The 72,089-nt window shown below is 36.6% G+C and overlaps 3 protein-coding genes across 12 annotated transcripts in view; 1 reads left to right on the forward strand and 2 right to left on the reverse strand.

Annotated features, from left to right (window-relative positions):
* LOC120070833 (uncharacterized) overlaps positions 1-4,883 on the forward strand; it is a 12,383-nt gene extending 7,500 nt beyond the window's left edge. For 2 of the 4 annotated variants that reach the window (XR_005480031.2, XR_005480029.2), the window contains 7 exons: positions 1-427; positions 1,436-1,540; positions 1,725-1,814; positions 2,672-2,782; positions 3,040-3,609; positions 3,811-3,905; positions 4,606-4,883. The exon at positions 1-427 is cut by the window's left edge and continues 659 nt beyond it. Coding sequence is in view for 2 of the 4 variants with exons in the window: in XM_090311312.1 (XP_090167438.1) it covers positions 1-427; positions 1,436-1,540; positions 1,725-1,814; positions 2,672-2,782; positions 3,040-3,579 (1,273 nt within the window). In the remaining 2 variants the exon portion in view is untranslated. Of the gene's footprint in view, positions 428-1,435; positions 1,541-1,724; positions 1,815-2,671; positions 2,783-3,039; positions 3,610-3,810; positions 4,111-4,605 lie in introns of those variants that run through there. The other 2 variants (XM_090311312.1, XM_090311311.1) reach the window with 1 other exon arrangement.
* Positions 4,884-20,583: 15,700 nt separating this feature from the next.
* LOC120071852 (uncharacterized) lies at positions 20,584-39,077 on the reverse strand. Its single transcript, XM_039024248.2, has 14 exons — positions 39,060-39,077; positions 27,277-27,387; positions 26,908-26,973; positions 26,725-26,823; positions 25,909-26,136; positions 25,603-25,752; positions 25,422-25,529; positions 24,015-24,320; positions 23,363-23,550; positions 23,188-23,290; positions 22,402-22,547; positions 22,107-22,186; positions 21,191-21,366; positions 20,584-21,079 (listed from the first exon to the last, which is right to left on the reverse strand). The coding sequence occupies exons 2-14, from the start codon at positions 27,283-27,285 to the stop codon at positions 20,984-20,986; spliced, it is 1,755 nt and encodes a 584-aa protein (XP_038880176.2). The 5' UTR covers positions 27,286-27,387; positions 39,060-39,077; the 3' UTR covers positions 20,584-20,983.
* LOC120071853 (uncharacterized) lies at positions 30,799-41,638 on the reverse strand. Of its 7 annotated transcripts, XM_039024255.2 has the most exons (5): positions 41,152-41,633; positions 40,496-40,855; positions 39,073-39,208; positions 32,069-32,145; positions 30,799-30,872 (listed from the first exon to the last, which is right to left on the reverse strand). In XM_039024255.2, the coding sequence occupies exons 1-4, from the start codon at positions 41,587-41,589 to the stop codon at positions 32,141-32,143; spliced, it is 939 nt and encodes a 312-aa protein (XP_038880183.1). In that variant the 5' UTR covers positions 41,590-41,633; the 3' UTR covers positions 30,799-30,872; positions 32,069-32,140. The 7 variants fall into 7 exon arrangements, with proteins under 7 accessions (XP_038880183.1, XP_038880179.2, XP_090166663.1 ...); XM_039024251.2 differs by lacking the exons at positions 30,799-30,872; positions 32,069-32,145 and having other exon boundaries at positions 38,910-39,208; positions 40,496-40,549; positions 40,637-40,855; positions 41,152-41,638; XM_090310537.1 differs by lacking the exons at positions 30,799-30,872; positions 32,069-32,145 and having other exon boundaries at positions 38,910-39,322; positions 40,496-40,549; positions 40,637-40,855; positions 41,152-41,636.
* Between the last annotated feature and the right edge of the window lie 30,451 nt (positions 41,639-72,089).

The raw sequence follows: 72,089 nt of genomic DNA on the forward strand, positions 1-72,089 counted from the left end.
TGGTTCCACTGAGGATAGTAGCCCTCCAGAATCTGGGTTAAATGGTGGTAAAATTGTACAAAATCCAAAAATGACAGTAGATCAACTGGATGATGAATCATGTGAGCAGAAGATAAAGAATGGGATGAAACCCAGTGATTGTGGTCAGAGGGAGCAGACTGATTGCTCGATTGAGGCAAATGGTGTTAATCTTATCCAGACCGATGATCCACAAGATGGTGAAGTTGTCTTGAAATCTTTTGTATCCCAAGGGGATAAAAAACAACCGGTGGATCTTGTATCTGACGAAAGGATAAAAAATATTACAAAATTGAAACCACCACTAGCATATCTATTATCTGCTATATCTGATACTGGAATTGTTGGTCTCCTGTCTTTACTAACAGCTGTATTGCTGCAAGCAAACAATAGATTATCATCCGAACAGGTACGTTAAATTGCCAAATGCATTATATCTCTGAGCTAATTTATATGGCTTTAACAGTTAATGTACGTGTTAACTTATGTTTCTATTTTTAGAAATTTTAGTGTTCAATTTCTTCAAGCCATGCAGACTGGAATTTATCGTTTCTTCATGCTCATCTTGCCACATTCTCTTTTTGGTGATTATCGTGAATATTGTAACAAAATCATTATGATATTTATTATTTTTTATTTTGATGTTTAATATATTAACTTTTATAATTTTTTTGGTTTACACTATTGATGGATTTTTGTCAGATATGTTTTAAATCCATTTTTTAGATCTAGCTTAATCTATAAGCACTTTTGGTGCAACTTTTCCTGATAGACTAGTGTTTTAGCACAATGGGCCAGTTGTTTGTTCCAAACTTGCTTTAACCAAAAATAGCACTTTCAGTGCAACTTTTCCTGATAGACTACTGTTTTAACACAATAGATCAATATATCTCCGGATTCTACTTTTGGTGGCTCTCGTTCATCGAAATTGGGCTTCTTGAAGTGTGGACTTTAACATTCTTGTTGTGCCTACTGCCTTCATCAAGGATCTTTGTGATGCTTTGTTTTTTGGTCCGGTCTGTATTTGATTCATATCTTTTATCGATTGGCTTGTACGTTTGTTACTCTTCCCCTCGATCTCCTTTGATGTATTCTTTTTTTTTGGGGTCTGCTTTTGTATGTAATTGGGTTTTCTCCCATTTTATTCTTTCCTCAACTTACTCTTTTCGATATTTCATTCAACAATTAAATGTTTCTTATCCCCCCCAAAAAAAAAGCTTTGTTCTCTCTCTCTCTCTCTCTCATTTTTCTTTTCTTTTCTTTTTTCTTTCCTAAACAATTTATCAGTTTTTTGTTTTCCCCATTTTATATTTTACGTCAGTTATTGTCTTAGTCACATGAAGTAGCTATATTTTGAAAGTTTTAGCAGCTGCTTGTTTATGTTTTCAATTTTGAGATACCTTTATTTTTGTTTCAGGCTTCATATATCCTTCCGTCTAACTTTGAAGATGTTGCTACTGGTGTGCTGAAGGTGTTAAATAATCTAGCCTCTTTGGATCTCAAATTTATGCAGCGAGTGCTAGTAAGTTGGCATTATTTCAAGTGGAACTTTGTCTATGACTATTTTCAATCTCTCGAACTTAGTTCAAAAGTGGATTCTTGAATTTGATCCTTAGATATGAATTACTAAATCTTCATGGAAAGAAAGATTAATTACTAGATGTCTAACTCCAGGCTAACTAGGCTGCATTCGTATCTTCTTTCAGGCTAGACCAGACCTAAAAATGGAGTTCTTCCATTTAATGAGTTTCCTTCTCTCGCATTGCTCAAGCAAGTGGACAGCTCCTAGTGATCCGGTAACTTACATTTGCTATTTTGTTGAGTGTAGGAACATCCTTTTTCCATATATGCTAGTACTTGAGTCTCGAAACTAATTGATTATTTGGCTACAGAAGTGAACGTCATAGCCGTAGTTGTACATTACAATGATAGGATGTTAAGAGTCAACCCCTTGGTGGTGTTCGTCAGACTGACATTGATTAACAAAGAAGTCGTTGGAATTAACAATTCTGTGCAGTATTAGGAATCCCAGCAGTAAGGAAGTTTGTAGCAGCCAAATATCCTCCCAAAACAAAATTCTAGCCACAATTGAACTCAACCACTCGTCCAACTGCACGCGGCGCTCGGGAATAAATGGCCAGGGGCCTCTAGAGCTTCCAGCGAGTAATTCCCCTCAAAGCTATAATTCCCAATGAAAACCTCCAACATTTAACGAGAATGACTTTGTGTAGAGGCAAAAGAAATACTCCCCTGGCCGACAGGATGTGGTGTTTGAGATGCTGGCATGGATCCAGGAAATTCATTTGGAGCAAACCTGCTTTTCTGCTAAGCTTGCAATAATCCAAAATTTTTTTGCCCATTAGAATAAAATCTATACTTCTGGAGGACAGGCAGATTGGTCTACCCACGATAGTGGAAGGAACTAGGAAAAACTCTCTAGTCTAGAGAAACACTTAAGAAATACGGTGTGGTCACTAGTCGCCTAGTTGATAGGATAGTAGCCATAATCTATCTTGAGGGTTCATACACATTCATTGATGTCAATTTTTTTCCTTGCCTTAATAATTTATCCCTTTTAAATTTAATTGCACCATTATGTATTTATGCGTTACTGTTTAGTTTTAAGCTTTAAAACCTGCTTGATCATCCTCAGATTGGTCTTCTGCTTCTCGAATCTCTATCCATTCTTGGGCATTTTGCTTTGTTCCATCCTGAGAATCAAGAAGTCCTTCGCTGGGGGAAGAGTCCAACTATACTCCACAAGGTTAGTATACTACCATACTGATCCCATCCCTAGTTGCATATTTGGATGAAATTGAGTTTTCTATATTCTTTTTTAGGTCTCATTTCTTTCCATCAAAGTTTTTGTTGCAAACATGTATTTTTTTTATTTTATTTTATTTTTTATGTATTTTTATACATACAACACTGAAATTCTGTCTTGCGCTAAGGCTCCAGCAGGACATTCTGTCTTGGGCATTAAAAAACACTGAAATTGACGAATGAGATTTATGTGCTTAGGTGTGCGACCTGCCGTTTGTGCTCTTCAGCGACCCCGAATTGATGCCAGTGTTGGCTAGTACCCTGGTTGCTGCCTGTTATGGGTGTGAACAGAACAAGTCTGTTGTTCAGCAAGAGCTAAGTATAGATATGCTGCTTTCATTATTGAGATCCTGCAAAAATAATCCACTAGTACCAGCTTTACAATCGACTTCAACTCAAGAGAACGAGGAATCTAATGAATCTAACCCAAATGGTCCCGAGTCTAGAAAACCTCAAACGGATGGTACCATTAGAACCACCCGCAACGTCGGCAGAATGACAAAAACTTCCTTAGGAAGACCTGGAGGAGGTTCCTCAGGAAATAGCAATAGAAGTAACAAAACAAGAAACCACAGAGATAATAGATCAGCTAAAGCATCTGATGAAATAGCTTTGAAGCACAATCAACCAGCAATAGAAGTTGCATCTGTGATGTTGCATTATAGATTCCCTAGCAGTTTTCTTGATAGAGCAGAGCAGTTCTTTTCAACTGGCATTTCCACTGCTGTAGATGGATAAATTGAGAAGGCTTGATGTGGGATTTACCTGGTTTGTGATTAATTGATCTTAACCAGAATTTTGTACATAATTTCAGCTACATTATATATTCAGTTTTGTTTCGAAAAACAAAGATTTCTGTTAAAAAATACAAAAGTCCCAGCTAAAATTTAGAATTACTTTTAAAAAATCGAAGATTAATAATCTTATTGCCCATATTGATGTCTAATCTCAGATTTCATATTTTTTCAGCCTTGCTTTCAAGCCATGATATGAATGTAATCAAGGAACAACTAACAAGTTACAAGAACTTTGAAGGCAGTTAAGCATACCAACAAGTTCAAAAGGTTATAGTCATCACCAATGCAAAGAAATAAGTTTTTCAGTTCTATTACACAGCATGAAAGGAAGAAATGTTTGTATTCTTTTATTTAATTTACTTTGACCATCAGATCAGATGTTGAAAAGGCATTTTTTGTTATATATATATATATTAAAATTACTGTTTTTATATAAGAATAATTAATGATTTACAGCAGTTCTTTTCCAAAAGCTAGGTTTATTAATTATTGGCGCAAGTTATAGAAGATAACAATCTACTCTTTCATCCTGTTCTGAAATTATTGAACATGAAATATTTTTTGTTCACAAAATTTAAGTTCTATTTTATCATGGTTTTGGTTTTGGTTTTTAAAATTTAGGAAAAAAATACCCTTTTGTTTCTAGATTTTGGGTTTAGTTTCTATTTAGTTTTTAAGTTTTAAAATGTCACACATTTAGTCTTAAGTTTGGAGTTTAGATTCAAATTTAGTCTTTAAGTTTCAAAATATTAAAATTTTAGTCTTGATATTTCGGTTTTACTTCAATTTGGTTCCTATGTTTTGAGATTTACATTTTTTAACCTCGATTTTTCATTGAGTACTCACTTTTCGTATTTTAGAGTTATTTTATTAAGAAACTAAAAATCGTTAAAACAATTATAATTAATTAAATTTTACTATTTTTATGACTTTTAAAATTAACTTGAAAATTTCACTTCTAATACAGGGTGGAAGCCACATTTGACATTCCCCAGTTCACAATCATTCTCCTCTTACTAATTTCCACCTTCTCCATCGGAAGGATGATGCAGAAAAATAATAAAAAGAAGCAGCGGCGGCGGTTGAAGCTTACCAAAACTAGCGGTTGTGTTTCTTTGTTAGGGGCTGACGCATTTGAAATCGCTTTATATATGTGTTTGAAATACAAATTATTTCTCTTTGTTTGGATTTTCCCCTTAATTTTTTTTAAAAAAGGCTATTAGATTGAAAATTATTTAATTCCTACATTTTAGTAAAACCTCCTAAAACATTCATTAAAAAAAAAAATTCTTACCTATTTTTTATCCCGTGATATTGTTCAAATTATTAGAATAGTGATAGTCAAATACAGAAAATGAGTCAAATTATTTATAAATATAATAAAATATATAAATGAAATGATGAACAGTGATAGACATTATCAGTGATACAGATAAATATTTTGACAGACAGCGATATTTTGTTGTATTTGAGAATATTTATAGTAGTTTTGTCCTTTAAAACAAGTATCCCAAATTATTTTTTATTTAAACATTTGTTTTATAATTTGTGTTTTTAAACATGATTTAATAATTTGTTTTTAGGAATTATTTTATAGTTGGTTGGATGCACATAAACATATATTTTTGTTTAGGAAAAGCATAAAAATATGAAAGAGCCCTTACAAAATTCAACTCAACCTTCACCTGCATAATAAAAAATTAACTCAAACCTTTAACGAACTATTACAATAATTTTTTAACCACTAATCTTGATTTTGATAGAATAAATATGCAAAATGTGGAAGCTAATAGAATCATTAAGCACTCTAATTATACTTAATTTGAATTCAAAATATGCTTAAAACAAATTTTAATAGAAAGAGGGTTTAAAAAATGTATACCTTTGTAGATTCCCTCTTGATCCTTACTCTCTACATGAAATTAGATCTCCAAATCTTTAGTAGACCATCGAGAGGATCTTCTCTACTATCCTCAACCTTGAATTGAGTGGGGAAAACTCATAACTAAGAGGAATTGTTGGAATTGAATAAGGGATTGGAGAGGGTTTGAGAGAGTTCAGAATTTTAAAAAATTCAGCATGCAAGTACTCCAATTTCTGAAAATTGAAGTATTTAATAAGTTCAAGCATGCAAACACTTAATCTTTCAGCTAATTGACACTTTAAAATGCATTAACTAAGTGGCATAAGTGTTGGATTATGGGTTAATCACAAAACCAATTTTAATTTTGGGGTAAAACCCACTTTAAAATTAAAAATAATTTTTAATTTGAATTTTAAATCTAGTTAATTTTACTTTGAAATTAAATTATATAAAAACTAAAATTCAATATTAAAATGTATTTACATAAATAAATAAATAATTAAATAATAATTTATTATCAAATATCAAATTAATAAAACACCTAATTCAAACATGAATCTCTATTCATGCAATCAAAATTTAAATCAATATTTAAATATTTTAAACTCTCCAATTTTGTTTAATTTCGATAAAATTAGGCATTTAATTATATTGAATATAATTATCCAAACCCTAAAAATTGAAATTGAACATTTCAAATTCAAACCCTAATTTCGAATTTGCACACTTCAAATTCGCTCAATATTCCAAGGTGTAATGTTTTACGAGCTAATAGAGGGACCTTATGGACTATAGATCATGAACTTCAACAATTTGAGATTAATTGATCAAACTCTTTGACCCAAATTAATCAATATTTGTTAACCACCGAGACATACCACTATAGCTTGATGGTTGCACTCTCATCATTGTAGATATATTTCTATCCACTTAGTTTAACCATAATCAGTAAGTGGATCATTCACAAGTCGTTCATATTTACAACTAGGTCAAAATTACCATTTTACCCCTGTAAATACATCTTGCTTCTTAAGCTTCCACTGATCATCTATTGAACAATTGGTTTATAGTCCAACTAATAAACTATGTCCCTCTCGACCATGAGAGGTTGGGGCCCCTTTGTTCAAGACCAGAAATCAGTACTTAAGGAAACAACCTATCTGCTAACCCTAAAACAAGTAAGAGTGAATTACATCTCGCAGGACTATGTCCCCAGCTATCTATCCGGTCTTATCCCCAATATGGGAGGCTTGTTGAACAGTATCATTGAGTATGCAGATCAAAGGATAATCTCGAACAAACAAGAGTTCATAATTAGCTCAGGATTAAGATTGAGTTGCCCTAGTTCATCGAATTGAAATTGTTAGTTTTAATAGTAAACGGTCGTTATAAAGAAAAGTGACTATTTCATGATCCGGTCTTATGCAAAACTCTTTTACATAGGATGCCCCCACTCGCATGTCTTGAACAATTTCGGATCACATCGTTGTATACAAAGTTGGCCGCATCCATAGTATTCCCAGGACAAGGTACCCAATGATCCTCTTTTATGTCTTTTTACAGTATTCATACTATAGTCATGGATTTGTTTATTAGATTTTATAATGTAATGCAATTTTAATTTTCAACGACACTTTTATTGAATAAATTCTTCAGTAATACTTTTATTGATAAATAAAATATGTTTTCATAATTATGAACCGCGAGTTTTAGGACAATTCCAATGGATTTTAATTAACAAACCTTTCTTGATTTACTATTTCTTTCCGGGTCCTTCGCTTCTGATTATGTTCTGTAATTTGCGCTTATGCAGGATATTGGCCACTATCCTATAAAACAAATCCAGAAAGAAAAGTTCTCAATAGATATAACAGAAAATTGACCTCAAAATTTAACGCAACCTTTAAAGAACTATTAAATTAATTTTTGATCACTAATCTTGATTTTAATTAACAAACCTTTTCTGAATTTTTCTTTCTTTCATCTTAGACTAAAAACTATAAATGTTGAGATTAAATGCAAGCGTGGGTGAGAGTTGAGAAATAAAAATCATTAAAAATTCACTTTATTCTGGTTCTATATTGAAAAAATTGAAGAACGAGGATAGTTTAATACTCTGTAAATAAGTATATTCAAGGCTATTTTTAAATTTAAAATAAAATAAATAATATAATATATTTGAAGGGCCAATTTGAGCATGATCCAAAGGGCTAGTTCAAGGTAAATCCAATTTTGGCCAATTGAGCAAGGTCACGCTGAAGGCCTATGCTGCGGCAACTAGAAGACCAGCATAGTTACGCTCAGTTGAGCGTAGCTACATTACGAGCCTGCTAGAAAACGATTTTTTATGCTTGATTTAAGAATCATCACATCGTTTTGCTACTTTCTGCACTTGTATTCTTCTCCTCTTCCCTGTAAACTTTAGTTTTATTCCAATTTTGTCACAACTTTAGGATTCTTGAGATTTTGATTTGTAATTTACTGAGATTTAATGATATGATGAGATTTCATCTTGCGTCTATTCTTCAATCTTTCTTTCATGGGAATATATGACAAATTAGCTATGTCGGTTTGATTGATCGCTTTCGATTAACCCTAATTTGTAATCGTTAGGTAGTTAATTACCTAGAAGCAAAGATTAAGTAAGATTGTGAAGTTAATTAGGGGTTCCAATTAATAAGCATTTTCTTTCTAATCTAGATGAATCTCACCTCGAATAATCGATTAGACAATGAGAATTGATCATTCGACTTAGCGTCCTACTTAATGCTTGTTATTCTACTATTTAGGAGAGGATTTTTGCTTAAACTCTAAATTTATTTGATCTTACCGACTACCATCGAGAAAAACTTGACCAACCCAAGCTAAATATTTGTTTAATAGATAAATTCACACAATTCACTCAATTCACACTCTGTGCATTCAATGAACTTTGCATCATTTTGTTTCGTGCTATTTATGTTCATTTAGCATCACCAATCACAAACCCCCAATTACTTCCCATGAGCTTTGAGGTTTAAAAATCTTAACGGCTCTCTGTGCATCGACTCCGTACTTCCATGTGCTATATTTAGTAGATTAAGGCACGTTCATTATTTAGTTCGAACCGTATGATTTTACGACGCACTATTGGATTTAGGACTATGAGTCTATTTTTAAGAGGTTGGGTTGGCCCAAGCTTGAGCAAATCAGTGCCTGAGACCCGTTTGGGCTTTGGTTAGATTGCTTGAATTCATAATTTCTTGGGCCAACAAGAAGAATAGCAAATTTTAACTTTTCATTTGTAAAAATAGAAAATCAACATTTCATTCATAAAAATAGCCAAAAAAAATTTAAAATAAAATATAAACAAATTTATAAAAGTCTAAACTACCCCTAACTATACAAATGAAATTGCAAATGACTTATTAAGAAATAATCGTAATTACATTGTAATTAAAACAAATATCTATAGACTACCGGTTGGTCAGATTCCAGCACTGCACCGATCTTTTTACCAACCAAGTTGTCGCCATTTTCCTCTCCGAAATCGACTCCTCTGCCAACAATGGTGCGGTCATGAATAGAATTTCCCAAGGCAAACGGATTAATGTCAGCACCTTCCATATGCTTGGCATACCTTTTCACAATGACTCCATTGGGATCACTTCGGAAAGAAGAGACTTTAGGACTTGAACTCTTGGTCGATGGTCGATTAAGTCAAGTTTTTCATCTATGCACCATTGGATTTGATTGGTTATGTCAAGCCTCTAAATTGGACTTGTTGTCGATTGGGAACAAAAAATAAAATCAGTAAGAACTAAATGAAAACTGAAAAAATTAGATAAAATAAAAAAATTTGAAATTGAAGATAAGATCAAACATGATATTTGGAAATATATATATATATATATTCGATTTTTTTTTAAAAAAAATTACATTCAATTTTAAAATTCGAAAGTGTAGAGAGATAATTTAGGAGAAAATCTGGATTTATGCTAAAAATCTGCAAATGGCAGAATTAGTTGTAGCGTAACTGAAAATCCAGATGGGGCATTTTAGGGTTAAAAAAATAATTAGTGTAATTAGTTTTCAAACTACGGCCAACAAATACAATAAACTTAAAAAAAAAAATATACTGCAATTGAAAATCATTTAACCAAATCATCTTTAAACTTACCCAAAATTATGTAATAATACTCTAGACCAAAATATTAGTTTAGAAAGTGAAGGCTGGATTGATAAAAACTTTATCTAGATAATTGCATTCATGAAGAAAGAAACCGATTTAGATTGGAGTATGAAAATATCAATTAAAAATCATCAATTGAAATTACAAACCAATCATGTGGCATTGATGTCAATCGTGAAGATCTCATAAATAGAAAAGAAACAAATAATCTTCGACGATGGTACATCTTTTCAAATCGAAGAAGGTGGGTATAAGCCCCAAGGCAAACAGGTTAATACCAACACCGTCTACATGCTTCACCTACCTTTTCACATTGACTCAATAGAAAACATCAATAGGAATCACTTTGGATATAAGAGACTGTGATCAACTCGAGCCTTTCATCCTGTACCATGGAACCAAGTGTAATTCCACCGCAAGTTTCTCGGTGTGATCCGAGGTTAAACATGGGGAATGGTTTAGGTTATTGTGGTATGTTCATGATACATGCGACCAGGTTTTCAATCTTTAAAAGTATGTTTGTACAAGTATATAAATTGCAATAAAATAAAGGAAAGCAGTAAAGATGCGATAAAAACATAAAAATACAGTAAACCTAAGCTAGATGATATAAGATACAGATTTCATGTACAAGATGTTGGGATTAAGACTGGATGTGAAAGTTATGCGAAGACATGGAATGCGGCGACAAGTTTTATGAACATAATAGAAAGAGAGACAAATAATACAAACAATGCAAGTTCTTAATTAGATTGAAGGTACAAATAATATTTCGCTCTTCTCTTGGCGTACACCTCTCAGTGATCGACCATGCTCCCACATGTCTGTAGTGAAACAGAGACTAACGTAATGAACGTAAGGTTGCTTCCATGTCTAGAAGTACTACCCACTTTAGTTAACGCATTCTTCTAACCTTCTCTCGATAGATCAGAATGACACCTTCACTTCTGCTCTCATAGGGGAAGATGCCGTCTAGCATGCTTTAGCTAAACGTATTTTATATCTTTAATACAGATTAAGTTCTTAGTGATTCATATTGCTCATCAGGGGATTAAGAAGATATCATGGAGAAAGTGATTGATGGGTGAACGGAAATAGACAGAAAGTGGTGAATGGAATCTATCGAAACATTTAATATTTCTATTAAGCGCTTGATACATGGTGTGTGAATGAAGAGATAAGGAAAACATGAAATACATAATGAAAGAGAGATAGACAGATACAAACAACTGCCAATGTCTTGGCACAGATTTGATGGAGATCTGCTTGCCGGATAGGATGGATTTGATGGTAGGAAGAGCTTCCCTCTCAGGCTTGCTCTACCGGTAGGAGGGATCTTTGCACAGAGCTTCCGATCGGGTGTATGGCAGATTGGATCTAGATTCACCTCTCGGCCTTATCTCGTTTTCTTCCCGGATTTCTTCTCTTAAGCACTCAGCTCAGCCTTTTCTCTACAGTCTAGCAGCATTTAGCCCCATATCAAGTAGCATCCCTTTTCTCTAAAATCAATGGGGTATTTATAGGTGCAGATCTTTGACTCCGGCCTTGTGGTCCCCCTTCATGGTTATGGTAATTCCGAAGATGGAGGGATATTATTCCTTCTGTTATGCAATCAGACCGTCAATTCTGCACAACTGTTAGTTGTACACGTGTCTCAATCCTCTGCTCTTGCGTTGCTCAGCTGCATTTTTCGATCATAGGTTCGCATGCGATGTTTGTTTTTATTACCACATGTGGTTGAAGCACAGCTCTTGGATCGACTGTCGCATTACGCCGTCATTGCTGTAATCCTCTCTTCATTGTTGATTGATGGGTGCAATGTGACAGAGATGCGTTGATTAGTCTCTCGTGAGCCTTGAGAGCAAGCAGTGACTTGGTCTCCTGCAAAACAGAGTAAAGTTCAACTTGTCTTCCATCTTCTTGGTGTTAGTGGGTGTAATCGCAAACATTTATAATTATTACAATACTAGGCTAACTTTCATACAATTGGTGCATAATTACTAACTTTTGGCTGCAATATCTAGATAAGGTGGCATAAATAACTTGTATTTCTACAAGTTATCACATACTACCTATCCAATAGAGTTCAAGCATGGATCACACCAGGACTACTTTTAAAGTTCCACTACATCTTTGTTCGAGACCTGAGGATTAATATACCAACATGGCTAAGCTAGGGACATGACTTTGATATCACTTATTATGGACAACTTTAGGTATAAGCTCTCGTGCCTTATAAAATATCACATATTTTATAGCTTAGACAATATCTCAAATTACCATAAAGTTTAACAAGCTTCCTAGGTAATAAATTTGCAAATTTTTCATACTACCAACAAATAATGTTATATGGTCAAACTGAATTAAAAGTAATAATTACTACTTTTCAACTCCAAGAAAATTAATGGCCAAACATAATATTCTTTTTAACATGAATCATGCATAAACTTTGTCAAAAGTAACCCATATAGCATTATTTAGATTGGATCACAATAGCATCCAATTTGAGGTAATCTAGTTTATTGCTCATGAGATATTCAAATATGTACTAAACAAATATATATTGACTATCATACTATAAAATAGTAATTAAATAAGATTGCTAAATTCTTATATGCATAACACGTCAAATTAAAATGTCATTGAACTTAAAATTATAGGCACCACAACCTATGTAAAGTTCATTAAAAAACATGGCTAAGCTAGGGACATGACTTTGATATTCACAAAATTATACGGTCGTCGCTACTACATTTAAAGTATGGAAACATATGCGAAATTAAATTGCCAAAACATAAAAGACTAATCCTACTACACATTAATTACGAAAGTAAGAAAACGGTAAAAGAAAGCGATAAAGAAAGCAAGTAAACATAGATAGGAAGGTCGAAAGAAGTTCTTAGAGTTACCGCAATCGCTTTCCCTGCAAGTGGTTTAATCCTGCTTGCCCAAGTCAATGGTGTCCATGCGTCGATCGAAGTCGCCTCCATAGTAGGGTTTGATCCGCTGACCATTGACTTTGAATGCGCTGCTCCCGTCTAAAGTTGTTAATTCCACTACGCCGTGAGGAAAGATTATCTTGATTCGGAATGGCCCCGACCAGCGAGACTTCAATTTTCCTGGGAACAGTTTCAAACGTGCATTAAATAAGAATACCTGTTGACCTTCGGTGAATGTCCGGTCATTAATGCAGTCATCGTGCCATTTCTTCGTTTTCTCCTTATATATCTTAGCATTTTCATAGGCATCCCTTCGCCATTCGACCAACTGATTCAATTACAGCTTTCGGACTTTCCCCGCATATCCACTAAATAGGAAGTGAGGAAAGTTCTCTTGCGCGTCGTTCAGTGTTTTGCTTGCATAATAAATAGGATGCAACACCTTTTCCCGGCGCTGACTCAAAACTGCGCCCACAGCATATTCGCTAGCATCACACATTAATGCAAATGGTTGCGTCCAATCGAGCACAATCAAAATTGGTGCAGAGATTAGTGCCTCTTTCAAGGTGTTAAATGTTTTGGTGCAGTCGTCATCAAAATTATACTCGCGGTCAGCTTCTAGAAGTGCACTTAAGGGTCTTGCGATCTAGGAGAAGTTGCGAATAAATCTTCTATAAAATCCCGCATATCCCAGAAAGCTCCTAAGTGTCTTTACATTCACAGGTGAGGATAACTTGGAAATTGCGTCGATTTTTGCCTGATCGACTTCCAATCCTGTCTTGGAGATTTTGTGACCCAGAACTATTCCTTCCTCCACCATAAAGTGACATTTCTCCCAGTTCAGAACAAGATTTTTTGCCACGCATCTCTTCAAGACTTTTTCAAGGTTAGTCAAACAAGAGTCATAATTGCTGCCGAAGACTGAGAAATCATCCATGAATACCTCGACTGACTCCTCTAAGTAATATGAAAATATTGCCATCATGCATCGTTGGAAAGTGCCTAGTGCATTACAGAGTCTAAATGGCATGCGTCGGAATGCGAACGTACCAAATGGGCATGTGAAGGTTGTCTTGTCTTGGTCATCCGGTGCAATTGCTATTTGGTTATACCCTGAATAGCCATCAAGAAAATAGAAAAATTTATTCCCAGCAAGTCTATCTAACATCTGATCAATGAACAAGAGTGGAAAGTGGTCATTTTTAGTGGCCAAATTCAGCTTGCAATAATCCATGCAGATTCTCCACCCCATAGTTGTCCTTGTGGGAACCAATTCATTCTTGTCATAGTGATGACTGTCATCCCCCCTTTCTTCGGCACACATTGTACTGGGATCACCCAACTGCTATCAGATATCGGGTAGATGACATTGGTGTCAAGCCATTTTACTATTTCCTTCTTTACAACCTTCTTCATGGTAGGGTTCAAGCGGCATTGCCTTTTTACTGATCCATTCTTTCCTTCTTCCAGATGAATCTCATGCATGCAATACGAGGGACTGATTCCTCGAATGTCTGCCAAGGTCCATTCTAAGGCTTTTGCATTATTTCTTAGGATCCGTATGAGAGCATCTTCTTTCTCCTTATTCAATGATGCAGAAATAATAACTGGTAACGTGTTGTTACTCCTTAAATAAGCATACTTTAAGTGCACCGGCAACGACTTTAACTCCAACACAGTTGGCTCTTCTAAAGATGGCTTAATGCGTTGCGATGTCCGTTCAGATAACTTGAGTGGTTCAAAATTAGATTCCGCATGAATTGCAGTGCAATCCTCCTCCAACATTGTGCCAATTTCAAAGTCCTCCTCCTCCATTTCCTTCAGGGGTTTGTGCCACTATTCTCTCTGCAATTCTTCGATATATTGGCAGTTCTCTATATCTCCTGGGTACTTCAACGCATTGAGTACGTTGAATTTTACTTCTTGATCATCGACCCGGATTTGAGTACGTTGAATTTTACTTCTTGATCATCGACCCGGATGGTCAACTCTCCTTTCTACACATCGATTAACGCCCGCCCTGTGGCGAGAAATAGGCGTCCTAGGATGATAGGAATTTCTCTATCGGCCTCATAATCCAGTATAACAAAGTCTGCTGGGAAAATAAACTTGTCCACTTGCACGATAACATCTTCTATCTTGCCCTCCAGAAGCTTTATTGATCTATCGGCTAGCTGTAATGTGATCGTGGTTGGCCTTGCTTCGCCGATGTCCAACTTCTTAAAAATTGACAAAAGCATCAAATTTATGCTTACCCCTAAATCACACAGCGCGTTTCCGACCATCTTCCTTCCTATGGTGCAGGGCAATGTAAAAGTCCCAGGATCCTTCATGTTAGTAAGGAGATTGTTTTGAAACAAAGCATTACACTCATATGTTAGTGCAACTGTTTCATTTTCCCCAATCTTTCTCTTGTTTGCGAGAATATCCTTGAGAAATTTCACATAACTCGGCATATGCTCTAATACTTATATCAAGGGAATATTAATGTGTAGCTAGTGAAGAACATCTAGAAACCTCTGAAACTGCTTGTTATCATCTTTCTTTTTCAGCTTGGACGAGAAAGGTGGAGGATCCCGCCGTGTTTCTTACTCACTTTGCTACTTGATGAGGTCTTGTGCTTGCTGTGTGTCATTAGTTGGAGGTTGCGTTGATTGAGAATTCAAGTCTTGAGAGGCTTTATCTTTTGTAGACAATCTTACTTCTGAATTGGGGTCGCTTCCGTTATTCAGTAACTGATCATCATCAACAGTTAAATCTACTGGTGTTATTACCGCATCTGGTTCCTTCAGCATAATAGGGGTTGTCGTTTTACCACTCCGCAATATCACTGCATGGCATTATTCTTTACCTCTTGTCCCCGACACCCCTAAGCTTCCATGCTGCGTACCAGGCTTTTTCTTCTTTAATTCTCTCATAAGCTGATCTATCTGATCTTCTAATTCTTTGAGAGAGTCAACTTGCGGTTGTCTCATTGTCTCGCTCTTTTCAATATAATGCTTTAATGATGTCTCTAGAGACGAGGTACTGCAAGAGGTATCATATGCGAACAGTTGGTCACAATGTGGCGTACCTTGTGAATTACTTGGGTTGCATTCCGGATTAGTGAAGACCGTAGGGTTGCCTCGATCATTTTGATAACTAAATTGATAAAAACCATGGCCCTCTTGATTGAGATTCTCATCCAAACCAAAAATTGGGTGACCCCCCAACCAGGGTTGTGGTTGTTGCCCAATGCTTCATCATATATAGCATATACGGGTTGTTGATTCCATGGGCAGACGCCTACTGGATATATCTCTTCCTATTGAGTACAATCCATAGCGGTCGTGTGAGTCACCGCATTAACTTGCGTTGTTCCTTGGGAAAGAGTTCTCTGCTGATTAGCCACTGTCTGGAGGAGCGATGTTATTGTGGTCATTTGCTCGACCAATGCGCTCATTGTGTTCGTTTGCACATTGGCCCTTTCTACTTTTTCTAACTCCAGACATCTTACTTCAAGCCCAGTATCAATCTATTCGTCAGAATATCACGATATGCGATCCAGTATGTTCTTTGCTTCCGTATATGACTCATTAATCCTCCCTCTGCGGAGGAGTCGACAACTGCTTGCGTTGATGGATCTAGGCCATTGTAAAAGGTTTCTATCAAAATAATATCAGGAATCCCGATATGTGGACAGTTGTTTACTAACTGCCGGAATCGCACCCAAGCGGTGCTCAGGATTTCATAACCCTTTTGCTCGAAATTCAAAACCTCCCTCTGCCTCTTTGCGTTGACAGACAAAGGGAAGAATCTGTTCATGAACCTATCAACCAACTGCTCCCATCCATGAATTTCGCCTGGCTCTAATGCTTGAGCCCACCTCTTTGCTTCATCTCGCAATGTGTATGGGAATAGATACATTTTAAGACTTTCTTGAGTTACACCAGGCATGGAGAATGCATTACACATGTCTGCAAAATTAGTCAAATGTGCGTGTAGGTCTTCTCCCTGTAATCTTGTCCCACATTCTAAATCATTTGAAGCATGATAGGTTCTATTTCAAAGCTTGCATTCCCCTCAACTAATGGTCTTGAAATCCCTGGTAAAAAGTTATAGAAATCTGGCACTGCATATTCCCTCATAGGGATGTTCTGGTCAGCAGCAAGAAAAACAGGATCTTGTACTGGCAAATCTCTCCATTGGTTTCCAGCAGGTGCCATATTCTCATCAGCCATATTTCTTCACCAATTAATTCAGCCCTAATGAACTCTGCGCGAAGAATACACTTAATCTCTGGGTCCACTTAGAGTTACCAGATCACCTCAGCACTCCTAAGTCGTCAAACTGCTCTCCACGTTGAACAGTCAGTATAAAGAGATCTGTCATGCACATAACATGAAAATATTCAACATTAACTGTTAACCGTTACCCGACAACGACGCCATAAACTTGTAACGGGTTTGGATTGATGATATAAAGTGCTTACACTGATGCAATACTACTTCTAGATATGTGTTAATTATGGGTATTCATGTAGTATGCCATGCGTTGTCACAAGTTTCCTTACAATGGAACCAAGTGTAATTCTACCGCAAGTTTCTCGGTGTGATCCAAGGTCGAACACGGGGAATGGTTTAGGTTATTGTGGTATATTCATGATACATGCGACTAGGTTTTCAATCTTTAAAAGTATGTTTGTATAAGTATATAAATTACAATAAAATAAAGGAAAGCAGTAAAGATGCGATAAAAACATAAAAATATAGTAAACCTAAGCTAGATGATACAAGATACAGACTTCATGTACAAGATGTTAGGATTAAGACTGGCTATGAAAGTTATGCAAAGACATGGAATGCGACGACAAGTCTTATGAACAGAATAGAAAGAGAGACAAATAATACAAACAACGCAAGTTCTTAATTGGATTGAAGGTACAAATAATGTTCCGCTCTTCTCTTGGCGTACACCTCTCAGTGATCGACCGCGCTCCCACATGTCTGTAGTGAAACAGAGACTAACGTAATGAACGTAAGGTTGCTTCCATGTCTAGAAGTACTACTCGCTTTAGTTAATGCATTCTTCTGACCTTCTCTCGATAGATCAGAATAACACCTTCACTTCTGCTCTCACAGGGGAAGATGCCGTCTAGCATGCTTTAGCTAAACGTATTTTATATCTTTAATACAGATTAAGTTTTTAGTGATTCATATTGCTCATCAGGGGATTAAGAAGATATCATGGAGAAAGTGATTGATGGGTGAACGGAAATAGACAGAAAGTGGTGAATGGATTCTATCGAAACATTTAATATTTCTATTAATGGCTTGATACATGGTGTGTGAATGAAGAGATAAAGAAAACATGAAATACATAATGAAAGAGAGATAGACAGATACAAACAACTACCAATGTCTTGGCACAGATTTAATGGAGATCTGCTTGCTGGATAAGATGGATTTGATGGTAGGAAGAGCTTCCCTCTCAGGCTTGCTCTACCGGTAGGAGGGATATTTGCACAAAGCTTCCGATCGGGTGTATGGCAGATTGGATCTAAGATTCACCTCTCGGCCTTATCTCGTTTTCTTCCCGGATTTCTTCTCTTAAGCACTCAGCTCAGCCTTTTCTCTACAGTCTAGCAGCATTTAGCCCCGTATCAAGTAGCATCCCTTTTCTCTGAAATCAATGGGGTATTTATAGGTGCAAATCTTTGACTCTGGCCTTGTGGTCCCCATTCATGGTTATGGTAATTCCGAAGATGGAGGGATATTATTCCTTCTGTTATGCAATCAGACCGTCAATTCTACACAATTGTTAGTTGTACACGTGTCTCAATCCTCCACTCTTGCGTTACTCAGCTGCATTTTTCGATCATAGGTTTTCATGCGATGTTTGTTTTTATTACCACATGCGATTGAAGCACAGCTCTTGGATCGACTGTCGCATTGCGCCGTCATTGCTGTAATCGTCTCTTCATTGTTGATTGATGGGTGCAATGTGACAGAGATGCGTTGATTAGTCTCTCGTGAGCCTTGAGCGCAAGCGGTGACTTGGTCTCCTGCAAAACAGAGTAAAGTTCAACTTGTCTTCCATCTTCTTGGTGTTAGTGGGTGTAATCGCAAACATTTATAATTATTGCAATACTAGGCTAACTTTCATACAATTGGTGCATAATTACTAACTTTTGGCTGCAATATCTAGATAAAGTGGCATAAATAACTTGTATTTCTACAAGTTATCACATACTACCTATCCAATAGAGTTCAAGCATGGATCACACCAGAACTACTTTTAAAGTTCCACTACAACTTTGTTCGAGACCTGAGGATTAATATATCAACATGGCTAAGCTAGAGACATGACTTTGATATCACTTATTATGGACAACTTTAGGTATAAGCTCTCGTGCCTTATAAAATATCACATATTTTATAGCTTAGACAATATCACAAATTACCATAAAGTTTAACAAGCTTCCTAGGTAATAAATTTGCAAATTTTTCATACTACCAACAAATAATGTTATATGGTCAAACTGAATTAAAAGTAATAATTACTACTTTTCAACTCCAAGAAAATTAATGGCCAAACATAATATTCTTTTTAACATGAATCATACATAAACTTTGTCAAAAGTAACCCATATAGCATTATTTAGATTAGATCACAATAGCATCCAATTTGAGGTAATCCAGTTTATTGCTCATGAGATATTCAAACATGTACTAAACAAATATATATTGACTATCATACTATAAAATAGCAATTAAATAAGATTGCTAAATTCTTATATGCATAACACATCAAATTAAAATGTTATTGAACTTAAAATTATAGGCACCACAACCTATGTAAAGTTCATTAAAAAATAGCTAGAGAAAGCTCGACCATTTAGGTTATATTTGTGGAACAAATTACCTATCAAAATATCTTCTACTTCACAAACTATCAATCACATGCATATATGACAAATCAACATAAATCAATCCACCAATCAAAAGAGTTGTAAATCAATATGTTGAGTTGTCTTCCCGAATTTCTCAAATCATGCCAACAAATCATTTTGAAATAAGTGCATAATTATCTGGTCATTATTTTCTTAATTTATTTGTACAAAATAGAGATTCAAAATATTATCTCTCAAAATTTCTTCCAAAACAAGCGATTCAATCATCAAGAAAAAAGTAGACCAACAAATCTAAAAATTGATTTTACTAAAGAAATTAACTTCTTTCAATTTTTTTAAATTTTACTTCTCAATTTGATATTTCACACACGCACGCGCATGCACAAAAAAACAAAAGAAAAAAATCACACAGACAGAAAATTGCAAGATATATAATTTAAAAAATAAATGACAAAATTTACCCAAACTTAGTAAGACCCACAATGTTCATATAAATTGGACATTTTTTTAAGATCACATAGATTGAACATACAATTTATGTGTTATAATTTTTTAAAAATATATATATAAATGTTACAACCTTTACCTTAAATTGAATTATATGTTGCAATTTTCATATTCCTAGTATGATTTTGTTATAAACTTTGTAAAATTAATAATAATAAAAATAAATAAATATCATCACATGCAATTGGTTTTCTTTTTAAGGCATCCAAATACGTGTTTTAAGATTCTCCAATAATATAAGGATGAAATTTGCAATAGATATGTGAGGTTGAAACTCTATGCTAAACAAAAATAAAATAAAATGAAATCCAATCAACCTAAACTCAAACTTCAAAACTCTGTTAAACAAATCATCACCCCAAACACATACTCTATGAACCATACAAACTTCTAAAAACCCAAACTAAAATACTTTACAATCCAAACATAAATCATTCAACTCCATAAATTATTATAATTTCATATTATAATAATCACAAATTATTATAACTATCTTACGTCCAAAACAACCACAAACGATCATTAACTTATTTAACAGAGGTTGGAACTAATTAGTCCGAGAATACCAACAATTGGGACCAATCAAGCTTACATTAAATAGATCTAAGTTACAAAAACATTCGTTACAAAACTATAAGGGGAACAAGCAAGCATCATTAACTTGCAAGTTCAAACAATGGGTATGATCGAGATTGAGCAACAAAATTGGATCATGCATGTACAACATACGACACCTATTTTCCTGCCAGTCAAGTCCAACGAATGCAATTAGCCGATACTGATCTTTTGGCTCATGTGTTGCAGCTGGGACTGAGCCACCAAATCTGACTGCAAAATACATACAAAACCCAGCCATGGAAGATTAATATACAACAATGTGGAGTGATGAGAATTACTTGAAGAATGTGAATTACAGGATGCTTGTCCTCTAAGCTCCTGTAGACTCTCCAGGTCCCTCTGTATTATTATCGTCTAGACAGTCATCTTTGGAGTAAGCTCTCTTCCAGGAACCTTCACTAAGATCAGCTGATCATCAATTACATTCTCTTGCTCATCGTGCAATTGCTTCTGTAATTTGTTTCCAGACAGTTATTTTATAAAGATTGTACCTCTTTAATTTAATAAGGTAAATTTGTCTGAACTAAAACTATGTAGACAACTAATACAAAAAGCACAAACCTGAATGTCGGTACCTATCCTTTCAGTATTTCCACCTTTCTTGATATCAGTGACAGCGTCTCTAAGTTGTTTCTTAGCTTTGAGCCGAACTAATCGTCGTTCAGCACGTTGTTCGGCAGTAACATCAAAATGACATGCCACACAAAGGGTCCTCATATTCTCTAGCCTGCATTCACCTTCAGTGGTAAACATAACTCAGGTTAATCAGTCGAATTCAGTTTCTAGTAAAAAGACCAAATAGAAAGCTAGATTATTGCAAACTATTTGGCGATTCAAATGGTTTGGTCAACGTAAAACTATAGAATCCTGAAATTATTCCTGGGCTTGAAACAAGGTAGACAATCAAGATAGTCTGCAGCACGACGATGAAACACCTGGGGGCCCAAGTTAGTTATTAAGGGTTATGTTCTATGAGTAGAATTCTCGCCCTTAAAAATCCATCTCTGTACTCTTCTATGGAATGAATGACCTCTTCATGATAATGATATTTTGCTTTCTAATAAAAATAATTGGATTGACATACGTCCTCTCATTTCTATTTTCCCTCGCCTCTTTAGTCTCACTGGAGTTCAAAATAGTATCAACGCTTCTTATTTCTACATGCATATATTTCAATTCTAGGAATGCAACTACAATAAGAAGACACAGGTATCTCACTCTTCGTCGTTAACTGCAAATATCCATGGGGTTATATTAAATCATAGAGCTGAAATTAGAAGATGATTGCATTTGGACCCTCTCTGAGTATTATTATCCATAATGTTCTGGTCACTTTGACTACAGATATTGAGATCTTTAATCAGTAGCTTGGAGATGAGCATGTTGGGAATTATCCCATGCATATAAGCTTGAAACTTAAAACAAAAGCGTACATGCTATAACTAATACATAAATTTCAAGGTAGAATGTTCCATACCTCCACCTCGGTAAACAGGAACAATGTGGTCAGCATGCCATGCGCTGCCCTCAGTTAGATTATTAACAATCTTATCGAGCCTTCCAGATGAGAAGAGATAGTATCAGAACTCAGAAAATAGGAACCATTCCTTATTCACTGAATACTCGTCTACCCAAGTATTTGAAACTGTGGACACTCACAATTTACCAAAGGCAAACATATTCACTAATGTACTGACAAGGAAAGGAAAGTATATAATGCAACGTCGCCTATGCAAACCAACATCAATACTCCACTTAATTGAAAGACTTACAATTTTTTCCGCCTTGCCAAATTAGGTGCTACTTTTTCAATATAATCACGCCGCATGTCCAAGGTCAATGGTCTTATATGCTTTATGAGCTTATGACAGTCCAAATGACAATTTGAGCAGACACCACGCTCCATTCGAAATAGTTCCTGGTATTTTAAGCGTTTTTACATTAACAGATATGGCCAAACAATAATCATAAAAATACCAAGGAAAATGGAAAACGGAGAGTAAAATATAAACTAAATGCTCCCATTTTACATGTATCCATGTAAAGAAATGTCGATGGAAGCATGATTGTGAATATTCGGAGTTGGGGGGGAAAAAACTCATGATGAAAGTCGGACTTTAAAAAATTATGACCCACCTTCCTTTCGTCGCTTCAATTCATAAAAAAGAAAAGAAAAGTTTCAAACATGCTTGAGGAAATTACAAATCATTATTTTTTAAGAGCAATCTGTTGTCGAGCCTCAACTCTAACTGATAAATTTTTTTATAAAAAAAAAAGGTTCGCTAAATCATCATTTGGAAAGTTTAACAAGATAAAAAAGAACTCTTATAACATATATCTTATTTGTTATTATCAGTCAAATGACCTAACATAAGGGTTCTTGTGCATGCTGGTATAACAGAGGCTTAAGATGTTGTCAGGCTTCAACACACACGGCTTGCACAAACACTTGTCTAACATTTGGTCCGCATGCCAACCAACATTCTACTCCACTACTACATACATATGTTAAACTGCATAACATTGATGGAAAAAACGTAAATAATTGATATTCTCACCCGGCGGAGGGATGTGGTACTGATCCTAATGCGGTATTCTTCATAACAGCCAAGATTACAGAAAAGATCTTCGAAATATTCAGGTGTCTTCGCATTGATGCCCCTGAAAGTCAAGGAAACAACTGAAATTCGATCAAAGAATTTTAAACGTACGAAAATAAAGAAATGAACTTACTGGCATGGAGCTTGACACAGTTTACAAAGAGGTTCATCAGTCAGTGTCCAACCCTGAGCATACTCTTTCTTTCTTTTCCCAGAGCCACAGCATAATAGGACCAGTTTCCACACAGCAGAAGACGGTAATGGCTTGCTAATGTCATCGAGTGGTGTTGTGCGCCGCAAACTTTTACCCTTCAACACTCCCTGCACAGAAAGATGCAATCATCAGTGTTGATATTATGGAGATACTTACTGGTTAGCTATAGTGTATACGAAAAAAAAAAATCCAATAAATCAATAGTATCACAAGTCTGCAAGAACAATTAAATCAAGGGTAAAGATTCGGCACCTCAATATACTCACTGTATCACAAGTCCACACGAGCAATGGAAAAGGTATAAATGATAAATTAACTCTAAATTTGTATAGAATAAAATATTTATATTCTAATAAATCAATAATAAGATACTGAGCCTCCTACCGGAGAAAAGCTCAATACATAAAAGGATATAAACAGAATAAGAATATAACCAATATATGATTAACATATTTGTAACCAATATATGGAGTAGCTTATATAAGCTGGCCAGACTACATGAAAGGGAGTAGGCATACATTGAACTCATCTTGACCCAGGAAAAATCTTACTAAAATTATATTCAACATACAGCAGCGTTGTGGTTGATGTTTTCCTTCAAGTAGCACAGCTCAATATCTAAAGGAAGTTGCAGTGGCTTTCCATGTAACTTTCTTTGCTCAATCGGTCTCAACTTATGCCATTCACTGAGAAATTCTTGAAGAGCGTGTTTGTAAAGTGTAACGTTCAAATTGAAATCTGTTTTTTCACTATTATCGACAGAATAGTTTATCAATTCAACTTCTTCTGGTCGGAAATTCAGAAAAAGTGGCCTTGGTCGTAAGTCTATCCCAGGAATGCATGTATACAAGTGCACTCTTCCTGTATACTGACTAACCTGAAAATGAAGGTAGATCATTTTGCTATCAGTTGCCTACGCAACATCCAATGCCTAAAAAATAAACAACGGAAGTAGCTAATTGATTGAATACAACTACTCCTGTCAAACTATTAAATGGCACGCTGAAATTTTTTTATCTGAGGACATAACTATGTCCAGTTTAAGTTGAACGATCAACCATCATGAACAGGACATTGACTACATCAAAGAGAACAATACAAATCAACAACTAGAATGAACTTTATAAAGGAACTAAGAGATAAGAATTCAGGAAATCAAGCATAATAGTATGTCCTTGTCAGCTAAGTTTGGTCCGTTTGAGAAGAATACAAACAATGATGTAGCTTGTGTGTAGCTTTTGGCTCTTTTATTTTCTTTAGAATTCTCTTAAGCATACACGGGTTCTTTTAAGTTTTATAACATTTGTAAAGTTAGTATGGTAACTCTGTTTTAGCATTAAGTTGTAATTTGGCTAAGTATATAAACCGAACCTTACTCGTTAATGAATAGATTCAAGATTGAAGTAATTTTTCAAAGTTTAATTCTCTCCCAACTTGGCTTCATCAACCAACCTATGGTTTAATGCAACTAAACAATCTCTTCCAAGGCACTTCGGGAGAAGCTTAAAATATTTTAAACCATGATTGCCATCCTAGAGTTCATGATTTCATTCTTCCTTCAACAATTTTAATCTTAAGTCGTCTTATCCCCTTTATAATCTTCCTTGCTACGGTTTGACTTTCGTCCACCACTTTTGTAAAATATCATTATTCACACTATTGATGAGATATTTGTTAACTATAAGAGAGAGAGAGGAAAGAAAAATCTAATCTTACCATCGTTTCCATAATCAAAGATAAGAGAGCGACCGTGGTATCTTCGAATAGGAAACTTTTCTTAATGGAACTTCTAAGTCCTAATGAAAGAGAGTACAGATCCCCTTTCTTTGGAAAGGAATTTTTATGGTTATATATCGACAAAGTTTTGTGCGGAGTAATCAACATGAAGAACAAAATTTGAGCAGTTTCACTTACTGAAAAGAACATCCCATTCTAGGTTATCAAAAGAAGAATCAATCAATAAACAGAACCAAAGTACCTCAAACCGCAGAACATGAACATGGTTCAAGGAATTTTTTTCAGGCTCAATGATCAGATGGGGTTCACCATTATCAACCTTCGATACACCAGAGCCTAACTTTTCTTCCTGCATTTCATTAACACCTGGAGAGTGAAGATGACATATACAAGTGTCTTGAATATTCTTATCAATATTCTACCTGCTGCGCTTGATCATTCTCTCCACTTTGCTGATCCAATTGAGGACAGGAAGCTCTTTCAGGACTTCTGGTGTCAACTTCAATGACATTCTCTTCCAATTTTCCCATTGAGAGCAAATCTTTGTTTAGTTGCACAGATAACATTTCACCCTGTACTAAGAAGTATATTTAAATAATTAAATTTATATCTCGGAAACACAAAACACTGCAATAGAAGCTGAACTGAATATTCAAAATATGTGTTGAAATTTTGAAATTGAAACATGCAACTAGGAAGCTTTTTCCTTTTACGCTATGATAAATTACCTTAAAAGCTATTTGATCTACTTGAGTTGTATTGTCGATGCCATCATTTTGACCAGATGGATAATCAGTCTTAGCATTTAAATCATCTTTTACTTCAGCCACCAAAGAGACATGGCCTTGAGATCTCGTTCCTTTTGAGGAGAGTTCAATGCTTGTTGCTGAGTTCATATCACTCTCAGAATTTCTACCACTTCTGCCACATGCTTCTAGATAAGAAACACGTTCTACCTGTCCATAATCATAAAATGAAATTCCATAGCACATTATGATTTAGTGATCAAATATTCTGATTGCACAAAATATAATAAATGAACAAAACCAAGAAAATGGGTACATTCTACACTCTTTTTCTTCATTTTTTTTAAGTTGTGAAATTATTTCATTGAATTGAAGGTAACAAAATAACAGGAGGGAGCCAAGGGAGTTGAGTAAACACTGTCCAAGTGGCTTGTATAAACATGTTAAAGTAATTACAATAAAGGAAGATGTAAAAATAAAGCAGAAAATAAAATAGAATTGCCTAGGATGGCATCCATGAAATACTTCAATATAAAAATATCAAGACACTGGCGAAGCTACATACTACTAAAAGCTCTTAACAAAAGACTTGAATAATAGGTTCTCTAAGAGCCCTTGTCATATAAACAACCCTTCCGCAGCTGACCAGTGACCACACTTTCTACATGGTTGCCTTTATGTGATAGGATGCAAATCTCAGCGAGAAATTAATTTCTCAAGAAGGTTGAGAAAAGGAAATTCAAAACATATATATAAAACATGATTCATCATATGAAGTAAGGAAATAACAATGTTTACCGCAATTTCTTGAATTGCATCATATTTTCCATCAGTGGTCGAGGTAATGCGGCGCAAACTCTTGTTCAAGTTCTGCCAATGAGACTCATCTAACGTATCCTGTGTAACATAAAATAATCAGCAAAAAACAGCCCAAAAAATTCTCAGGGAGAATCTTAACACATTTGTAAGCATAATGAAAACCTTGGCACAGAAAATGTATATGTTGACTGCCTTGGTCTGCCCTCGCCGGTGAGCTCTATCCTCAGCCTTCAGGTCAAGCAAAACATGCATGTCATGAATAGTAGAGGGTTCATACCTTATCTCCATTCTCCTATACATAAATTTCAAGTAGTTGAACAGAGACTCAAAAGTACTCTGACGTGTTTGTCTTCTCCTTCTAGAGGGTTCATACCTTATCTCCCTTCTCCTAGTACTTTCTAATGCTTAATTTATATGGTTACTTACGTTATCAAAATAACATTTCCCAAAGACAGGAATATAAAAATGAGTTTGATGAAGGTAATTTTTTTTTTTTAACAAATTTTTAAGTAGAAGGATAAGTATGCAGACCTGAAGCATCAACGAAGGTGACTGAGGTAATTCCAAAAACACAACATTTTGTGCCGAAGAGAAATCAAGTCCAACTCCACCAGCAGTAATACCTATTATAGCAATTTTAACCTGATGCATGGAGAAAATTATTGTGGCCAATATGAGCGGCATAGCTAACCATGTGGATGTACAATTTATCCATGCTATGATAACACCACAGTCTATTGAAGATGCAACTGGCTTCTTTTGGATAGTAAAACCAACCTTTAATCAAGATAAAGATCAGTGAAAGTACAAATTGTGGGGGCTACTTAATTTGTTTTGACGTTTTATTTTTTCAAAAAGAAATAAGTAATATATTTTCTAAGAACCTATCTTTTCATTTGTTTAATTTTTCATATCTAGTTATATTGAAAATAGGGTTATTAACCTAGGGGCATTTATGTAATTGTGTAAGACCCCTAGGGTTTCTTACTATCTATTTATTCAGTGTGTCCCTGTGTATTTAGTGTATCAAATTTAAAACTGAATAAGAAAGTCTTTATATCGTGGTTTTTCTCCCTGTACTAGGTTTCCACGTAACCTTCTTGTTCTTCTCTTCTCTATTTTTTATTTTTTAACATGGTATCAGAGCGTGGTGACGAAACCCTAGCCGTTATGGAAGAGAATCAACCCCAATCTTCTTCTGCTAATAGATCTTCGAGTTTTGACATGAAAACGGCGATCCGAGCAGCTGTAAAAGAATGTTTTCAGGATGCCCTACCGGAGTTAATTTTTGTTGTCCAATTGCAATCATCAGAAAGTCGACATCAGTGGGAACCATCACATCAGATTACATCGATCGAGTCTCTCCACGCAGAAACGAGCCGAGGCCGCGAAGAACAGACGACCTACGATCGGAGCCATCACGATTAGGGCAGATTCGGCAGCCTCGGACACGAAGAGCAGGCTGGCCGCGAAGAACAAATGACCTTCGATCAAAGCCATCACGATCAGGGCCGAATCGAGAGCATCGAACGCGAGGAGCAGGTTTATCGGTCCGATCTGAACAAGGTTGGTACCGGTCTGGAGCAAACCGGGCTGTTCTGGGTTGAATCAGGGCAGACCGGCGATGGAGCAACCCACGTTTTTTATTTCCGCTCCAACCCGAGGGTCTTTGCTCGACCCGATAGTTCTTCCGCAGCCCGAGTTTTTGCACCGTTGTCTCACAATCCTGCTTCCTTCACAGCCCGACCCAAGTTCTTCCTTCACGGCCCGACCCGATGGTCCTTCCATGGTCAATAGCCAAGGTCTTGACCAGCTCGAGCGACCAGCACCTGTTCCAACCACTTGTAGTTCAACTCGTTATCCAGACAATGTGAGACAATGGTTGGCTTACCTACAACAGCAGATTTCTGATTTGGATACGATGTTCGGTGCAAATCCTCAACCAGTTTATTCAAAAAATCCTGTAAACTCATTACCTATTGTGCCTAATGTTTTCCTACTTATCTGGTTCGATGGGTAATTCTGCAGGATTTATCGTAGGGGAAGAATTAAATGGCCAGAACTATTTTTCCTGGTCCCAATCAATCCGGATGGCCTTGGACGGGCGTCACAAATTTGGATATTTGATAGGGGAAATTCCAAAACCGGCACCAAGTGATCCACAAGAACGAATTTGGAAAGAGGAAGATTCGTTGTTATGGTCTGTTTTGGTGAATAGTATAGAACCCCAGATAGGAAGACCACTACTATATGCTGCTGCAACAGCCAAGGATATTTGGGAGGCAGCGCAAGATCTATATTCTAAAAGACAGAATGCCTCTCGGCTATATACACTCCACAAACAGGTCCATAAATGTAAACAAGGGTCCATGGATGTTACTTCTTATATTAACAAACTGTTAATGCTGTGGCAGGAAATGGACTTGTGTAGAGAGATTGTCTAGAATTGTCCACAGGATGGGGCCCAATATTTGAAGATTGAGGAAGCAGATCGTGTTTATGTGTTTTTGGCTGGATTAAACCCAAAGTTTGATGGTGTCCATAGTCGGATATTGGGTCAGCGCCTGACTCCTTCACTTAGAGAAGTCTGTTATGAAATACGGCTGGAAGAGGATCGGTCGTGTGCCATGAATAATACCATTCCTATTACTGATGCAGCCGCCTTCGTCGCCAAGCCGTCCGGTACTGATGGTGATAAAAAACCTCCACCTGTTTGTGAACATTGTACGAAGCTGTGGCATACAAAGGACCAATGTTGGAAATTACACGGGAAGCCCCCCAATAGCAGGCGACGACAGTCTCATGACAAATCTAATACTAGTCGTGCCCTGGTAAGTGACTCAGTAGATGAACCAACTCAAAAGCAATCTTCTGGTGACAGTAAACATAGCTCGAGTACGGTTAGGGTGAGTGCAATTGCACAGTCAGGTAATTTCCCTTCTTTTGGCCTGATTAATATAAATGGTAAAAAACCATGAATTGTGGATTCAGGGGCTACTGATCACCTTACACGTTCCTAAGAGTTATTTATGTCATATAACCCAAGTGCTGGTAATGAGTGTATTCGAATTGCAGACGGGTCTTTTGCCCCTGTTGCAGGAAAGGGCAATATCTCTCCGTTTAATAGTTTAATTCTACGTGATACCTTACATGTGCCTAAAATATCGTATAATTTGTTATCTGTCAGTAAAATAACAAGAGATTTGAAGTGTAAGGCGATTTTTTCACCAGATTCCGTTTTGTTTCAAGATCTGAAATCGGGGATGACGATTGGCACTGCCCGGCACGATAGGGGACTATACTTCCTTTCTGACGAAGCTTCCTCTAAGAATGATCACCAATCTGGGTTTATGTCTTTAAATTTCTCTGTTTCTGAACATGATGTTATGTTATGGCATTTTTGCTTAGGACATCCGAATTTTCAATATATGAAGTATTTATTTCCTCATTTATTTCGTAATGCTAGTACTTCTTCTTTTAATTGTGATGTGTGTATTCGTGCCAAGCAACATCGGGTTTCTTTTCGTTTTCAACCTTACAAACCCTCGAGTCCATTTTCTCTTGTTCATAGTGATGTATGGGATCCCTCACCGGTTACTACTTCTACTGGTAAACGGTGGTTTGTCACATTTATAGATGATCACACCCGTCTCACCTAAATTTTCCTTCTTACTGATAAATCTGAAGTGTCCTCTGTTTTTCCAACAGTTTTACAAGCAGACTCATACTTGGTCTTTCCAAGCAGACCAGGCCTACAATAGATACACAATTGGCAAATGAACTTCTGACATAATCGATTATTATAAATAGAAAAAGTCATCCAATTCAGATCTAAGATGTAAAGGTTGAAGAGAACTTGCCATAGCATGTCTATCTGATGAAAAATATCATATGGCCTAAGATCACCTAGGAAAATTGGAAGTGAGATGTTATAATGAATGGAAATTAAAATGGAAAACACAACATATAACATGATAGACATGTCTTCAGTGAGAAAAGACATTATTCTCAAAAGACCATAAAAGAATTCAATTGAGAAAGCCACAGTGCAACCTTGATAAAGAAGGAGTTCCAGATAGAAGAATAATATGCTGCATCTTTGTTGCTAAATCAAGAACAGCCTTTATCTGTGCAAAAACACAAGAGGTTACAACACATTTCCCTATGCAAGCTTATTAATCCTTTTTCTTAAACTAAAAACCAGGATATATGATAAATGAAAACACAAAAAAGAGGAACACACACACACACACATAAAAAATTTCAAGGCAAAGGAACCTGCTTCAAGCCTGTAACAAAACTAGGCAATTACAAGAAATTGACTCCAATTAGTATAAATCAAAACAACGAGAAAATATAGGTAATTTCTATGTGCAACACCCAACGGAAGGAAGTGAGCCACAATTCAAATATCCTCCAAGACCCTACCCTTGAAGGTTGTCTTGTTTCTTTCTAATGAAGCATAGTAATCCGTATTGCATGTATTTTCGGGTGACAGTAGAATGTCACTTCCAAATCTAAAGCAAAGATACTATACAACACACAGTGATTACACTAACTACATAATCATAATGATGTACATTGTATGGCAGAATGATCTGTGTCCATTCTACTTTTTAAAATAAAGAATAATTGGACATTTTTTTAAAAGACAAAATTACAAGTCTGGAAGAAGGGAAGAAATTCCCAATCTAAAAGAAAATAAGTGAAGACCCAAAAATGCTAAAAGAAAAAGAAAATCGCCGTCAAGAAGTATGTGTGCAACAATAATATACAAATACTCAAATTTTTTCAAAAAGCGTTAGAAATGTGGTTCAAACAGTATTGATCAAGAATTGAAGGAACCACAATTCAAATATCCTCCAAGATCCGTCTACACCCTTGAAGGTTGTCTTGTTTCTTTCTAATGAAGCATAGTAATCTGTATTGCGCGTATTTTCGGGTGACAATAGAATGTCACTTCCAAATCTAAAGCAAATGTACTGTACTACACACAGTGACTACACGAACTACATAATCATAATGATGTACACTGTACGGCAGAATGATCTGTGCCCATTTTACTTTTTAAAATAAAGAATAATCGGACATTTTTAAAAGACAAAATTACATGTCTGGAAGAAGAGAAGAATCCCCAATCTAAAACAAAAAATAAGTGAAGACCCAAAAATGCTAAAAGAAAAAGAAAATCGCCTTCAAGAAGTATGTCTGCAACAATAATATACAAATACTCAACTTTTTTCAAAAACCATTAGAAACATGGTTCAAATTGACAGTATTGATCAAGAATGGAAGGGGCTCAATACAAAGTCATGAAGATCACCTTCAAGTAAGAATGTGCTCAGTAATATAGCATCACAACGTTGAAGACAAATGGTTCTATATAGTGATCCTCCTATCCTGAGCCAAAGGAAGAGGACTAACTTGACATAATTGGAATACTAAAAAGTAAATATATGATATTTTTTTAAATAAGTACATTTCCAGAAACATATCAAAACACTAGAGTAAAATTAATATGATTTTTCTTCTACTTCTTCTGTTTCTTTTTATTAAATAAAACTAAAGCAACCACTTTTATTGAGGAAGAAGACAAAAAAAATGCAGGGGCGTTCAAAAGATCGAGCCGACAAAAAGAGAGTCCAACAAAAAGAAGGGCTCCTCCAATCAAGCAAAATAGAGCCTAGAACAGTTGCAAAAAAAAAAAAAAAAAAAAAAAAAAACTTACACACACACTTTAGAGTCAAAGCCCAAAAAGAAACGTGAAATAAAATGGATCATGCATTGCAAGGATCCCTTTTCAACTCTCCAAAAACTCTATTATTCCTTTCTCCCCAAAGATTCCATAATGAAAGCACACACCCTAGCAAGCCACAAGAAGCTGTCCTTCTCACCAAAAAACAGATGGAGGAGGAACTCCTCAATCAAAATAATAATATCCCTTCGGCATGCAAACACAAAATTGTACGTCATTGAAATAAAGAAAGGAAGAAGAAGAAAAATGAAAACCCTAGATCAGAGAGAAAAAACCACGATAGTAGAGATATTATTATTTCACACCCTGAATCATCACAGATACATCGTATAAATAGATCAAGGCAAATCCTAAAATAGTAAAGAAAAGTAAAAAGACTAAACCACCCTTAAGGCAAATACAACATTTTCAACACTCCCCCTCAAGTTGAGGCGTATATGTCAATAAGACCAACTTGCTAACATACGTATCGAAGTTTTGCTTTGGTAACCCTTTGGTGAGAATGTCGGCAATTTGTTGACTAGAAGGGATGTAGGGAATGCCAATACTGCTGTTATCTAGCCTTTCTTTAATGAAGTGTCTATCGATCTCCATGTATTTAGTTCTATCATGCTGCACAGGGTTGTTGGCTATACTTATAACTGCCTAGTTATCACAATAGAGCTTCATAGGAATGTCATTGTCTTGATAAAGATCAGACAAGATCTTTTTTAACCATATCTCTTCACAAATTCCTAGGCTCATAGCCCTATATTCTGCTTCAGCACTACTTCTAGTAACCACTCTCTGTTTCTTACTTCGCCAGGTCACGAGATTTCCCCATACAAAAGTACAATATCCTAACGTTGATTTTCTATCAATAACAGAACCTGCCCAATCGAAATCAGTGTAAGCCTCAATGCATCGTTTGTCATGTTTGCCGAATATTAAGCCCTTTCCTGGAGTAGACTTCAAATATCTTAGGATTCGAATAACAGCCTCCATATGTCTTTTGTAAGGTGCCTGCATAAATTGACTAACCACACTGATAGAATAGGATATATTTGGTCTAGTATGAGACAAGTAAATTAACTTTCCTATCAGACATTGGTACCTTTCTTTATTAACAAGAATTTCGTCAGTTGAGTCTCCTAGCCTAGCGTTGGCTTCAACATAGGTGTCAATAAGTATACAACCAGTCATGCCTTTTTCTTTCAACAAATCAAGGGTATATTTTCATTGAGACACAGATATTCCTTCTCTCAATCTTGCCACCTCCATACCAAGGAAGTATCTTAAACTCTCAAGATCTTTAATCTCAAACTCACCTGCCATTCTTTGTTTTAGTCTAGAAATCACAGCGGTATCGTCCCCTGACAACACAATATCATCAACATACACGATCAGGACAGCCACCTTCCCTGATGCAGACCTCTTTGTGAACAAGGTATGATCTGAGTGTCCCTGAGTAAAACCTTGAGACTTAACAAAGGTGGTGAATCTGTCAAACCAAGCTCGTGGCGACTGTTTCAACCCATATAGAGATTTCCTGAGTTTGCAAACTCTAGAGCCAAATTGAGCTTCAAACCCCGGAGGAGGATTCATATAGACCTCTTCCTCTAATTCACCATTCAAGAATGCATTCTTCACATCAAGTTGATAGAGAGGTCAATCCTCGTTAACAGCCACCGAGAGAAGAACTCGAATTGTGTTCAGTTTCGCCATTGGAGAGAAAGTTTCTGAGTAATCAATACCGTACGTCTGAGCAAACTCTTTAGCAACCAACCTCGCTTTGTATCTATCAAGTGTACCATCAGACTTATACTTAATAGTGAACACCCATTTGCACCCAACAATCTTGTGTCCTTTAGGGAGAGTTACAAGATCCCATGTCTTATTTGTCTCAAGAGCTCTCATCTCGTCCATAACCACTGCCTTCCATTCAAGAATTTCCATGGTCACATGCACATTGGTTGGTAACGTCACAGTATCCAGGTGAAGGCTCTAAACCCAGATGACAAGTTACCGTAAGACAAGAAACTATGCGTGGAATACTTAGTACAAGACTTGGTCCCTTTCCGCAATGCAATAGGCATATCAAGAAAGGCACCACATTCCTCTGCTTTACCTGTCTCCTCACTACTACTAGGTCGGTGGTCACACTCATTTACACTTAACAAATCCTCAACCTCCTGAATCTCTCCTGATAACCCATTGCCATCAGCAATCTTGCCATTATCTGGAGCAGTCTCAACAGTTTCACTATTTCCAATTACATCACCTCAACACACTCACCAGTATTATCAAGCACAGAGGTATCACGATCTTGAGCCATTATCTGGACACGTTAGTCTTTTCATTAGTACTCTCCCCCTGAAGAGGACTAACGGGAAAGAAAGGTTTATCCTCAAGGAACGTGACATCCATAGAGACAAAATACTTCCGTGAGGTGGGATGAAAACATTTATACCCTGCTCGTGAAGAGGATACCCGACAAAGACACATTTTTTAGCCCCGGGAGCAAACTTAGTTTGGCGAGGACCATGATTATGGACAAAAGCAGTACAACCAAACACCCGTAGAGGAACATCAGGAATGAGACGTGTGAATAGGTAGGACTCTTTGAAACATTCAAGAGGTGTCTGGAATTTGAGGACTCGAGAGGGCATTCGATTAATAAGATAGGCTACAGTTAAAACAGTGTCTCCCCATAAATACAAGGGGAGAGACGCAGGGAGCATGAGGGACCGGACAACCTCAATGAGGTGACGATTTATCCGTTCAACCATTCCATTCTGTTGAGGAGTATAGGCACACGAGTTTTGTTGGACAATCCCTTTCGAGGTCAGGAACTCACGGAGGGTGTTATTAACAAATTCTCGACCGTTATCACTTCGAAAAATGGCAATCTTGGAATAAACTGCATTTCTACCATAGTATATAATTGGTGGAAAACAAATGCCACTTCTGACTTATCAGTGATAAGGAACACCCATGTAAGACGGGTGTGATCATCAATAAACGTTACAAATCACCGTTTGTCGGACAATGTAGTGATGTTGGAAGGACCCCAGACATTACTATGAACCAAATGGAATGGTTGGGAAGGTTTGTAGGGCTGAAAGAAAAAGAAACACAGGACTGTTTTGCACGTATACACATCTCAAGTTAAAGAGGAAACATCCACACTATGAAATAAATAGGGAAATAAATATTTCATATATTGAAATTATGGGTAACCTAAACGAAATTGTCATAACAAATAATCCTTTTCAAAAGTTGAAAAAGAAGACAACAAACTAGTCCTAGACAAACGCCTAGAGGCAGCATCATCAGAAAGAAAATAGAGGCCCATGTCATGTCGAGCAGTGCCAATCGTCGTCCCCAAGCTCAAGTCCTAAAACAAAGCAGCATTTGGTGAGAAAACAACCTGGCAGTTTAAATCCCTGGTAATTTTACTGATAGATAGCAGGTTGTAGGATATCTTTGGAACATCTAACACATTCTATAAGATCAAACCCTGGAAAGGAGAAAGATGACTTTTCCTGACAACAGAAGCAAAGGACCCATCTGCAATCTGAATCCTTTCATTACCAGCACTAGGAAAATATGAGAGGAATCGATCAGATGAGCCCATCAAGTGATCTGTTGCTCCTGAATCCAGTATCCAAGGGTCCTTTCCCTCAATAAGAAGACTAAGAGAGTGAGGTGTACTTGACTGAGTACTGACCCCAACAATGCCTGGGACATTCTAGTGAGGCACCTGTGGCTGTGATGCTCCATTAGTAGATTCACTCACGAGTGCTTTGCCCGATTTTGACTTATCATTCGGAGGGTGCCGTTTGCCATTTGAGGGCCGACCATGTAGCTTCTAGCACTGATCCTTAGTGTGCCACGGTTTTTTGCAGTGTTCAAATATTGGAGATGATGAAAGTAAAAGAAGAAAAGAAGAAGAATAGCACACACTTGTTTACGTGGAAAACCCTAGAATAGGGAGAAAAAACCACAAGACATAACACTTTTTATTATTCTTTGATAATCTAAGTACAAGAGAGACTGCTCATATAAATAGACTTAGTAAGAAACCCTAGGTGGGGAGTACATGGACTTAAGATTCCAAGACTATATGATAGAACACAGAATCAAGTCACAACTCTTTACACCTAATATGCTACAGTAGAACGGTGTATCTGAAAGAATAAACAGAACCTTGTTGGACATGGCTCGCTCAATGATGAGTTTTACTAAGTTACCCGATTCTTTTTAGAGACATGCATTAGAGACTGCTGTCTATATTTTGAATAACGTTCCCTCTAAAAGTGTTTCAGAAACACCTTATGAGCTATGGAAAGGACGTAAAGGAAGTTTACGTCACTTTAGGATTTGGGGATGCCCGACACACGTGTTGGTGCAAAATCCTAAAAAATTGGAACGTCGTTCAAAACTATGCCTATTTGTAGGTTACCCAAAAGAAACAAAAGGTGGTCTATTTTACGATCCTCAAGAGAATAAGGTATTTGTATCAACAAATGCCACATTCTTAGAGGAAGACCACACAAGAAGTCATCAACCTCGCAGTAGACTAGCATTGAATGAAATTTCCAAAAACGCTACAGTTAGAACTAGTTCATCTACTAAAGTAGTAGATAAAACTAGTATATCTGGTCAGTCACATCCTTCTCAAGAGTTGAGAATGCCTCGACGTAGTGGGAGGGTTGTTCATCAGCCTGACCGTTACTTGGGTTTAACATAAACACAAGTTATCATACCTGATGACGACATAGAGGATCCATCGACCTATAAACAAACGATGAAAGATGTGGACCGTGATCAGTGGGTCAAAGCCATGGACCTCGAAATGGAGTCTATGTACTTCAATTCTATCTGAAAACTTGTAGATCAAGCAAATGATGTAAAACCAATTGGTTGTAAGTGGATCTACAAGAGAAAACGAGACCAAGCCGGTAAAGTACAGACTTTTAAGGCTCGATTTATGGCAAAGTACTTCCAGCCGCGTCGAGCTCTCCTTCCGCCTCTGTTCGTCCGCCGCACATCAGTGTTACGTCAATAGTCGAAGCCCAACGCGCGTCAAAGCTCACCTCGTTCGTTTGCACACCAAAACAGTGTCGATTGTTGTCGATTCGTGGTTGGTTTCGCCTGATCCTACTGTTCGGGGTAAGTTCCGGTTCCCTTTTGGCAGCTCTCTGTCTTTTGGGGTTCTTGGGCCTAATTTGTGATTGGTTTCAGGAACGTGCGGCGGTGAAGGAAGTTCTCAAGCGGAGTAAGGTCTTGTTTTTGAGACAGTGTGGTATCCTAAGGTAAGTGGTTTACTGCTGGTTGCCCTAGGATGTTGTTAGGCCTGCTGAGAAATTTTTATGTCATATGTGAAACTGTGATGAGATCTACTATGGGTTTTGTGCTGAATTTGATGTGTTGAATTTGAAGTATTCTTACTGTGATGAAGTTGGATGTAAGGATTAAGGGGATACTGGTTGAAGCATGAATATAATGTGTTAAGGCCTGATGTATGAGTTATGAGTAGACTGTGAAACAGTTGATTGAAGTATGGGTAACGGTGTTAAAGTTTGATGCTATGTCATGGCCTTGATTGCATGCTTATGTTTAATTATGTACTGGATGTTTGTAAGCTTATGTCCATATGAGATTTTAGTGACTGTTAGTGTACCATTGGGCCATGCACATCACATGTGTGAGCCTTAGGCCCACACCCTATGCTTATGTATGGTGTCCTTTTTGGGATCACCGCTTGTATTTATGTCGTGACCTTTGTGTCACTACTTATGAAAGCGTGCCTTCGAGTTTGCCCCTTATGCCTATGTCTATGCCTATGTTTATGTTGCCCTTATGCATTTTGGGTCCAACGGATAGACTAATAGATCACTGAATGGCCCAATAGTGAGCCGCTTACTGAGTATATTTTTTATACTCACCCTTTTCTTTCCCTATTTTTCAGGTATCACCCTTTTCTTTCCCTATTTTTCAGGTATCACCCTTTTCTTTCCCTATTTTTCAGGTAAGAGTAATGACAGACTGGTGCATGACAAGAGAGATCCGTGACCTGGCCATTAGGACGATTCACTGCTTCCGCATATAGTATTGTGTTTGAAATCTAATTTAGGAGTTAGGCGGTTTCACTTTTATGCAAAATATATCAATTTTATTATTTGACTATTTAGTTTCATTTATTTGTTTTTAGTAGGGTTTAGGGGTACCCTGAATAGTAAATTATTTTATTTTATTTTACTTTAATTTACTTATTATTATTTAATTATGTTTTCCCATCTTTGCTCGTTTGAGCATTATTAAATAAAATCTTGGCTCTTTAATTTGATGATTTAAAAGAAATGGTACGATTGAGCCTATGCATGCATGAAGTAGCGTCCTAGAATGTTGTAGGAAACTAAGATCGTTACATCAATACCGTTCAAATGAACCTATTAAATTAAACGAGAAGAGGGAGTATCAACAAATGAACTCTAGCTTGACAAGATTAGTACACGTTCTAACAGAACGAAGGACATCAAATTTATTTAAAAAAGGAAAGAAAAAAAAGACATACAAGAATACAATACCAAGATGAATATCAGAAGGCAAACAAAATGGAAGCCAACGCTCTAGTTCTTCTGCCCAAGAAAAACGTAAAACAGCAGGGCAAACAACAAGTATTGAACCGTCTTCATCCATGAGGCAGCTAGCAATTGCAATAGCCTGAAGACAACCAAGCGTACAGAGGTCATATATCTACCTTTCTGATAGTGGAGATGGTAGATGTATAAGATGCTTCTTTGCTTGATATCAAAATTTCTAAGATATATGAATGGCCTTCATAAGTAAACAAAATCAATATCATGATTAGGCTATATGCTACACACAATTGCGAGTGTTAATGCAAATAATTACAGCAAGAATGTAAAAGGATGCATGTAAGCACGGAGAAATAAACAAGGAAGATGTGTTTGGCCTTCCCTCGAAATACCTTTCAAAGTTGATTTGTTAGAAAAGATTTATCTATATTTTTTTATCCATGAGTTTTCGAGCTAACTTACATGCTCCTTAACTATTCTCACAGGACAATCGCCTAATCCTATTACATTTGGTCGTTAAGGTAACTCATGGGATATTAGATAAGCATGTGACCACTGTGGCTTGAACTCATTTCCTCTAATTGAGAAAATTTATACGATCCACTATTAAAAGAAATGTAAATAGTTCAGTAAATGGGAAAAGGTATTAGTTTACTTGACAGCATAACAGTTTTAGCAGTTGCTGGGCCAAAACCTTCTACCAATTAACCAAGAAGCACTTTGTCACAACTCGCAACATCATCCAAAAGGCAATATTAGGTTAATGGTTCATCAAATAGCAGAATTATCTTCAGTGGTTCACACACACACACGTAACATACAACACACAACACATGCACGCGCTTGTGCACACACAGAACCAAAAACTTTGAGAGCTAGCAAACACTAACCAAAACTTTGAAAGCACCCACTAACCCCACAAACTTTGAGAGTTAGCACAGAATAAACCAAAATCCAGTGCCCATAACTTCCAGAGAAACCAGAACCACCAACTTTCCACGACCTACCATACCCTGCAAAAATTAATTCAAAGGAATTTGACTCTTCAAAGCCCATATGATTTCTGCAACTTTCTTCTGACTCTTTCTCCAACAAACCATCACCCTCAAATGATGAACCAGACCTTCAAGCATTTGGAACAAGCAAGCCAAACAACATAAACTTGCTCAACAGCAGCCACACTAAATACTTAAGTGAGACTACTTGATAAAATTTCTTTAAATGAAAAGTGAATGTGAATGACTCAATTGGAAACCAGGGACTCAATTCCAATGCCAAGAAGAACTTTCAACAAGTAGAATTATGTAATAGAACAAAGGACGTGGCAGTAGCACCCAACTAGAACTAATAGAAAAACTAGACAGATCTGTCAATGAGAAGCACAGAAGACCATTTATATATAATTTAGTACCTGCAGTGTTTTCCCAAGACCCATTTCATCAGCTATCAAACATCGGCCACCCCTCTGCAAGCCAAATCTTACACCATCAAGTTGGAAAGGTAAAAGTCTATTCAGTAACCGATCCGGTAACTTCTTCATTAATTTGTCGACCTTCTCATCTGAAAGATGCTCAGGCCTGCATGGCATCCATCGCCCTGAACTAAATGAATGCGAGAGTCTCTCAACCACGTTGAATGTTGTCCATGGTATCTCTTCAACATCAATGTCCTTGGAGTTTTTTAAACATTTCAAAATAGAACAATAATCCCTCAGCTTATAAACCAAGGCCTTTCCTCCGCCTATAATTTGTGTGTAGTGAGAATGTGTGACCTGAAAGAATAACAGGCAAATTTCAAGTTTTGAAATGTGATCAAGATGTGTAGTGAAACTGGGTAAAACCCGATAAGCCACGCGATCAAGTAACCAAAAGAACATCCCAGCGAGCTAGACAAATGCAGAGGGAATAAACAGTAAAGGTACTACAAATCACGAGTTCACCCGTTCAGAAGACATTTCAATAAAAAGCGCCTACAAAATCCAAACGGTATCATGTTTTCAGACTGATTTTTTTATCTTCGAGACGCGCAAAACAAAGACGGTGATAAGAAAATTCCAAAATTTCATACACTAGATAAACAGTCGCTCAATATCCTGAAGCAATTTTCCTCTCCCGGGTAAAAGCATCCTTCCACGACTTCCGGCGTGATCGAGAACGAGTCAGGGGAGCAAATTTCCAACCTTACTCGGAACCTTTCAGGCAAATGGGTGTCGTTACCGGTTAAGCTTTTCGATGATTGGATGGTACTGGCAGCATTATGTTCAGTGGAAAGCTTACGACATTTGAAAAGTTCCCATGGGTCCTGGTGTTGTTGGCCATTAGAAGATTTAATCAGTGCTTTGCGTTTGGCTATGGCAGCTAAACGGTTTGCTTCCGCACGCCTTCGTTGCTCTTCGGTGATATCCATAGAGCAATACTGAGAGTGAATTGATTTAGGGTTCGAACGAAGCCGCTGGTGAAGAATGGAGGAAATGGAATTTGAGGGACGAAAGCGGGAAAATGGCATAGATTACTTTTTTTAAAACAAATGAATTTTGTCTTCTACTTATGTTATCATTCGGTGAAATTAACACTCTTAACCTTAAATGTATTTCTCTTCTATTCTCTTCCTTTCGCAATTTTTTTTTTCCTTCTTCATTTTTTCTGACTTCTTTCTTTTTTCTTTTTTTCTGTGTTTTTTGTATCCATTTCTTCTTCCGTTTTTTTACTTTTGTTTTTTTTTCTGTATTTATTTTTCTCTTCTTTTTTTTTTTCATTTTTCTTCCTAGTTCCTTCTCCTTCTCGTTCTCGTTCTTGGTCTTTTTGCATTTTTTTTTGCATGGAACATCAAACATAGAGTATAGAACATCAGAATATCGAGTATCGAGTATCGAGCATAGAATATCGAAGATCGAGAATTGAGTAACATGTAGCTAGTATATAGCATAGAACCTATAACATAAAGCGTAAAACATCAAGCATAAAGGATTGAGTAGCATGTAACTAGTATTTAGCAAGAGCGTAGAGTGTAGAGCATCAAGTATCAAGAGAACTTATGAATTACAGAGAACTTATGAATCACAGCGTGCAGATGGTTTTTAAGGTCGAATAGGTAAATTCACTGGGTGTTGATGCAAGTAGAATGTCACTTTTCATTCTATTTAAAAAGGTACCCATTTTTCATTTGATCCCAAAAAATGGCCATCCAAACAAAAAACCCACAAAAGCAAACACGGACCACAAACGAATCCAAAAGAATCCACACGCACGTTGTTTGCCGCCTATCATTACACGCCTTGAGTTTTAAAGGAAAATTCGTAAAGGCCCACTAAAGGGACAAGGGCAACAATGAGTCACCAAAGATTACATCCAAAATCCAACCCGAGAAATTGAAGAACCATCTACACCCAACATCTTTCGAAGCGGAATAATAAAAAACTCAAAAAAATTATAACCAGCAAAATACCGAGTTACATGATGAACATCCCTGATACACACAGAGACAAAACGAGGAGATCTTGCAAAAATAACCTGTTAATACCAGCTTTACAATCGACTTCAACACAAAAGAACGAGGAATCCAATGAATATAACCCAAATAGTTTCGATTATATAAAATCTCAAACTGACAGTACCATTAGAGCCACCCACAATGTCAACAGAATCACAAGAACTTCCTTGTGAAGACCTGAAGGAACTTCCTCAGGAAATAGCAATAGGAGTAACAAGAAGTCAAAAAGATAACAGATCAGCTAAAGCATCTAATGAAATAGCTTTGAAGCAACCAAAAATAGAAGTTGCATTATAGATTTCCTAGTAGTTTTCTTGATAGAGCATAGTAGTTCTTTTCAGCTGACATTTCCATTATTGTAGATGGATAAATTGAGAAGAAGGCTTGATGTGGGATTTACCTTGTTTGTGATTAATTAATCTTAACCAGAATTTTTTGCATAATTTCAGCTACATTTTATAACAGTTTTGTCTTAAAAAAATATATGTGTTTAAGAAGACCAAAGTTTAGAATTACTTTAAAAAAATCAAAGATTAATATTCTTATTTATTGAATCAGTACGACAACCTTATTGGAGGTGAATAGAGTTTAATTGAACTAGTTAAAACTTTTTCATAATGTGGACCCAATTAAACAAATTAACAAACTTTTTGTTAACAAGTAATTTAAACAATAAGTTAATGCAAATAAATTCAACCCAAAATAACTAAGAAGTCAATAATACTACTTTAAAACCTTCAAATTGATTCTTATAACAAATTGATAATAAATGTATAAATCTAAAACTACCCATCAAAATATACAAATATGAACAATTAACTTCAAGAACAAATATTACAATTAATTTCACGTAATAAACTATAATAATACATTAATTGCAAAATTAAAGTAGTATAGGAATAGAGAAAATTGACATCGAGAATTTTATAGTGGTTCGACACAACCGGCCTAAATCCACTTCTCAAACTTCTCTTGGGTATGTCACTATGAACTTGATTCTTTCCACAGCTTAGAATCAAAATCGTACAATGTTCTTTTTTTCAGGTGCGAGAACAAACTTGATCCTTTCCACGGTTAAGGATTAAACCGTTACAAGGACTTTTTTTCCGGGATCAAGAGCAACCCTTACAATAGTTTGGAAAAATAATAGCACACTCGACAAGCTCTCTAAAAGATTGGATTTACAAATTTAGCACTGGAAGAATCAATCCTCACAACATAAAATATCTCTCTCAAGAAGAAGATGAAAAGAAGAAAATGGAAGCTTGGAGAGAGAGCAACAATGGCGGCTTAATGAGTTGTGAATGATTGAAAATAATAAAGATTGTTGTCATTATTTAGAGAAAAAGATGAGTTTAAATAGAGAGAAAAAATTGTAGAAAACCACATTTAATTTAGATCATTGGATCTTGGAAATGAAAAATCTGTTGAATTTAAGTGAGAAACATATGAGTACAATAAGCATATTAATAAGTGTTTTTTTTTTCAGCCCAAATTTGAAAATAATTTTGGCAAAATGGGCAAAAAAATTTAAATCAAATTCAAAGTCCATATTTATAGAAAAATGCCATGCAAAAATTGCATGAAATCAATTCATAAAAACCCAACACCTAGAATCCACTATCTAAGTGGGCTTAATGTCTCCACTATAAGCCAACACCTAACCTACTATTTTGTTAGTGGAATTATCCAACAAAAGTTTGGATTTTCCCACTAACTTTAGTCAAAGGGCAAAATAGTCATTTTGTCAAAGTCAAACTTTGACCAAAAAGTCAACATTTTGACTTTTTATGATTTTTTTCCGTATTGACTAATTTTGACCTCCCGAGTATGAATCCGCATTCATTTTCTCGAAATTTGAATCACATTTGAATATAAGGTCGGTCAAAGGTTGACTTTTCAAAGTCAAAAGTCAACTCTTTGACTTTTTACATCTTTGATCATTTTCATTATTTCCGAGCTTCCGAATATGAACGTATTCATATTCTTGATATTTAAATCACATTTAAATATTAAAGCTATATCTCTAAACTGAAAACTCGACCACTATATCTAACATATACTTGTCGGTTTCTCTCTCTTCACCTAATTCGAACAATTTGAATTATTCTATCATACTGTTCTAAGTTTATTCCATACGAGCTAGTAGGGGATCCTAATGGACCTATAAATCATGGGCTCCAACGATCCGAGATTAGCTAGTTAAACTCTTTAAACGGAGCTAATCAACATTCGTTAATTAACGGGTCATTCCACTATAGTCTCGTAGTTGCACTCCCCTTACTATAGAAATATTTGTGTCCATTTGATATAACCATGATTAGTAAGTTAATCCTTCACAGGTTGTTCGTAATATCGACTGGGTCATAAAAACCGTTTTACCCCCAATACTACATCTTGTTCCTTAAGTTCTACTGATCCTATAATGAACAATTGGTTTAAGGTCCAACCTATAAACCAAACCCCTCTCGAGCTAAGGAAGGGGTGGGGTCCCTTGTTCAAGACCTGGATTCAGTACTAAAGGGAACAACTTATCTACTATCTCTATAATGGATAGGAGTGAATTCCGTCTTGCACCCTATGTTCCCAACTATCCACCTGACCTTACCCCTGAAATGGGAGACTTATTGGGCCAGCGATAATGAGCTACCCTCACCAATGCAGATCTAAGGATAATTCCAAGTGAACAAGAGTTAATAGTTAGCTCAGAGTTAAGATTAAATTACCTAGGTCATCAATTAACGAAATAGTCAGTTTTATACATAAAACGGCATTTAGAACGTAAAAAGTGACTATTTCATGGTTCAGTCTTATGTAAACTCTTTACATAGGATGCCTCCACTTTCATGTCTCCACATGAACGATTTAGGATCACATCGTTTGTACTAACTACAAAATGGGCCGCATCCATAGTGTCCCTAGAATAACCCAACCTTATTCATATACTATAGACCATTTTGGCTATATATTTGAACTTGATCCACATTTATGTCACTACATAAAGTTCAAACTACATAAAATAGCCTCAGGAGCTTAGTTTATTGGATTCAAGATTACAATTTCAGTAACAATTTTATCGAAAAACAAAACAGAATATGTTTATTAATTTACAAACTACGAGTTTTAGGACATAAAATTCAACAAACTTTCACTTGGACTAAAACTCCTAGTGGAGTATCACAATGTTGAATTTAAGTGAAAAACATATGAGTACAATAAACATATAAATACAATAAACTAGGGCATATACCCAAAAATTCTCCCACTTGTCCTAGTTTACAAACTTCGTAAACCTAGACTCTGTAGGTGATCTTCAAACACTTTAGCCGTGATGACCTTTGTAAAAGGATCAATAATGTTTTGCTTAGAAGATATCTGGGTTACTACAACGTCTCCACGATGTACAATCTCCCAGATCAGATGGTATTTACGCTCAATATGCTTGCCGCGCTTGTGGCTTCTTGGTTCTCTTGAATTTGCAACTACATCACTATTATCACAATATAGGGTGATAGGCAGATGCATATTTGGAACGACTTCCAAATCTGTCAAGAATTTCCTCAATCATACTGCTTTCTTTACTGCTTCACATGCAACTACGTATTCAGATCCATTGTGGAGTCCGCAATACAGTTTTACTTCACACTTCTCCACACTAATGCTCCTCCATTCAGAATGAACACTGATCCCGATTTAGATTTTCTTGCATCTTTATCGATTTGAAAATCAGAGTCAGTATATCCAGTAAGGATCAAATCCTTAATACCATACACGAGCATGTAGTTCCTCATTCTCCTAAGATACTTGATGATATTTTTAACGGCAGTCCAATGATCATATCTAGGATTAGACTGATACCTACTGACTATCCCTAATGCGTAGCATATGTCAGGTCTAGTACATAACATTGCATACATCAGGCTCCCTATTGCGGAAGCATAGGGAATGCGTCTCATATCCTCAACCTCTTGAGGTGTCTTAGGACATTGATCCTTTGATAAATGAATTACATATCTCTAAGGTAACAGACCTCTTTTGGAATTCTATATCTTATACCTAGACAACATTTTGTCTATATAAGTTGCTTGAGACATGGCTATTGTTCTGTTCTTGCGGTTACGAATCATCTGAATCCCACAAACATACTGCACATTTCCCAAATCTTTCATTTGGAACTGCGTTGCTAGCCATTTTTTGATGTCAGTTAGGCAACCTACTTCATTCCCAATGAGTAGAATATCGTCAACATATAAAACAAGAACGCTATAGTAGAATTGACGATCTTCTTATAAACACAAGGCTCGTCAACATTCTGTTCAAAGCAATAATATTTGATTGCAGTATCAAATCTTATATTCCAAGATCTAGAAGCTTGTTCCAACCCATAAATGGATTTTTGAAGCTTACAAACCTTTTGTTCTTGACCTTGTGCAATAAACTCCTCTGGTTTAGCCATATAGATACTCTCATCAAGATCGCCGTTTAGAAAGGCTGTCTTGACATCCATCTACCAAATTTCATAGTCATAAAAGGTGGCAATGGATAAGAGTATTCTAATTGACTTAACCATGGCAACGAGAGAGAAAGTTTCTTTATAGTCCACTCTCTCTCTCTGGGTATAACCCTTTGCCATAAGTCGAGCCTTAAAAGTCTGTACTTTACCGGCTTGGTCTCGTTTTCTCTTGTAGATCCACTTACAACCAATTGGTTTTACATCATTTGCTTGATCTACAAGTTTTCAGATAGAATTGAAGTACATAGACTCCATTTCGAGGTCCATGGCTTTGACCCACTGATCACGGTCCACATCTTTCATCGTTTGTTTATAGGTCGATGGATCCTCTATGTCATCATCAGGTATGATAACTTGTGTTTATGTTAAACCCAAGTAACGGTTAGGCTGATGAACAACCCTCCCACTACGTCGAGGCATTCTCAACTCTTGAGAAGGATGTGACTGACCAGATATACTAGTTTTATCTACTACTTTAGTAGATGAACTAGTTCTAACTGTAGCGTTTTTGGAAATTTCATTCAATGCTAGTCTACTGCGAGGTTGATGACTTCTTGTATGGTCTTCCTCTAAGAATGTGGCATTTGTTGATACAAATACCTTATTCTCTTGAGGATCGTAAAATATACCACATTTTGTTTCTTTTGGGTAACCTACAAATAGGCATAGTTTTGAACGACGTTCCAATTTTTTAGGATTTTGCACCAACACGTGTGTCGGGCATCCCCAAATCCTAAAGTGACGTAAACTTCCTTTACGTCCTTTCCATAACTCATAAGGTGTTTCTGAAACACTTTTAGAGGGAACGTTATTCAAAATATAGACAGCAGTCTCTAATGCATGTCTCTAAAAAGAATCGGGTAACTTAGTAAAGCTCATCATTGAGCGAACCATGTCCAACAAGGTTCTGTTTATTCTTTCAGATACACCGTTCTACTGTAGCATATTAGGTGTAAAGAGTTGTGACTTGATTCTGTGTTCTATCATATAGTCTTGGAATCTTAAGTCCATGTACTCCCCACCTCGATCTGATCGTAGTGTCTTAATTGTTTTACCCAATTGGTTCTCAACCTCATCTTTATATTCTTTGAACTTTTCAAAAGAATCATACTTGTGATGCATTAGGTAAATATAACCATACCTTGAATAATCATCAATAAAACTGATGAAATATTCATACCCACCTCGAGCTTTGACATTCATCGGTCCACAGAGGTTCGAATGTACGAGCTCTAAGGGTATTGTGGCTCTGAGACCTTTTCCAGTAAAAGATCTCTTAGTCATTTTTCCCTCAAGACAAGACTCACATGGAGGTAAAGAATTGTCTTCTAACTGATTTAGGAGTCCATTCTTAACCAATCTCTCAATCCTTTTGAGATTTATGTGGCCAAGTCTTAAGTGCCATAGATAGGCATTAGAAGAAACTTTTTGTCTTTTATTCTGAGTTTCGGCTGTTCTAAACATCTCAGTATTTAAGACAAATTTTGCTTTAGTTGGTCTTAACTTATATAAGTTGTTTTCAAGTATAGCAAAACAAATTTGAATACCTTTTCTGAAAATGAACGCTTCATTAACTTCAAAAGATATTTTATACATTTGTTCCAATATACATGTGATAGATATTAAATTCCGTCTCATTTTAGGAGCATACAAAACATCTTTAAGTATGATATATCTATCGTTGAAAAACAACTTCAAGTCTCCCACTGCTTCGGCCGAGACAACCTCTCCTGTTCCAACCTTGAGGGTGATCTCGCCTTCTTCAAGCTTTTTCCAGAACTAGTTTCCTAAAAAGAGAAGCAAATATGATTAGTGGCTCCTGAGTCATACTCCACTAAACATGTTTCAGGTACATATTCCTCAGTTAAGACAAATCTTAGGTCATCTATTACTAGTGTTGAATTCAGATTTGTTTTCCATGTTGAGTAGTTGTCGCTGTTAAGTTTCAGAAGCTAATAGTTGATCTAAAGAGCTAGTCATGCTGAAAAGAAAAACATATCCTTTTTAGTAAAAAAACATTAAAAATCCAAAAAAAAAAAAAAAAAAAAAAACTAATAATGTACCCTTCATTATTATATTTTGCAACGATATTTCAACAGTTTAGAATAACCTTCACCGAGGGGTGATCGACTATTCCTCCATTGAACCAAGACTATCTTGACTAGATACTATCACCAGAATAACTCTTATTCCTATAGTAACTCAGTTATCACTACTTTGGTCAAGAATTTACTAACACTTAGTAATTCTTGTAAGTGTGACCCTCCATTTTCAGATCTCAAAGATCGGAATCATTATGCTCCCGAAGTTGGAAAGTGTTCGTTGCTATCGTGATTTGCTCTAGGAGTGTATTGTATAAACTAAATTGGAAGAATAAGTTCTAAGTGTAAGTGATGAGTTTATGCTTTGATGCGTTTAAGTAAATGTAACGCGTTGGGGCGTCAGTTATATGCAACAGAATGCACACAACTTCTTCTAATGACGTTCAAGTCTTCCTAAACCAGACCCAAGTATAAATCTAATTTAGGTTCCTGGTAAGTCCAGGGTCGAACTCAGGGATTCAATTAACCAAACGCAGACCTTGCGTTGTATCTACTATAGGGGTTTTCCTAAATAAATGTGAGAAATGTGTTATTTACACTAAATTGTAAGAAGATACAAAATAATTGAGTGGTGAGTAATGGATCATGCGAAAATGGAGTTTAATATAAGTGAATGCATCGGTCTAAGATGAGTGTACACAACTAGGATGTGATGTGGATGAAATGGGATGATTTGCTTATCTTTCGTTTATGCGTTAGACTTTATTCAACACTTTACTGTATTCAACACTTTTCAATGCGAATAACATGCAAAATATATCTCTAGGGTGCATGCATCTAATACAGAATGCAATAAACACCAATAAGTCTATCTCTAGATGTACGAGGCGTTCTACTTGATGCTGGCTTGTTTACTCTCACGAATAATCTAAGCTAAGGATGTTTTCACCAAGTTGTCATGTTGGCTTAAGCATTGAAATGAAGTTTTGCATAAAGTATTAATGCATTCAACATAAACAAGAGACAGACAATGGAAAAATATGATGGATCAAATATATGAATTTTATAAAGAAATAGTGAGTATTTACAAAAGCAATATTTAATCAAATGGAATAAAAGTGATAAATGATAAGAAGAAAACTGAGTCAAGCCAAAGAATACAATCTCTTGTATTTCTTTGGCTCAATCTCGTTGTGTACAATTACTTGTATAGGAAATGGATGAAGTGTCTTTCTCAAGAGTGACTTCTTCCGCTCCCTGACCGGCTGTGGTGGTGGTTCTCAACCCTTCTGATCGTCTGGCACCACAGCACAGCTTCTAAAGAACTAAAATTACAATATACAGAGAGTAAGGATCTTGATAATTTTCCGAACTTCTTAACTTTGGAGGGATTTCATCTATTTATAGGCGTTGGTCACGTCCACTTAGTGAATGGGCAGCATTAAAGTCCATGCCCTGGTTAGCCGCCTGACTCTCGGAAGCTTTTCAGACGCCGCCTACTGCAGGTGCCCATACTTGCAAGTGGTGATGTGACATAATTAGCCTGGATCAATGTATCTTCTCTGCGTTGAACTCCCTCCGACGCATGGCTCATGCATTATAGCTTTTCCTGCGGCACTTGTCTAATGCGTTAGCGTTAATTCTCGCGTTGAAATCCTGTAATACAATGCTTCAGTGCCGCGATATTTAATAATAAAACTTCTTTTGTATGAGTTTGCTAATGTTTGAATAAATCCATGCGTTTTTTCTAAAAATGAGGAGAATTTATCATTAAAAACCTTAGTTGTTCCAACTTAAGAGCAAAAATAACTTGTATTTCTACAAGTTATCAGAAAGACAATAATGAAAACGGACCTGAGAGACTCTATCAATTTCTAGAGTTCGCGGAGTTCCGAATCCTATAATACAGCCCTCCGATTGGTAAGGTCGCTTTAGGGTAGACATGCAGGCGCATTATAGGAATCTCATAGTGCGACCTAATGGAAGAGACCGTAAGATGTGTTGACACACTTCTTTCTCTCACTTACTATGAACAACTTCCCCTATTCACCTTGGTATTGACTCATGCATACACTTTCGGAATGGAGTCCGCTCCCAGGGCGGCCCAAAGCCAAGCATGAATCTCACGGTGTGAACTCTTAAGGACGCTAGAGCTAAAAGTACATTACTTCTCTCCAGCTGAAGTGTTCTAGACGGTTAGGGTATAAAATACTTAGCGATACATTTCGGCTAACTAAACATATCCTAAGTCTAGGTGATTCATTCGAGTATAACTTTTATACTGGATTTTTAACCTATGATGTCTAGGTGATAAACAAATTTTATTACCTCACACCGCTCAGCATGCTCATAAAACTGATTTAACCTAAGTCAAACGCCAGCTCAATCTCCAGGTAATAGGTGTTCTGTGAACCGTCAACTTAAAAACCTTCAACCTTAGTCATCTTATCTGACTTTTTGTCAAGATATTGCCGGGTGAGTTTTTTTGTAACTTTAGTTTTACAAGATATCGACCTATTTTCTATGAAAATTAGGATTGCTCGATGGTTAACCCTAAATGAGCATGTATCTTATCTTTATTATAGATTTTAGAAGTCTAGATTATTTTATAACAATTATAAAATAAATTATAACAATTATAACCCTAGAGCATTCATCTATAACATGCTTCCTTCAATCAAACATAACACTTATATTAAAACTAAGCATGCATAGTATATATTTTATAACACTTATAACATATAACAAATGATGTCACATGCTTTTCCTATGGTGGGGTTTTAAAACTATATGGCATACTATATGCACACATAATCAAACAACATTATACATCACATGCATAATAGATAAACAACACTAAAGTGGACCGATTTTGGCATTAAAAACAAACAAATAACTAATTTATTACAAAAATCAGCAACCAGCTTCCCGGAACTGGCTTCAAACACTTTGAACCATCTGGAACCGCTCAAAATTCACTCGAACCGGCCCAAAAACACCAAAAACCAAGTTGAACTGGTCAAACGGATCGGTCCAGACCGGTCAATACGCGTTGGCGCAGTCAACAGAAGCGCGAGTGGGTTGACGGAAACGGAGCGGGTGGGTCGCGCGAAGCTACTTCGAAGCAGGTCGGGTCGGAGCTGGAGAAGAAACCGGGTTGGAGCGCAAAACGGGTTGGACAGAAACTTTGTCGACAACTGGCGCGCGCGGGCTATCTGAATCGGGTCGGATCTCGGGCGGGGCAGGCGTGTGAGAAATTTGGGTCAGGTCTGAGAGCTTGTCTCGGGTCTGGTGGCCAAATTCGGGTCTGTAAATTTTGCTTCTGTTCTCTCTCCCAGAATCAAGAAATTACAGCTTAATTTCAACTCTAATGACTCCAACAAATTTACAGACATTTTTTCACACATTAGTGCTCATAAACATGTGAGCAATTACCAATTTCCACAAGAAATTTAAAGAAAAACAATGCCAAAATCATAATAAATCCACTTTAGTCCATATTTCATTCAATCTTTGAATAAAAAGGGGAAAAAACACCCACCAAAAGCAATTGAGCATAATTAAAGCATGCTCTGATACCACATGATGGAACACGAGACATACGCCGCAGAAAAGTGATCTAATTACACTCTAATTGCTTTTAATTTAAAGGAAAATAGCATGCAATTGAAGAAAAAAACAGTAAATTAAAAATTACCTTTGAAGCTCCCGAAAACCGCTTTTCCTCGTTGAATCTCGACCCAAACTCTTCCGGACCATCACTAAAGTTAACCTACTATCCTCTAGACTCAGAACCGGATTGTGGGACCCGATGGATGAAGAAACCGAGAGAGAGAAAGAGATGGAAAAAGAAATGGATTTTTGGGTTGGGTTTTGGGTTATGAATTTTCCTCAAAATAGTATTTTTTTTTAATTGCATGCTATTTTCCTTTAAATTAAAAACAATTAGAGTGTAATTAGATCTTTTTTCCGCTGTATATGTCTCGTGTTCCATCAAAATCAATTGTGGAGATTTATACTCAACTGGCTGTTAGACACATAAAAAAATATAGTAATATATATCTTTGAAAATCGTTGCTTTTAAAAACCAACAAAGACAAATACATATTACGTGTCCAAAACTAGTTGTTAGACTCAAATATAAAATAATATTAAATTCAATTTCTTTTTAAAACCAATCCAAAAATCGAAGATCCACCATGTGTCACTCTTCCATTGCTCCAAGTGGCACATTTCAATTAGTTCACTTTAATTAGAAAATTTCTTTCATATTATCAGCTCGAGATTTTTCCGTTAAGCTTGTTTTGGTCACATATTCTTTGTTTGAACTCCGATTTGAGTGGTTCAAATTTTGTTGGAATCGTTGTTCCGAGCTCTATGCAATAGCCTATTCAAAACACTCAAATTGTTAATAAATAAAAACAGATTTATTATAATCAAAATATTAATTAAAGATTAAGGACCAAAACGCCAACATTATTGTCCATTCATGTCTAATTTCATATCTCGTAATTGTTTCAGCCTTGTTTTCAAGCCATGACGTGATCGAATAAAGGAACAGCTAATAGGTTACAAGAACTTTGAAGACAGTTAACTATGCCAGCCAATTCAAAAGGTTATATTCATCATCAATACAAAGAAATAAGTTTGCCAGCTCTACTACATAGCATGAAAGGAAGAAATTCATTTAATTTACTTTGATCCATTAGATCAGACGTTGAAAGGCACTTGTTTGTTATATATTAAAATTAATGTTTTTGTATATGAATAATTAATGATTTACAGTTCTGTTCCACGAGCCTAGCTTATTAACCACTGGCGCAAGTTATACAAGATAACAATTTACTCATTCATTCTGTCGTGAAATTCATATTTAAGTCCTGTTTTTTTTTTTATAACGGTTTTTTTTTCTTCTAAACTTTATATTCAATTTTCAAACTATATTTAACATATTTTAAAAGAAACATTTGAATTTTAGATCAAATTCTAACGATATAAATAAAAAATTTAATTTCTTTTTAGTTTTCAAAACTAGACTTAATTTGGAAACATTGTTGTTGTTAATTAAAGAAGGTAACAACAAAATTCATAGATTATGCAAACAGTATTGATAAGATTAATTTGAAAAACATGCATGAGACCAAATTTGAAATGGGTTGAATAGGCTATAATAGCAATAAAAAGTGGATGAACTAGCAGTTAATTGGGCGGCCATGGAGATTTGATTGATTAATTGCAAATAAATTGATCTCTGAATTTAGAGAATGAAAATTTAAATTAAAGAGAACTTTGGAAACTTTAAAGTTCTCTCTTTCATTTAAATATTGAAAACTTTTTTTTTAAATAGTTTTTTTTTTTTTTTTTTTTTTTTTTAAAAAAAAAAAAGGTTTGAAAGGAGAATTCTACCTATTATGGGTAATTATTTTAAATGACAAAATTGCTGAAAATATTTTCAAATATTCTTCAGGTGAGATTTTGCTATATTTATAAATAAGTTAACTTATTTTACTATATTTAAAAATAAATTTTATAAGTTTTTTTTTCTTAAACATAATTGATTCTAAAAAAGCAAGTTGAAAGTTTTGGTCAAATGCTCGTAAAATGGATCAAAATAGTTTTTGGAATTTGGATGATCTTTTTTCATTTTTATTTTAAAAAAATATAACCTATATCGAAATACATCCGAATTAATCTATTTGCATTCCTATTGAGATTTGTACTTTAATTTTATATCAATTTTTCTAGGTAAGCATTTAAACTACGTGCTAAACTCAAAATAACAATAATAGCAACATCAAAAATGATAATAACTACACTCTAAATGTAAACAACAAAATATTTATATATAATATTCACAAAACCAAACAAGGATTCTATTTTGGTTGTTATTATCATGTTTGATGGTAATATTGTTAGCTATGAAGCACAGATACTTCATGTGAGGCAAAAAATCAGTATCAGATACGTATCGGATACCGATACTTCCAGATACTTCATAGATACGTATCTAACACGCGATTTGACGTATCTATATTTTCAGATACTTTCTAGATACGTATCTAACACGCAATTTGACGTATCTATTTCTATGCGTACTTTGTTTTTTAAAAGAAAAAGACAAGTAACTCATATAATCTTTTCCAATCTAAAATTAGGCAACCTATTTAAAAAGCTCACTTCTCGAGTCTAAAACTAAAAGAAAAATAAATAAATAACGGACTAAACCATAGACTATAATCATTTAATCTCCATCTTCACATTTGAATCCCCATAAAGTCCACCAAAATATAAACCATTTGGATGTCTTCAACAATAAGTTCTTCGTTTATCTTCATACTTCTCTTTCTAATCTTTTCTTATTCTTCTTCTTTGCAATATAAGTCACTTTTCTATTGTATTTTATTAACTATTGTACTTCAACATCTTAGATGTTGATTTTTTTGTATTGTATTTCGGTGTTTGTATTCTATTTTGTGCTATTGTTATTAACTTGTATGCTAAATTTATCTATATCATAGATTTTTTTAAAGAAAGAAATGTATCTTCAACGTATCAATATCCTCGTTTTTTAGAAATATATATATTAAAAAAATATATAAAAAAGTGACGTATCCTTAGACAAATTCGTATTTTAGTTTTTTAGAAATTGACGAATCGACGTATCCGATCGTATCCGTATCGTGTAGTCATATCTGTATCTGTGCTTCATAGGTTGTTAGGTTGTATGTCCCAAAACTTATTGTATTTTACAATAAAGTTGTTGTTGAGGTTTATTCAATGAAGTTGTTATTGAACATGTAAATTGCACTTGTATATGACCTAAATCCAATAAACTAAATGAACCCTTAGCTATAACATGAATACTTGAACTTTATGTAGAGAAATAAAAATAGATCAAGTTTGAGTATATAGCCAAAATAGTCTATAAGTATAATGTTAAATTGAAGGAACCATTGAAGGTCCTTGAGCGGAGAGCAAGATCGAACACAAAAAATCAAAATTTATAGAATGTTTAAACTTTACAGCAAACAAATAGAAATTATGCATTTAATAAGAAAAATACAAAATAGTACATTGGGTTTAGAAACTCTTACCTTTGAAAAATCGTTCTTCAAGTAAAAATCCTTAAACCAAAAAGGTCACCACCACAATGGAAACCTTTTATATTATATGAGTGAGAGTCCAGGAGGTGTGGGCTCTGACTGTTTTAGAAGAGAGGAAAAAATGAGAGAGGAGGAGAAGATTAGAAGATTTCGTTTCTGTAAAAACTCAATGTGGAAGAAGATGAATCAATATATTCCAACCCCTTCCACTAATGTAATAGAGAAAAAAAAGGGAGTTACAACTTCCTCTTCAAAATTATTTTTAAAATTATAAAAATAATTTTAATAAATATTTTAACATATATTTATATGATAACTACTTTATCATATAATATATATTAAATTATATATTATATCAAATATAACATATAACCTATAGTTTAGTATTGTATCAAATACAATATAGCCTATAGTTTAATTTTCTCAACAATGATATTTAATAAAAATTACATTTATATTAAATTTAATTATATGAATCCAAAACACATAATTAATATTTGAATTATATTCAAATATTTAATTTCTCTCAAATAAAATTTATATTATAATGTATCAAATCATTATAGACATTATATCATATATAATTAAAATATATTACATATAATCAATTCTCTCAATTAATTTGAGCAATTCAAATTAATCCAAAAAATGATTCTCATCAATTCTCATTGAGCTACAGAGGGGACCTCATAGACCTGTAGCTTGAAGCTCTAACCGTACGTGAATAATTAATTAAACTCTTTAATTAAATTATTCATCATCCGTTAACTTTTGGGCACTCAACCAAATACCGACAGCTGCACTCTTCGTACTACATATATATTTATGTGTCCATTGGATATAACCAATCAACAGTTCGATGACCCTTCACAAATTGCTCGTAAGTACAGCTGGGCCAAAATTATCGCTTCTCCCCTGTAATTACATCTAACTCCTTAAGTCGATCCCTCTAATGAATAATAAATCATAGTCCAACTATGATCAACCCCCTCTTGGACCAGGACAAGATGTGACACCAAATTGTTCAAGCCCCCTAATTAGCCCTTAAGTGACCAATTTATCTACTTACCTTGACGTTGGGAAATGAGTGAATTCCTTCTTGTGTAATTGTGTTCCCAGCTCCCCATCAGACAAATCCCCAAAATGGTAGGCTTGTTGAGTCGGCGATCTGGCCACTCTCACCCATACAAATCAAATGACCGCCTTCATAGGCAGGAGCTCACAACTCACTCAGGATTCGGGTCATGTTACCTATGGTCATCCTGGTGAAATGTAAGTCTCTATCATGAATGACGTTATATAATGAGACTAGTCATTTCGTGATCCGGTCTTATACAAACTCCTCTGTATAGAATATTTCCGCTCACATATCTCCACATGAATGATCAGGATCAGATCATTTTTAGCATTTTATAATAATTGTAACATCTACAAAACGGGTCATACTTGTAGGGTCACCAGGATAAGGTATCTAGCCTTATCCATCTACTACAGACCATCTAAGTTATCACTTAAACATGATCCACTCGTATGTCTCCACATACATGTTTAAGCTACAAAATAACCTTGGATGTTAGTTTATTGGTTTGTGGATTAATGCAACTAAATGTCAAATAACACATCACATATTTTATTAGATAAATAAGATGTTTGTACAATACAATTATAAACTATAGAACCCTACGAGATTTAGGGTACCAACCCCAACAATCTCCCTCTTGATCTAAAGCTAGTGGTGTGTACAATATAACAGTCAAACTAATATACAAAGTACACAAAACAATAAAATAGAGCATAACACGCCGAGTACAAATCTTCCACTTGCCCTAGTCTAAACTTGGTTTGTCCCATAGACCCATACTCTGCAAGTGACCCTCAAACACCTTAGGTGTGAGGGTCTTTGTAAACGGATCAGTAACGTTGTGCTTCGAAACTATCTGCATGACGATCACATCCCCTCGATACACAATCTTTCGGATGAGATGATACTTCTACTCTATATGTTTCCCGCGCTTGTGGCTCATAGGCTCTCGGGAATTAGCTGCAACACCACTATTATCACAATAAAGGGTGACGAGCTTTGACATGTCTAGAACCACTTCCAGATCAGTCAGGAATTTTCTAAGTCATACCACTTTCTTAGCAACTTCACAAGTCGTTACATACTCCGCCTCCATAGTAGAGTCGGTAATGCACTCTTGCTTGGGGCTCCTCCAGACTACTGCCCCTCCATTAAGAGGGAACACCGATCCTTATGTGGATTTCCTATAATTCTTATCAGTCTAGAAATCAGAATCTATGTATCTTGTAAGGATCAAATCTTTAGGACTATACACGAGCATGTAGTCCTTCGTTCTTCGTAGATACTCGAGGATATTCTTAACTGCGGTCCAATGATCATATCTTGGATTAGACTGATATTTACTATCCCCACCGCATAGCAGATGTCAGGTCTAGTACATATCATCGCATATATCAGGCTGCCAATAGCTGATGCATAGGGGATTCGCCTCATTTCCTCAATCTCTTGAGGTGTCTTAGGACATTGTTCCTTAGACAATATCACTCCATGCCTGAAAAGTAGTAAGCCTCTCTTAGAGTTCTGCATCGAATACTTGACAAGCATTTTGTCAATGTACGATGCTTGAGATAAAGCTAACGTTTTGCTCTTTCAATCTCGAAAGATTTGGATTCCCATAACAAACCGAGTCTCTCCAAAATCTTTCATTTGAAATTGGGTCGCTAGCCAGTTCTTAACTTCAGTCAGTAGACCTACATCATTCCCAGTGAGTAGGATATCGTCTACATACAATACTAGAAAAGCTACTGAACTGATGATGATTTTTTTGTATACACAAGGCTCATCAACATTCTAAACAAAGTCATAAGATTTGATCGCAATATCAAATCTTATGTTCCAAGATCAAGAAGCTTGCTTCAATCCATAGATGAACCGATTAAGCCTGCAAATCTTTTGCTCTTGATCTTGGATTATGAATCCCTCTGGTTGCTGCATATAAATGGTCTCTTCAAGATTGCCATTCAGAAAGTCAATCTTGACGTCCATTTGCCAAATCTCATAGTTATAATATGAGGTAATAGACAAGAGAATTCAGATAGACTTTAACATGGCAATAGGTGAGAAAGTCTCCTCATAGCCGACTCGCTTAACTTGGATATAACTCTTTGCCACTAGTTTAGCCTTGAAAGTTTGTACCTTCCCACCAACACCCCGTTTTCTCCTATAGATCCATTTGCAACCTATAGGTTTAACCCAATCAGGTTGGTCTACAAAATCCCAACTGAATTGAAGTACACCGACTCCATTTCGAGATCCATAGCTTTGATCCATTCATCTTTTTCAACATCCTCCATTGCTTTCTTGTAAGACAATGGAGATTTCCTTTAACAAGTCGACTGCAATTCTCTTTTCCTAGATTTCTCAAGGATACTTCATTCAAATCCTATACACCAAAATTTCCTTAAGTCTTATTCAAGTCTCCTCTGAAAATATTTTTAAGACCTAAGGACCGCAAGTTTAATCTTAAAAAAGACTTTACTAAATTTTGGGACATTGCATGATTTATTTCAAAAAGAAAACATTTTCCACCGGGGTGTCAAATGATTTTTATCCTTGCATATTTCTTGACATTATTATTTTTTTTTTGACCTTACGCTAATCCAAGTGCCTTGCCTTCGTTTTGGCTTGCCCCCACGTGTGTCATGCGGACATCCAACTACGAGCAATGCACTCTTTCTCAGACTAAACTTATACCTTCTTGGCAGCGGAGTTTCGGTCATTGTATTTATGCGTTGATCCTGGCAACTTACTTTCGTTTTGGCTTACCCCCACGTGTGTCATGCGGATATCCAACTACGGATAAGTGCCCTTCACAACTTAACTCTTATCAACATGGATTTTTCCCATTGCGTTGACGGTGGAGTTATTATTCTCAATTTTTTTATAAAGCTAAAAATAGAAAGGTCGAAATACCTCATCCCCAAATTTAAAATGCGGCAATGTCCCCATTACTAAAAGAATGAAAGAAGTCATGCGATGTTCTTAGAAAGCTACGTAAAGAGAGTTTGAAAGAAAGCTAGCAGACCTCTAACTTCTAGAAATATTTCATGAGGTGACTTTTGTAAGATTAAGTTGGTTCTAGTATATATGAAAAAAATAGAAGCATGTGTTTCATCATTGAAATCATAATTGGCAAAGAGACAACATGTGGTGACTTACTAAATTTATCGATGTTAAATGATTGCAGTAATCAAAGAGGATGCGGTGATAAAACCTTTAAAACCAAAATGTGATGCGATAGTGCAAAATTTGAAATAAAGTTAAGGAAGAATACAACTCCCAAATTTGCGATGTCGCCCGCATTGTGTGTTGATGCATCCTTCTTTGTGGCGATCAATCTTCTTTGGATTGCGGTGACAGAATAAGATAAGTTGCTTCTTCGTGTAACACCTTGCAATCCCGCGCCTCGATCGTTGCAAGAAAAATAGTGAGAGGGTCAAATAATTTTAAACAAAACAAAATTCTTTTACTGCAATCTCCATTTTTTTTATGTAGATAAAGAACTGAAAAGATATAGTGCAATGAAAATTCTGAGTAGTAGAGAAAAGTTGAAGATTCCATGATTCCAAAACTTGCGTCCCTGATAAATTTCGATCATCTGATAGCGCAGGGACCACCTACTTTTTCCTTTACTCAAAGTTTCTCAGTTCCACGGACTCGACTTGGCGATGCTAGCCTTCTCCGTGATACGCTTTTACTCGCTGCCCATTAACTTTGAATATGTTGGTTCCGTCATCATTTGATAATTCAACCGCGCCATGCAGAAATACTTTTCTAACTATGAATGGTTCGGACCAACGTGACTTTAATTTTCCAGGGAAGAGCCATAGTCATGAGTTGAATAGTAAGACCTGACTTGGAGGTTCTTGCCACATATATGTTTGTCGTGCCAGCGCTTTGTGCGCGCCTTGTAAATCTTTGCGTTCTCATATGCATTGATCCTCCATTCCTCCAGCTCGACCAATTGAAGTTTTCTCGCTTCTCCTGCTTTCTTTAAATCAAAGTTTAGTTTCTTCACTGCCCAGAGTGCCTTGTATTCCAACTCTAGAGGTAAATGGCACGCCTTACCAAATATCAACTCATATGAGGACATACCTATGAGTGTTTTAAATACAGTACGATATGCCCACAACACATCGTTGAGCTTTGCTGCCCAATCTTTTCGCGAAGGCCTTACCACCTTCTCAACTATCAACTTAATCTCCCGATTGGACACCTCAGCCTGACCATTCTTTTGCAGATGGTATGCGGTGGCCACTTTGTGGAGAGTGTTATATTTGCGCAGCAGCTCCTTGATAGTATGATCGATTAAGTGAGACCCTTCATCACTTATTATGGCACGTGGAGTGCCAAAACAAGTGAAAATGTTTTTCTTTAGGAATTGAGAGACTACCGCCGCATCGCTTGCGGCGCAAGTCACTGCCTCTACCCATTTGGATACATAGTCGACGGCTAACAAAATATAAGTTTTTCCATTCAATGGAGGGAATGGTGCCATGAAGTCGATATCCCATACGTCGAACAACTCAAACTCCAAGATGATGTTCATCGGCATTGCATGTTTCCATGAAATGTTACCTGTGCGTTGGCACCGATCACACTTCATCACATAGTCGGCTGCATCCTTAAACAAGGTTGGCCAAAAGAATCCACTCTGTAAAACCTTAGCTGCGGTGCGCTGTCCTCCAAAGTGCCCACTATATGATGAGTCATGACACTGCGATAATATGCGTTGTTGAGCAGTATTTGGTACGCATAGTTGCAGAATCTAGTTTGCCCCCTTTTTATACAGATTTGGCTCGTCCCAAAAATATAATCTACATTCGTGCTTGAGCTTCCTCTTCTGGTGGTCAGTATAATCCTCTGGAAATTGCTCGCAAACTAGATAGTTGACTATACCAGCGTACCATGATAATTCTTCAATATGGAACAACTGCTCATCTGGGAACACCACACTCACTTTGACTCCTTGCGGTCAACCTCAGGATTTTCCAGTCTGGACAAGTGATCCGTAACTTGGTTCTCCATCTCCTTGTGATCAATCATTTCTATGTCAAATTCTTGGAGGAGGAGAACCCATCTGATCAACCTCGGCTTCGCATCTTTTTTTGTCATTAAATACTTTATCGCCGAATGATCAGTATGGATGAGTATCTTTGTTCCCAGCAGATATGCTCTAAATTTTTCTAATGCAAAATTACCGCAAGTAGCTTTTTCTCTGTGGTGGTGTAGTTGGTCTGAGCAGGATTTAACGTTTTACTGGTATATGCGATGAGATTTAAGATTGTTTTTCTCTTTTGTGCTAGTGCTACTCCCATCGCATACCCACTTGCATCGCACATTAATTCAAAAGGAAGCGTCCGATCAAGTGCAATTAACACGGGTGCGGAAGTTAGTGCATTCTTCAAAATTTTGAATGCATTGAGGCAATTGTTGTCAAAATCAAATGTTCTATCAGCTTCCATCAACGCACTCAGTGGTCGTGCTATTTTCAAATTTTTTTTTACAAAGCGTCAGTAAAATCTGGCATGCCCCAAGAAACTTCGTACAACCTTCATGCTTGTTGGAGGTGGAAGTTTTTCAATTGCTTCTATTTTTGCTTTATCCACCTCCAACCCGTCCCGAGAAACCTTGTGCCTCAACACGATGCCCTCCTTTACCATAAAATGAAAATTTTCCCAATTAAGAACGAGATTAATCTCCTCGCATCTTTTCAGTATCTTCTCCAGGTTGGCCAGACAGACTTCATAGGTATGTCCATAGACAGAGAAGTTGTCCATAAATATTTCGACAGAGTCCTCATGATATTCTAAAAAGATGGCCATCATGTACCTTTGGAACGTGCTTAGCGCATTGCAGAGGCCGAACGACATGCGGCGAAAAGCAAAGGTCCCATATGGGCAGGTGAATGTGGTCTTGTCCTAGTCTTCTAGAGCAATCATAATCTGGTTATACTCGGCATAGCCATCCAGAAAGCAGTAAAAGTCATTTTCGGCTAGACGATCTAACATCTGGTCAATGAATGGTAGAGGGAAATGATCTTTCTTTGTTGCTGCATTCAGCTTACGGTAGTCCATGCAAATACGCCACCTGGTGACGATTTTTTGCGGTATCAACTCATTATTTTCGTTCGGGACTACCGTCATGCCACCCTTTTTTGGCACACACTGCACGGGGCTGACCCACGTGCTATCTTCTATTGAATAAATAATGCCCGCATCTAACCATTTAATGATCTCTATTTTAACGATCTCTTTCACCGCAGGGTTGAGTTTGCGCTGATGTTCAATCATTGCCTTGTGGTCTTCTTTGAGACGAATTCGATGCATATAGTAGGTTGGGCTAATTCCTCGAATGTTGACGATCGTCCAGTCGATTACTCGCACATGTTTCCTCATAATGCTCATCAATGAATTTTCCGAGTCTTCATTAAGTTCCGAGGAAATTATTACTGGCAGCTTCTCATTTTGCCCAAAAAATGCGTACTTTAAGTGGTTCGGCAGGGTCTTTAATTCCATTGTTGGTGGTTCTACTAGGGACGGTTGCGTTATTTTTCTTTCTTTTTTTATTATTGGCTCTTCTACTTGGATTGCGATCATCTCAACTTCCTTGTTTGTTTTTTTTTATGATCGCATTACATGCAACATTGGATGCAGTGCATCCTCTTCTTCATTCTCTTCATCAAGCTTTTCTTCTTCAGTCAAATCTTGGTGGTCGTCAGAGTCATGCAGGTCTTCTTCGTCAGGAAACTTCATGGCACGGATTATGTTGAACCTGAGCTTTTGTCCATTTATGCTCAAAGTGATCTCCTCTTTATACACATCAATTTGGGCACGACCTGTTGATAAAAATGGTCGCCTCAGGATGATGGGCACATCTTTGTCGGCTTCGTAATCCAAGATGATGAAGTTGACTGATAGAATAAATTTGTCGATGGTGATCAGCACGTCCTTCACCTTCCCCTTTGGATGCACCAGAGATCTATCTGCAAGTTGGAGAGTCACGGTTATGGGCGCAATTTGCCCCACATTCAGCTGCTTAAAGATTGACAGAGGCATCAAGTTGATGCTGACTCCAAGGTCACACAAGGCTTACCCGATGTACAGTCCTTCAATGGAGCAAGGTATAGTAAAGCTCCCAGGATCGCTCATCTTCGGTGGAATTATTGATTTTGAACTCTATGTTAAAGCCACCCTGGCAAACTTACCAGTTCTCCTCTTCTTGGTTACCATTTCCTTCAGAAACTTCGCGTATGCAGGCATCTCCTCAACCGCTTCACTGAATGGAATATTAATATGTAATTTTTTTAACATAAACAGGAAGAATTGGTATTGTACCTCGTCATTCTTTTTCTTTCTGAGTCTCTGCGGGAAAGGTGGTAACTGCATTCTCATGGTCCCCTTCTTTATTGGCTTTGAGGTGGACGCAACTTTTGGCTCTATTGCTTCTTTTTCTCCTTCTTCTTCTTGTGTCACCGCAATTTACAGTTCCAACGCAATGGGAGTAGTCCGACTCGGCTCCTTTCTTTCTCCCTCCACAGTTTTTCCACTCTGCAATGTCACAACCTGACATTGCTCTTTACCTGATACCCTCGGGTTGCGTGGAAGTTTTGTTGAACTCGGCAGAGCTCCTTGCGGTCTGTTCTTTAGCTCCCTTGCAATCTGGCTCATTTGTAATTCTAGATTGCGGATGGACGTAGCCTGACTTTAAAGCACAGTTTCGTTTTTCTCTATATACTGCCTCAACAGGCTTTCCAAGGAGGATGATTGAGGCGGTTATGAGCTACTAGCTTGATTGCTTGTCTGACCGTTATTTTGCAGGAAGAATCCAGGTGGCCTTTCTTTTTGCACTACAGATTGGAAATTATGCTGCTGATTCTTCCATGCAAAATTGGGGTGGTTTATCCATCCGGGGTTGTAGGTATTAGAAAATGGATTATTTTTCACAAAGTAAATAGATAGTGGATTCTATGGGCATTCTTCTATTGCGTGCCCATCACCGCAAATCGCACACCTTGCGGTGTTTTGACTAATTGCGTTTACTTGCCCATTTGTGGTGTTGGGTTGCTGATCGCAATTCCCTGAATTAAGTTCATCATTGCAGTCATCTGATTCTGTAGTGAAGCAATAACACTATTACTTACGTCGTTATCCCTTATTTTCAGTCTCTGCTCACCCTCTCTTCAATCCTTATGGTTTTTAGAGATGTGATCCAAGATATTCTTAGTCTCGTCATATGCTTTGTCAAGCTGACCACCAGCGGCTGTCGCATTGACAGCGGTCTGTGAAGCGAGATTTAAACCATGATAAAAGATTTTCATCTAAAGGCAGTCTGGCAATCCGTTGTGTGAACAGTCCTGAACCAATCTCTTAAACCTCGCCCAGGCATCGCTGAGCAATTTGTCCATGTCTTGTTCAAAATTGGTTATGAGTTTCCTTCATCTAGCATTTTCAGTAGGTGGAAAATATTTCTTCATAAATTTCTTTACGACCTGTTCCCATGAAGTGATCTCTCCTGGCTCGAGGGAATACACCCATTTTCTTGCCTGATCACAAAGAGAAAATGGAATCAGATTAGTCAAACTTCTTCGACAGAGATGTTCGGGAACACAAAAGTATTGCAGATTTCTATAAAGCTACGGAGGTGGGCGTGCGGATCCTCGCCACGCCGTCCTCCTAATTGGCCTATAGTCTGGATCATCTGCAGCATCACCGGCTTCATTTCGAATCGGCTTCCGTCAAGGGTAGGCCTCATGATTCCTGGAGAGAAATCATAGAGGTTTGGCGATGCAGAGTCCCTAACGGGCCTATTGCGATCGTTTGCTAGCAGAATTGGATTCGCCATGACATTGTTATCATTTAGTGCTCCGTTTCTAGGCTGCTCCGCCATATCTTCTTTATCTAATTGTTGTTGTTGGCGGTCTCTTAATCTTCGTCTGAACGTCCTCTAAATCTTTGGGTCGTAATTTGCCAAAGTTGAGAGTCTACAAAGAAATCAGAAATTTTTTTGTTAGCACACTATTTTGTCGAAGTCCCCGGCAACGACACCAAAATCTTGATGCGTTATTTTATGATGTGGAATTATGGATGAAATGCAATGATGAAAATGCGTTGAACACTCAAGTTTTCTCAATTGAATCCAAGTGTAAACCCCACTGAGTTTCCTGGTAAGTCCAGGGTCGAACTCAGGGATTTGAGAAAACAGGTTGCAGTGGTAATTTTTAGGAAAACTTTATGGTAACTGGTAACTCAAATAGTTGTTGGTTTTGTTTGTTGCGGTAATGAAATAAATAAATGTGGCGGATTTTGAAAAGAGTTGATAAAACAGAAGATGCAATTAGTATGCGGTGAACGGGTTGAGAAAGGTTTTGGCTAACACTTCCTAGGTGGTGTTCATGCTATGCGATCATGCAACACACATACAATATTTAACCATCTCTCGATGCGAATGCTACGATTTCTAAAGCTAAAACGCATGCGATATATGCGATAAGTCTATAGGACCTACACATAAGCCTCTATTCTTATTTATTCGATGACAAAATGACACACACACAAATAAGGCGACCACATAATATCATACCTATCTCTAGGATGCATGCGATGAAGGCTAACAAAGAGCTTATCTCTAAGTCCCTATCTCTTATTTATGCAGTTCTAATCTTGCTCTTTCGAGTCTAGATTCTAACCTAGCTCTCTCAAGTCTTAGGTTCTTTCTTTAGACTCTCTCTCGAGTAGTTTGATAACGGGCAGAAATGCACGTTATCATAGTGCTAAATTGTTAAACAATGTTGGATTGCGTTGATGAAATATGTTAATTTGTGTCCATTAAGCATCGGTTTCTTAATATTGCGGTCGCATGAGTCCAACGCATTAGAATAATTGATCTTTGTATTCTTGTGCAGAATATGTGTTAACGCAATGCAAAGATTGCGATCATAGGAAATCAGTGGTCGAGCGCAACTTCACCGCAAGGCTTTGGGTTGATCGTGCTCGCAAACATTCGCTCGAGAAGGATCGCCGCAACTTGGTCAGCACAACATGGTGGACGCATCCGAGTGAAAGGATAATTAAGTGCGATGGGACAAAAAGCTGATGACAGTCAAATCCAAATTAAGTTGACAGCTGATAACAGTCACAAAGTACATTAAACTTTATCGGTAACAGTTATCCGGCGCATCAGTCAGGAATTAAAGCTGTCCCATCTGTACAACCAGAAGAGAGAAGCCGTCTTTCACCATGGATGCTCTATAAATACCAAGGGCATTCTTCTGAAAAGATGTTAACCAGTTGATTAGTTCACCGTTTAGTTCACGCTTCTGTTCATAGTTTCCTTTCCATTTTAAGGTGGGGCAAGAGAAGAGTGGTGGTGCCGAAGATCGCTCAAGGCAACTCGAGAGAGAACCTTGGGGCATAAGAGCAGAGAGCAGGCCGACTCTCGCGAGAGTGAGATTATATTTTGAGCACGAGTAGAAACAGTGTAACCGCTTGGCAGCAAGAGATTGCTACCAGGCTCTTTATTCTATACTTGCATTGTTATTCTGTACTTCATCTTCATACTTATACAATGGAAGTTCTATTTCTACATCTATTCACTCTCTTTGCTTGTGATTGTCTTGTTTTATGTTGTGCAAAATACCCTTGAGAGTTACTCGAGAGAGAGAGTTTAAAGAAAGAACCTAATGTCTCGAGAGAGCTAGGTTAGAATCTGGACTCGAGAGAGCTAGGTTAGAATTGCATAAACAAGAGATAGGGACTTAGAGATAAGCTCTGTTTGTCAACCTATATCGCATACATCCTAGAGATGGGAATGATATTATGTGGTCGCATATTTGTGTGGATGTCATGTTGTCATCGCATAAATACAAATAAAGGTTTATGTGTAGACCCTGTAGACTTGTCGCATATATCGCATGCGTTCTAGCCTTAGAAGCTATGGTATTCACACCGAGAGGTGGTTTATTGTTGTATGCATGTTGCATGATCGCATAGCATGAACGTATTCTAAGGAGTGTTAGCCGAAACCCTTTTCAACCCGTTCACCGCATATTCATCGCATCTCCCGTTTACCAACTCTTTTCAAACTCCATCGCATTTGATATTTACTTTTCATTAACGCAAATAAGAAACCCAACACTTTATTTATTTATCCGATTACTGCAAAATCTTTATAAAAATTACCAACGTAATCTGTTTTCACAAGTCCCTGTTTTCACAACTCAGAGGAATTTACACTTGGATTCCGCTGGGGAAACTTGAGTGCACAACACAAATCCATCAACGCATATCATCCACATTTCCACTTCATAAATACAAGTATCATAGCTTTAAAGGGATGTTTGGCATAGCATAAAACAAGATAATCGCAAGCAATGAACATCCTAGGTCATGTTAGCTTAGTTCTTCTCAACCCATTCGACAAGTTTAGCTACTCATCGTGCTAAGAGAGTGAACAGATGTAGAATAAGAACTTCCATTGTATAAATATGAAGATGAAGTACACAATAACAATGCAAGAAGAGAATAAAGAGCCTGGTAGCAATCTCTTGCTTCTCAGGCTTTTACACTGTCTTTTCTACTCGTGTTCAAAAGATAATCTCGCTCTCGTGAGAGTCGGTCCGCTCTTTGCTTCTACGCCTCTGGGTTCTCTCTCGAGTTTCCTTGAGCGATCTTCCGGTGCCTCGGCTCTTCTTTTGCTCCACCTTAAAATAAAAAGGAAAACTATGGACAAGGCTAAACTATGGAGAAATTTATCTAAGTATTCGCACCGGTGAACTTGTGAACCCCTTTTCTGAAGGATACCTTTGGTATTTATAGAGCTTCGGGGTGAAGGGCGGCTTCTCTCTTATGATTGCACAGATGAGATGGCTTTAATTCCCTGACTGATGCACCGAATATTTGGCACCGAAAAGCTGAATGTACTCGTTATCGTTAGCGGCTGTCAACTTAATTCGGATTCGACAGTCATCAAATTTCTATCCCATCGTGATTAATTATGCCTTTCACCTAAATGCGCTCACCAAGTTGCGCCGGCTCTATGCGGCAAACCTTCTTGAGCAGATGTTTGCGAACACAAATCACCGCAAAGCCTTGCGGTAATGCTGCACTCGTTCTGTTGATTTCTTGTGATTGCTCTTTTCGCGTTACATCAACGCATATTCTGCATAAAAATACAAAAATCAACTGTTTCTATGCGATGAACGCATGCGATCATAATATTATAAACTTAATGCTTTTGGACGCAATCAAACATATTTTATCAATGCAAACCTTCATTGTTTAATAACTTAGCAATGTAATAACGTGCATTTATGCCTGTTATTAATCCTGAACATCTCGGTCAGCTATCATAGCTCGGATTTCTGTTAAACCCATATAATGGACATGCGGGTTCGTAACCCTTCCACTACATCGAGGCTCCCTCAAAACTTGAGATGGATTTGACCTACTCAATGATCCAACTTCAACAACTCTTGTTGAGGTGTTAGGTTCTTTAATAACTCTTGTTGAAGGTTCAGTGATTTCCTCGGAAAGTTCATTCAACACTCTTTTACTGTGGAACTTGTGCTCCCTTATATGGTCTTCTTCTAGAAAAGTAGCGTTTTTCAACATAAACACTTTATTTTCCTTATAGTCGAAGAAGTATTCACCTCTCGTTCTTTTGGGGTAGCTTACAAATAGGCATAATTTTGAACGAGACTCCAGTTTCTTAGGATTTGCCTCAAACACATATGCTGGACAATCCCATATTCTGAAATGACATAAAGTAGCTTTACGACCATTTCATAACTCCAAAGGTGTTCTCATAACACTCTTGGATGGAACACAGTTCAAAATATATGCTACAATTTATACTGCAAAACCCCAAAACGAATCAGGTAAGGAAGCATAACTCGTCATAGACCGAACCATGTCCAACAGAGTTCAGTTTCTCCTTTTTGATACACCATTCTGCTGAGGTGTACCAAGTGTTGAGAGTTGGGATATAATTCCATGCTCTATCAAATAGTTTTGGAATGTAAGATCCAAAAACTTTCCACCTCGATTAGATCGAAATATCTTAATTGTTCTATTTAATGTATATTCAACTTCGGCCTTGAACTCTTTGAACTTTTCAAATGATTCATACTTGCTGCATTAAATAAACATACCCATACATTGAATAATTATCAATAAAGGTGATGAAATATTCAAACTCTCCTCTTGCTTTTACCTTCATCGGACCATAGAGATATGAATAGCTTTAAGGGTTCATTAGCCCTATGACCATTTCCAGTAAAAGATCTTTTAGTCATTTTGTCTTCAAGGCATGACTCACACACAGGTAAAGAATTTTTTTCTAACTCGCTTAGAAATTCATTCTTTACCAATCTCTCAATCCTATTGAGATGGATGTGTCATAATCATTGGTGTCAAAGTTGGACATTTTCTTTAGGAGAAATTTTAAGTCTTTTATTTTGAGTTACTGCAATTTTAAACATTTCAGTGTTAAGAAAGGATTTAGTTGCTAACGGTCTTAGTACATAAAGATTATCTTCGAGATTTGCAGAACAAGTATATACACCATTTTTGTAAATAAACACTTTATTTACATTAAAAGAAATAGTATAATTTTGTTATAATGGAGATTTTACAGAAATAAGGTTCCTTTTCAAACTTGGAACCAAAAATGCATTATCTAGTATAACATATGATTTATGTAAACAAAGTCGAAGTCCTCCCACTATTGTAGCTAAGACGACGTGCACATTCCAACCTGCAACGTCATTTCCCCAGCTTCCAATTGTCGCTAGGAACTAATTTCCTGAAATGAAGAATAAACATGTTAGTGGCGCCCAAATCAATTATCCAGGTCGAATCATCATTCTCCACTAAACAGGTTTCCAAAACAAGCAAATCATATTTACCTTGCTTGACCTTCTTCTCTTCTTTCAAGTATTTGGGACAATTCCTCTTATATTGTCCTCTTAGTTGCAATGGAAACAAATTCCCTTTGCAACATTGACCTTCTTGCCCTTTTGGATAGTAGCTAATGGGTTAGCTTTCCCCTTTCAACCTTTCTTTTTCTTGCACTTTTTTGTGTCGGAAGAAGGCACAGACTTTGTCTAAGAGGTTGAACCTCTGAAGAACTTCTTAGAGAATGAAGCAACATTTGCCTCACCTTTCTGTACCTTAGTTTTCATCAAGAATTGGAAGGTCTGTAGCTCGTTGAGTAAGATGGTCAGGTTGTAGTCAATCCTGTTCATAATAGCATTGCTATGGAACTGTATGAAACTTTCATGTAAAGTTTTCAGGATGAAGCTAACCTGACTGGCTTCATCGATGATGGAGCCATTCATTTCCGCCACTTTGAAGTGGACCATCGTGTTGAGAACATGTTCTCTAACAAATGCCCCTTATTGTACTCTAACAAATGCCCTTTATTGTATATGGGCATTGAAGATGTATTTGAGAACGTTGTGCTCGAGCTGTGTGGACGATTATCCGAACACATCCTTCAGGGACTTCATGATCTCATTGTTGGGATTGGTGTCCTAATTCTCCCAGATTCTCGTAGTTTGTAAACAGTTTGTACACATTGTTAATAATAAAATAAGTGTTATTTTATTTGCATTTACTCATATCCAATAAACTAAGATTCGTGGTTATTTTATGTAACTTAAGCATGTATGTGAGACATACAAGTGGATCATGCCTTAAGTAATAACCTAAATGGTTTCTAGTATAAGGATAAAGGAGGGATACCTTATCCTGGTGGCACTACGGATACGATTCGCT

This window comes from Benincasa hispida, chromosome 2, assembly GCF_027475165.1.
Source record: "Benincasa hispida cultivar pf3 chromosome 2, pf3_genome.v1.1, whole genome shotgun sequence".
Lineage (NCBI taxonomy): Eukaryota > Viridiplantae > Streptophyta > Magnoliopsida > Cucurbitales > Cucurbitaceae > Benincasa > Benincasa hispida.

Excerpts from the sequence above, each read along its gene's own strand:
- LOC120071852 (XM_039024248.2), bottom strand. Across the intron at positions 24,321-25,421 it reads TTCATGTTCTGCGGTTTGAG|GTTAGTCAGTATACAGGAAG; the intron begins GTACTTTGGTTC and ends CTTCATTTTCAG. Across the intron at positions 22,548-23,187 it reads GTACCACATCCCTCCGCCGG|GAACTATTTCGAATGGAGCG; the intron begins GTGAGAATATCA and ends TTAAAATACCAG.
- LOC120071853 (XM_039024254.2), bottom strand. The coding sequence starts at position 41,589 with ATGCCATTTTCCCGCTTTCGTCCCTCAAATTCCATTTCCTCCATTCTT. Across the intron at positions 40,856-41,151 it reads TGAGCGACTGTTTATCTAGT|GTCACACATTCTCACTACAC; the intron begins GTATGAAATTTT and ends TTATTCTTTCAG. Across the intron at positions 39,209-40,495 it reads GTCTTGGGAAAACACTGCAG|GCTATTGCAATTGCTAGCTG; the intron begins GTACTAAATTAT and ends GGTTGTCTTCAG.